Below are 72089 nucleotides of genomic sequence, written 5' to 3'. Positions count from 1 at the left end.
ACATCTCCAGCCTGCCAGCGAGCGATCGCCGCTGGCAGGCTGGAGATCCACTCGGTTACCTTCCGTTCCTGTGAGCGCGCGCTCCTGTGTGCGCGCGTTCACAGGAAATCTCGCGTCTCGCGAGATGACGCCTATTGGCGTTAGTGTGACCTGGGAGAGCCGCCGCGATGACGCCTTTCGGCGTTAGCGTGGCGGCAAGCGGTTAAAATACACAAAAATATACAAATAAGCAAAACACAATATTGCACAATTTTCTCCAGATCCACACACTGGTGTACACCATCTTTGTGGACACATATCACCTTATAATCACATTCACTAGTGCACCAATGAGACCACTACCACTATACCACCGTCCACATGACTTCATTCATACAATAGAGTGAACAATGTAATCATCATTTCAAGCTTATTGCAGTATAGTAGATTACCTTTACATTATTAACAACACGGCCATTTTTTAATCCATAGATGAGCCTCCCATAACCCCCTCTACTCAGGTTTTTTTTCATTGATATACTATCTCAATCAACATATTTTATCAAGATTTCAATTGATACTTCTTAAACGGATATCTGTGTAATGATATGCTTTTATCAGAGTATGATTTTATTTTATATATCTTATATATGCCCCACATACGATCCATCTCATGTCTTCATTGTTACTTTGACTTTTTTGGGGTTACTCTCCCCCTGGAAGACGTAACTTCCCTGTATATGTGCTATACAAGTCATATACTTCAGGCCACTGAGGAAGAGGCACTGAGCCTCAAAACATGTTTGGTTACCCTGCAGTACAACAGATTTTTGCACCTGAGAGCGAACTTTGGAAAAAGACTGAAAAGGTACCGTCGGTCTTTTCAAGATATGAACCGCTCGATATTCAGCATCTCTAACCATTCTACCTGAAAGACAAACACCACGCCGCCAATCCCGCTCACATGGGACGCCACGTTAAGGGCAGTTAGAGCACGGCCGGCCAGTACTTCATCTTCCCACGGACATCAGGATGGGTAATTGACAGCATGTTATCTGCATAAGTCACTTTCTCCGATCAATTAAATATATGTCATTGCCCCTGGAGCGGCATATCGCTATCACAGTGGACATTATAACTTACTTTTATCACACACAAGATAGCGCTAGAAATATCTTTCCAATACAACTGAATTATAGGACAAGGAGTGCATCTAATGTGTCACTGTTATTTAACAACAAGATATATCGGAACATTCTCTTTCCCATCATAGGGAGATATATATAGCAATTATTCAGTCAAAAGGAACTTTTTGAAAATCAAAAGTAGGCTCTCTGTTGTACCAGTACACACAGAGCCGCTGATACACTACAGGGGAGACTCTTACAACATGGTACTGCCTCTGTAGTGTCCCACTAGGTAAATGTGGGCACTACACAAGGGTCAATTGGGCCACGTTGTTCTCCACCTCCTGTGGAACAGTGGCATTGTATTTTATATTACATTATAATGCATATTGCTATGTTTCATGTGTATTTTCCCTGTGTATCTGTGTATCAGGCCTGTTAGGGTGTAGTTCCTCCTCCTAGACAGTAGAGGGAGCTAGGGAACCCCTAATATATATAGTCAGGTCCTGTTCAGGGAAAGGTGTGTAGAGTCAGAAGTGAGTGTGGACTTTAGCTAGGCAGCAGCTGAAGTGAGCTTCTGACATGCAGCTAGACAGCCCAGGCTTCCAGTTGCCACCAGGAGAAGAGGCTACCTCCTGAGAAACCTGCAGTTCCCACAAAGCAAAGTGCAGAGCAGAGCAGAAGTGTTTCCAGCTGAACCAGAGAGCTGAAGGGCAGAAGGATCTACTTAATGCAAGGATATATATATACCTGAGGAAGTTTTTTGTGACCAAGGATAAAGCCAGCATTAGGGCATACGGGCCTTGGGATAAAGACAGACAGGAGTTCTGAGGAATAGTGCACAGGATTTCTGAGGAAAAGTGCAGCCTGCTCTGTAAGTGTTTTAACCCTCTGAGTATCTTGCAAGAACATTGTGCCTGCCATTTGTAAAAGCCTGCTTATTATTGCTACTACCATGTGGAACTGAACCTAGACTGTAAATAATTGACTGTTTACAGTAAAAGGAAGTTTGGGTTCACCATAACATCGTGTTCCTCAATTATTCCTATCATCAATCGGTGTGCCACCGTTACAGGCACTGGCGTCACGAATCCTAAAGGGACCTTGCCCCAGGCACATTAAACACCTGCAACATCCAGGGCACCTCATCTACCATCAGACCTGGTCCCTATACACAGAGAGTGCCCCAGAGGACCCCTGTGCCACCCTCTCCATCACTGCTGTTTGCCTAAGTAACCGTGACCTCACCATCGCAATACCCTGCAGGGCTGCGTACTGCACCTCTTACTAGGCTACTGATTTATAAATAACATGAATGAATCTGGATTACTAACAACTTCGCTGTAACTGCTCCCCCTACTGGACATTAACGAGAATTACTCCTTTGAAGACTTTCTAACAGTGAATGATCTTTATATACTGTGACTTTATTTTATCATCACTTTTTTAACTTTTTTTCAGTTTTTTTTAGCCCCCTTTTTTTAGCATCTTCTCTTGTCAACTTTTCCCATTTTTTTATACAAAGTTGTCATTTTAGAGAGATTTCTCTCACCCAGCATGAGTATATGTAAAAAGACACCCCAAAACACATTGCCCAACTTCTCCTGAGTATGGCGATACCACATGTGTGACACTTTTTTGCAGCCTAGGTGGGCAAAGGGGCCCAAAATCATTTTAGGAGGGCATTTTTAGACATTTGGATTCCAGACTTCTTCTCACTCTTTAGGGCCCCTAAAATGCCAGGGCAGTATAAATACCCCACATGTGGCCACATTTTGGAAATAAGACACCCCAAGGTATTCCATGAGGGGCATGGCGAGTTCATAGAAGATTTTTTTTTGGCACAAGTTAGCGGAAATTGATTTATTTTATTTTTTTCTCACAAAGTCTCCCTTTCCGTTAACTTGGGACAAAAAGTTCAATCTTTCATGGACTCAATATGCCCCTCAGCGAATACCTTAGGGTGTCTTCTTTCCAAAATGGGGTCATTTGTGGGGTGTTTATACTGCCCTGGCATTTGAGAGTCTCCGCAATCATTACATGTATGGCCAGCATTAGGAGTTTCTGCTATTCTCCTTATATTGAGCATACGGGTAATCGGGCATACGGGTAATTGAGCATACGGCCAACATCCAAACCCACTCAGCTCGTATGCCCTGTGGATGAATAAATTATTGCCGGGATTTTTATTTTCATATACAAAGTATTTGCCAAAGCATATGAACACCGCCCCTCAGCTCATAAGCCTCGGCAAACATATCTTTTTTACTGCAGAGGAGAAAACAGGCCGCAACGCAATAAATTTATTAACATTAACTTTATATAACATTTGAACAGAACATTAACTTTTATAAACTTTATTGAACTTTTGGAACAGAACATTAACTTTTTTGCCTACCGGTGATTTAATTTTTTTTTGCTTTTTTTACCTTTATAGGACAAACCTCTCCTTCCCCATGGGACAATGTGCAAAGCGCAAATCATCCAGAGATGTGGCGAAGTACATTATGCACTTTGTCCCAGGTGAAAGGAGAGGTATGCAGCAGCTGTGAGTGAAATGGCCCTAAGAGCCCTGTGTGCCTGTCCTGTGTGACGTAATCCCTATGCTAAGTGTACCTATGTGTGGTACTTCCGGAAACACTCCCCTAAGCATAGGGCATGGTGGTCAGGGCAGTCAGGACAGAAATAGCGGGTGTCATGCCTTATTCCACTTCTGCTACAGACACAACATTTTTTTGGGGTGGCACTTGGTTTGAGGTACCAGCAACGACATTGGGGAAATGTCGCTTGTGTAGACGGCTCACTACACTGGTGGTTGGGGCCACGGAACTTCCTGGATACAGGAGGTTCTCGCTGATCTCTTCCTGAAATTTGAGGAAGGATCTTGTTCTCCCAGCCTTACTGTAGAGAACAAAACTATTATACAGAGCCAATTGAATTAAATATACAGACACCTTCTTATACCAGCGTCTGGTTCTGCGGGAAAGTAAATAGGGAGCCAACATCTGGTCATTGGTCATGGTCACCCCTCCCATGAGCAAATTATAGTCGTGGACCAAGAGGGGCTTTTCAATGACTCCAGTTGCTCGTTCAATTTGGATTGTCGTGTCTGCGTGAATGGAGGAGAGCATGTAAACGTCACCTTGTCTCTCCATTTCACCGCGAGCAGTTCTTCATTACACAAGGCAGCCCTCTCCCCCTTGCAAGACGGGTGGTAACAAGCCGTTGGGGGAAGCCCCGGCAACTAGGTCGCGCGGTGCCACAGCAGCCAATCTGTTCTAAAAACAAATGCCTAAAGAGGGGCACACTTGTGTAAAAATTGTCCACTTAAAGATGGTACCCCTTGCCAAATAAGGGTGACACCAAGTCCCAGACTGTCTTCCCACTGCTCCCCAGGTAGTCAGGGCAACCGACCGGCTCCAGGGTCTGATCTTTACCCTCATAGACTCGAAATTTGTGCGTATAGCCTGTGGCCCTTTCACAGAGCTTATACAATTTGACCCCATATCGGGCGCGCTTGCTTGGGATGTATTGTTTGAAGCCAAGGCGCCCGGTAAAATGTATAAGGGACTTGTCTATGCAGATGTTTTGCTCAGGGGTATACAAATCTGCAAATTTGGTGTTAAAGTGGTCTATGAGGGGGCGAATTTTGTGAAGCCGGTCAAAAGCTGGGTGGCCTCTGGGACGAGAGGTGCTGTTGTCACTAAAGTGCAGGTAACACAGGATGGTCTCAAATCGTGTCCGGGACATGGCAGCAGAGATCATGGGCATGTAATGAATTGGGTTTGTGGACCAATATGACCGCAATTAATGCTTTTTTGTTAGGCCCATGTTGAGGAGAAGGCCCAGAAAAGTTTTAAATTCGGAAACTTGGATGGTTTTCCACTGGAAAGACTGGGCATAAAAGCTTCCTGGTTTGGCGGCTATAAATTGAGTGGCATACCGGTTTGTTTCTGCCACGACTAAGTCCAAGAGCTCCGCAGTCAAGAACAGCTAAAAAAAAAACAGTGCCGATCCGATCTGAGCTGTCTCAACCCAAACTCTAGACTGGGCGGTGAAAGGGGGAACTACTGGTGCTGCTGAAGTTGGGGGCTGCCAATCAGGGTTTGCCAGCACCTCAGAGACTCTAGGGTCTTCAACTGCCCTTCTGGTGCTCGCCACTTCACCATGTTGTACGGCAGTGCTGGTACTAGGTCCAGGATGGGCTGCGCTGCTGGTGTATGCCTCACCACGTAATCCGACAGCCCCACTAGATTCGTCAGATGAGGGTTCCCATTCCTCATCCGACTGGGTCAGAAGCCTGTAGGCCCCTTCAGAAGAATACCCCTTACTTGCCATTTGGTCAACTAAATTTAGGGGGTATTCCCTGAGACTACCCAACAAAAAAAGCAAGCCTGTCTTACAAATGGGAGGCTAGCAAAGTACTGGAAGCCGCTGCGATTGATAAAAAATATCAAAGCTGATTTTTTTATCGCCACAGCGCTTGTAAAGTGATTGTGGCGGGGCGGGCGTGGGTGAATGCACGTGTGGGCGACCGATCAGGCCTGATCGGGCAAACACTGCGTTTTGGGTGGAGGGCGAACTAAGGTGACACTAATACTATTATAGATCTGACTGTGATCAGTTCTGATCACTTACAGATACTATAAAAGCACCAATGCTGATCAGCGAATCAGTGACTGTGGTGCGGTGGGCTGGGTGCTAACCGACGCTAACTACCTAACAAAGGGGCCTAAACTATCCTAAGACCTAACAGTCAATACTAGTGAAAAAAAAAGTGACAGTTTACACTGATCACTTTTTCCCCTTTCACTAGTGATTGACAGGGGTGATCAAGGGGTTAATTGGGGTGATGGGGGGTAATCTGGGGCTAAATATGTGGTGTTTGTGTACTCACTGTGATGTGTGCTCCTCTGCTGGAACCAACCGATGAAAAGGACTAGCAGAGGAGCACAGAAGCCATTTAACACCTTATATTTATAAATATAAGGTGTTATATGGCTTCTGATTCGATTTTTTTTAAAAGTCACCAACCTGCCAGCGATGATCATTGGCTGGCAGGCTGGTGACGAAATACTCCATTCCCGGCCCGCACTGCGCCCTGCTCGAAATCTCGCATCTCGCGAGAGGACGCGCTGGCGCATCCAGGAGGAATAACAGGGCTGCCGCCAGGACGCAATCCTGCGAGCGGCGGTCCTGAGGCGGTTAAAGTGTAACTGTCATTCTTTTATTTTTTTGTAAACTGTAGGAGCAGCGATACTGACCATTTTTGTAATATACCTTAATTACTGATATTGTACATTTCTATTAGAAAAATAGCTCTGAAGTGGTCCATTTTGAGCCTTAGCAATACTCCTCTGTCTTCTGTTTACATAACAGTGGAGACTTGCTAACACTGACTGTGTAATGTAAACGGAAGACAGAAGAGCGTTGCTAAGGCTCAAAATGGGTCACTTTCTAATAAAAATGTGCAATTTCAGTAATTGAAATAAATTACAAAAAATGGTCCCTATACATTACAAAAATACAAAAAAGAATGACAGTTACACTTTAAAGGGTAATGTGATGATTGAGGTAAACGTATGGCTGGTGGCAGTTGAAGGTTTAAACTGAGTACATTTGATTGGCTCAGTCAGAAGGACAAAAAATAAGGTAAAGAGCAAACAGCAGGTGGCGCCATATATATACATTTTATTGAATAACTCAGTGGCAATTACAAGAGTATTCAGGTCCAGGTGCTGGCTGAAAAATGTACAATATGTTACGTGACACCACCCCTTTAAAGGGTCTATTTATGACAATTTAATATTTTCTTTTTTCTTTTTAAATAAATTAGCAAAGATTTCTAACATTCTGTTTTCACTTTGTCATTATGGCTTATTGGGTGCAGAATAATGGGGAAAAACTTTGAGCACAAGCAACATGTGTTTGAGCAACATAACAAAATGTGAAAAAAAGCAAGAGTCTGAAGACTTTCCGAATACATTGTATGGAAGGCAGTGATGTAAGTTGATTAGGGAGCAACCCGCTACCTCCCTGTGTTACCGACTCTGACACATCCCCAGTAAAGAACAACAAGTAAACATTTCACAAATATTTAACCTTCTCTGATTCTGAGAGTCCATTCAATGAGAAAAAATGCTGAAAACTTGTCCAAACATTGAGTAAACATATTGCGGACGCCGGACACTAATGTTAAATTGCAAGGTGGATGCTGCCAGCCTCTTCCATGGCGTCCTCTGCTAGAGAAACTACACAATGTCAGAATGCTGTGTGCTGCCTTCAGCAAACCCCAAACTGAACCCCACTGAAGGGGAAAAGTTCCTTCACAACTTTCCGTACATTAATATAAGTTTTCCTCGGGGGGCGGAGCCTGACGGTGCTGCTGCATGGCCGCTCAAGTCTGAGCTCCTTGTGAAAACTGGCTGTTTCACCGCTAATTAATCACTCCATCTGATCAGCAATGGGAAAAAATCGGCAAAGGAAAGCAGGGGGACATCGCTGAAGCAACTCCGATCTGCTCAAGACAACTTGACCTGGAGAAAGTCCTGCGCAAAAACCCCAAACCAACCGCGTCTAGCGAAGCCAAGATGGCGCCGAGCACCACACGCGACTCTGAGAAGGAAAAGCTCTCGGATACAGGTAGTGTCCCAGACATGCCGGAGCGCAGACATGCCCAGAGAGAACCCCCTATATCGAAATCTGTCCTCAGAGACGTGCTAGAGGCAGCCCTGTCACCCCTAAAAAAAGACTTATCAGACATAAAAGAAGACCTACGCCACTTAGGTCATAGAGTAGTGGCGTTAGAAAACACCCAGGACGCCATATTGTCTTATGGCGAGAAAACCAGTGAAGCACTAGCGGCACACAAACCCCTACTAAACAAAGCTCTGCTCAAATTAGAAGATCAGGAAAATTGCAGTCGCAGGCGCAACTTGCGGATACTTGAGTCAGTAGCTGCTGAGGCACTTTCAAAAGTCACCAGGGAATTTTTTGCCTCATTATTAGGCCCAGAGGGCAGCCCACATTGTCATTGAAAGAATCCACAGGGCTTTGCGCCCTAGGCCCAAGACGAATGAGCCGCCACGTGACATGATATGTGGCCTGCTAAGCTATGTCGATACATCTGCCATACTGAAAAGTTGCAGAGAATCTGACCCGCTCATAAGGAAGTGGACATACTAATGTTTCAAGACCTGGCCCCCTCTACCTTGGCCAAGGGTCGAATCCTCAAACCATTTCTAGAGGTGCTGAAAGCATCAGCGACACTGTTCCGCTGGCTCTATCCGTTTGGCCTTGCAATCACCAAGAACAGCAAACAAATAACCATCAGGTCGCCTACAGGACTTTAAAGCCGCTTGGAGCACTTTGGGACCTACCCCCATAGACATCCCCTCCTGGATGCCTGCAGACCAAGGCGAACCGCTGCCATGCCCACCTCACACAGATCCCTGGAAGCTGGTGTCACCAGGGAAGACTGATAAAACCCAGAAGAACCCAACCTGATCCTTCCCATCTCACCTCAAGGGATCCAAACACCCACACAGCAAGAAACGGCACCGGTAACCCCTTAGGGACCCCAAAATCCTTACCTGGACCACCACGGGACTCTGCCCGATCTACATGTATGCCATCCGCATACCTAAGGTACCATACAGTTGCCTGTGCTCCACAAGGCCAATGCGACGACTCACCAGTCCACCGTTGCTGTTGTGACACCCAGATGGACATATTATATTATGTTATCTTCTCTACATCATTTTGCTTTTTTATTTCTTCCTACCTTACAGTCGTTATAATACTTACACTATGCTGATATACACAACCTAAGGGGGTATAGCCAGTGTACCTCCAGTTCTGGTCCAACCTTTACTATGTTGGTCCACAAGAGACCATTAGGCGTTCTACAGGACCCCCCCCACCTGAACACATTCTCCTATATGCTTCATATGTGGCAGTACTGAATGTCCCCAGGTGCTTAGTAGGGCACTCACCTTCCCCAGTTAAGTGCTTGATAGCCACTATTGTTAAGTGTTGCATTTTCTCTCCCCCCCTACCCATCCCACAAGTACAACCCTACCCCAACTATCACCACTAAACCCTATCCCTTGGAGATACCACTTTTTATACAACTGTACATGTTGATGATGTCATGGTTTCTATTGTAGTGTCATCTCTCAATGCACGCGGTCTGAACGAGCCACGGAAAAGATCCCAGGTCTTGTCACTCCTTAAGGACAAAGTCTCCATAGCCTTCATCCAAGAATCTCATTTTAAAACGGGTAAGATAACTAATTTACCTCCCAGGTGATTTTCCCAATGGTTCCATAGCTCATATTCATCAGCGAACAGAGGTGTCAGCATTGCCATCCATAAACAACTTCCATTCATACACTCTGTCTCCGTCGCTGACCCCAGGAGTCGCTATATATTTGTCAAGGGCCTTATTAGGGGCATATAAGTTCGCTACTGTGACCCGGGTGCCTACTGTGCCCGGGTCACAGTAGCAAACTTATATGCCCCTAATAAGGGTCAAACACAGTGGCTCGTTCAGACCCTCAAACTACTTAGCTCCTTGAAGGAGGGCGTGGTCATTTTGGGGGGTGATTTTAATGTCCCTCTAGAGCCAGAACTAGACTCCTCAATTAGACGCACACACATCTCCCATAAATTCCTTGGCCAATTAAAAACAGCCCTGAAAACCCTGGGAGTCATGGACGTCTGGCGTACCCTCAACCCTTCATGTCGCGACTACACATTTTACTCACATATGCAGTCTTCCTATCACAGAATAGATTACCTCTTCCTATCCACTGCCCATGCTCCACTCATAATGAAGGCCAGCATTGGCAACATCACCTTTTTGGATCACGCACCGACTTTCCTCCATATTTTCCTAAAAGACCTGCCCCTGAGAGAATGGAGTTGGCGAATTAATGACACGCTGATAGCAGACCCCTCAAATATATCAAAGCTTAAGCTCTCCCTGGAGGAGGACTTCAGATTCAACCAGAATGATCGGACTTCGCCTTCCATATTATGGGAAGCGCACAAAACAGTAATTAGAGGCAAGCTTATTGCCCTAGGTCACCTAATGAAAAAGAAACGCCAGATGGCCCTTGACTCCCTGTTATCACAGATTTCCAAGCTAGAAATCTCACATAAAAAATCTAAAGCCAAAACAGCAGCTCAGGAACTTCTAAAGCTGCACACAGAGCTGAAGAACCCCCTTAATGTAGCATCAGCCAAGACCCTCCTCCGCTCTAGATTTAAGGCCTATACACACGGAGACAGGGGCAAAAATTTGATGTCGGCCCTGATTAAACGACAACAATCTGATTCCTTCATACACTCCATTAAGGACATGAAGGGAATCCAGCACAAAACAACACCAGAGATTGCAAAAGACTTCTGTACCTTCTACGCGGAGTTATATAACCTGACCCCCTCTGCCCACCCACCCCTGACTACTATACCGGAGGCCACCACAGCATTCCTTTCCTCCCTTGACCTACCATCCACCACCATCCCCCAATCTGAACAACTACTTGCACCCATCACAGATTTGGAAGTTCGCCAAATACTATCCTCCATCCCCTCTGGGAAAAGCACAGGACCCGATGGTTTTTCCATCCAATATTTTAAAACCTTCTGCGACAACTTAGATCCCCACTTCACATTGCTTTGTAATCATCTCCTTAAAGGAGGCTCCCTCCCGCCCCAAGCGCTAGATGCCCACATTACAGTAATATACCAAGACAAAAAAGAACCACTAGAATGCGGCAGCTATCGCCCAATCTCCCTACTGAACACAGGTGGGAAGAAATATTGGCCCAACGCCTTCAATCAATCCTACCCAAAATAATCCACGGGGAGCAGGTGGGATTTGTCTCTGGCAGACAGGGAAAATACGTTTACTGCGCCTGATTACCTGGGCACAAAACTCCCATACGCCTCTAGCGCTTCTCAGCACTGACGCTGAGAAAGCTTTCGACCGGGTTAGCTGGCAATATATGTCGGCTGCCTTGTTGAGATTCGGCATACCAGACCAGTTTATATGGTCAATTTTTACACTTTACTCAGCCCTTTCTGCCAGTCAAGATTAATGGGACCCTATCCCCCCACTTCCATATACTCAATGGGACGAGGCAGGGCTGCCTATTGTCATCAGCCCTATTCGTACTGGTTATGTAAACCCTGCTCTGTAAAATTAGACAAGATCCACTGATTAAAGGACTTGAAATTGGGCCACACAGCCATCTTACATCCGCTTTCGCAGATGATCTACTCATATTGACCTCCAACCCACAAACATCCTTCCCTAGACTCCTCTCCATTTTCAATGAGTTTGGCTTCATCTCCAACTTTAAAATAAACTACAATAAATCAGCGGCCCTCAACATTTCCTGCCATGCCTCTACTGTCAATGCACTGAAACGATATGGATTCCCAGGTATTGTACGCTTTTAGGTGCCCAGGTGACCTACTCATATTGACCTCCAACCCACAAACATCCTTCCCTAGACTCCTCTCCATTTTCAATGAGTTTGGCTTCATCTCCAACTTTAAAATAAACTACAATAAATCAGCGGCCCTCAACATTTCCTGCCATGCCTCTACTGTCAATGCACTGAAACGATATGGATTCCCAGGTATTGTACGCTTTTAGGTGCCCAGGTGACCTACTCATATTGACCTCCAACCCACAAACATCCTTCCCTAGACTCCTCTCCATTTTCAATGAGTTTGGCTTCATCTCCAACTTTAAAATAAACTACAATAAATCAGCGGCACTCAACATTTCCTGCCATGCCTCTACTGTCAATGCACTGAAACGATATGGATTCCCAGGTATAGCACGCTTTTAGGTGCCCAGGTAAAGGGGGTGCTCTTTACCTGGGCACCTAAAAGCGTACAATACCTGGGAATCCATATCTCAGCAAACCCCAAAGAACTTTATGCCCTCAACTACACACCGCTCTTACAGTCAACACCCTCACACCTCAAGTCCCTAAAATCCCGTTCATATCCTGGATAATTAGGAAAAATTACCTTAAAACATACATAGTGGCCAAATTTAGATACCTACTCCAGGCCCTCCCTATTTGGCTCCCCCTCACCTTTTTCTCTGATGTACGTAAGATGTGGACTGTCTTTCTCTGGGAGGGAGACCCTCCAGAATCGCATACTCCCTCCTGACGAGAAAGAAAAGATTTGGTGGCTTTGGACTACCAGACATCCACCAATATTAACAAAGCAGAACAACTGAGTAGAAGTCTAATCTGACTATCCCCACATTCACCAAGTTTGTGCTCACAACTAGAGAGACACCTTCTGACTAACAAGGAGAGGCTTACACTATGGGGGATCCGACACCACTCACACAATGACTCTTCCTCCCTAACTCGGGAGGAAGCATGCTAGTTGAGTGGTCTAAGATCTATAAGGCACAAGGGATCAGGTTCCCCCACCCGAGCCTCCCGCTAAACCTTCTGCAAACATATATCTACCCCAATATAACGGAGCACTTGGGTATGGTCTCTCCTAACTAACTACACACTCTGTGAGGTTTCTATGCCAGAAAGCTGAGCCGACTGGAGTGGCATCCTTAACCTCCCTAGAGTGCAGGGAGCCTCATTCCTGCATCTACTGAACTTCAGGGAGAAGTGTCCTGGGTTGACAATCTACTAGATGCACCCCAGCTTCCTAAACGACTACTATCCCTTTCATATAAACTACTCTTGTCTTCTTCGCCACCCAAGCTAACCTTTCTGGATGTGTGGGAGAGGGAGCTCTTGATCAAACTTTATCCTGACAAACTCACATGGATTTAATAGATGCATTAAAATACAAGAAAACTCGTATAAATTGTTATCCAGGTTGTACAAGACCCCAGAATACTTGCACAAAATCAATCCAGAAATCTTGAGCTCATGTTGGAGGTGTGGTCTGGGGGTGGGCTCCCTCTCCCACATATGGTGGTTTTGCCCAGTCATGATGCCCTTTTGGAAAGAACTGTGCTCCACAATAAATAATATATGCTCCACAAACATATCACTAGACCCCAAATTGATACTTTTTTGGTGCCTAAACGAGACCATCACCCCCATCCAAACACAATCTCCCCACTATGCTCATCACAGCAGCACGTCTAATCATCCCATTCTTGTGAAGAAGCAGCTCCGCTCCCTACACATTAACATGGACTGAGAAGGTTGACTAAATTTACCGCTTCGAAGAACTCGCCCACTGGGAAACCCACTCTCACGATAAGTTCCTGAAGATCTGGGAACCCTGGAGGGTACACAGGAACTTCCATTAACGATTGTGTCTTTTTCCGGGCGGACACCGTTGGGCTTTGGCCTGGAGACAGACAAATCTACTTTTCCATGATACACTCAGGCCTCCACTTGGTCGCCAGTACCAAGACCAGCAAGTGAAAAAAAAATTCCTGACCATACTGTCTACCACCCTTAAAACAAAAGATACTACCATCAGCTCTTATATCATACACCCTCATCTACACTGGTGGGGCTTCTTTTAAATGATATCTCCAACAATCCCCCCCCCACACACACACACGCTCACCTTCCTCACCCCACCCCCAACTGTTCTCTTGTGTTTTTATAGCACCCATTTTTCAGATCTAATGTTGTGCAATCGTCCAACTAAGTCAAATTAACTTGTGATCTCAGTATACTTTTCCCCCGCTTGCAAACTTACCATACACCCGGAGGGTTGTAGTAACACTTTGAGAAAGCGTACTGAATGTAAATTATTGCAATTATCGTAATTATTGTTATTATTTCTATTGTCACTGTAATTGCTACTGTACCAGACACTGTAAGTGTAATTGCAATTGTAACAAACTCTTGTAACATTGTCATACCCAACGTATGATCAAATGTATGTGACTGGTTGAACTGCCTATTTCAATAAAAAGAGATTTGATAAAAAAAATAAAGAATATAAGTTTACATCATCATTTTGTTTGCTAGCTTGACTTAATTTTAAATGCCAACCTAATACTATTGTGGGTAAATCTGTAGGATGCCGGAAGCTAGTTTAGTCATGGCTGTGGGCTGTGTAAAGGTTTATGATTTTTGTTAATATTAGAATCAATAAAACTATTAAAGGCACAGTAACAAGTCCTCTTGTTTTTAAAGGTCCTTTTACATGGCTGATGATTGGATGGCACCCAGCTCTCATTGCTGGGACTTGAGATATCTCTGACCTCGGCAGCTTATTTCCTCAAATAACGCAGTCAATAGCAGTTGCGGCACCTGAGCAATTAGATAGAGGAAGGGAGCTCCCTCTGCCCTCTGATTGGCATCTTGCTAACACAATTACGGTGTGCCGGGCAGTTGCCACACAGGTCTGCCATGTTCCGGCCCGTATTACACTGTGGCACTGCCAGGCTGTATGAGACTTGACCATGGTATTGGTTATTGGTTCATGAACCTAACCTTATTGCCCTAAAATAAGACACCACTTGCCCTAAAATAAGACACCACTTGCCCTCAAATAAGACACGGGCATCTAGTTGGATTAAATTGGCCACAGCAGCTGTTTATTAAAAAAATAAATACATATAAAATATGAGAGGCACCACTAATGGATACATTATTCCATGCTCCACGTATTATCCAGTATCCCAACAAACATGGGCTATAGCTTATCTAAATATTTACCCAGCTTGACCAGCAGGCTCTGCCAGTATTCAACCAATCATGAGAATACATCTCAATCTGTGGTGTCCTCCCATCATCCACAACCTGCCATCTCACCGTCTTTGAGGACCTTTCACCACCACCACGAACAAGCTTGAGACCTTAAAGGGGTTGTCCACAAAAAATATTCAGCATTTTTCAAACCAGCATATGGATCTGAATACTTTTGCAATTGCGTTTCACCAAAAATTTAGTTATTCACTGAAATCTGTTTAGCTCCTCCTGCTGTATTTTTTTTTTCTTATTTCTTTGTCCTATTCACTTAGGTGGCCGCACATGCTCAGTTTTATCTTTCAACTGCCTTTCAAATTGTGATAGGGAGAGCATGGACACGCCCCTGTAGCTGCAGCAGAAAAGACACTCCCCTTGAGCTGTGATAGGGAGAGCTGAGGCACACCCCCTGAGCTGCAGCAGAAAAGACTCTCCCCTTGAGCTGCCAGCTTGATATAAAACTAGCAGAGCAATGAATGGGGAGATCTCTGGATCCATGTGAGGTACAGGGCTGGTTCTAGCTTTAGTCATGGGACAACCCTTTAAGCCTATGTGTCCCTCTAGATACCTAAAGCAGTTTCAATTCCACACTGTAGTCCAAGACACCACAAGTCGATTCCCACGGTGTTCAAATGCACTCCATCTCTCCCCCCCAAAAAAAATTCCCCAGTGCCCTGTTGCAACTCAGAATACCTCACCTCCACTCCATAAGAAACACAATCCTTTCGCAAGCACTGTGAACCCTGACTGTCTGAACTGTTTGTCATAGGGGAGCCAAGCCTGTTCTCGATAAACCCTGTAAGCCACCCTGATGGCATCTTAACAGCACTACACGGTTCCCAGGCGCCTTCTTCCCAAACACACTAGCCAAGATAGTTAATACTTGCAGCCAATTAGTAAAAGTGCGATCAATAGGCAATACCTGCACTTTTTCTTTTACCTAAATTTGTGTCAAACCCCTGCCTAGCACTCCAGGGGGACCCCCAACTAACCCCAGGTCAGTTAATCAGAGACAAAAAAGGCTCATGGATCCAGTCAGCAAACAATCTGGATTCCTGCTGCGACATCTGGCCTGGAACTTCAGAAGGAAGCCTGAAGACCTGGAAACAGCTGTAGGTTTCCCCTCAGCCTAGATCCCGCTGGAGGCTCTGGAAAAACAGAAGATGGTGCCCACAGAGGAGGAGGCGGGACCAGCCACCAGCTGCCCACTCACATGAAAGGGCCTGCTTCCTGTCATTCTGGTCTCTGGAGCAGCCCTGACATCCTGGGCCACCACCCTGAGCAGGGCAGGACCCTCTGGAGCCAAAGAAAAAGGGGAGTTTGCCAAATCAGGTCCTGTATCAACGCTGCTCTCTGTGGAAGATGGGAAAGGAAACTCCCACCCGTACTGCAAGTCTAGCCACTTCTAAGATTCCTTAGGAGGACTGTCAAGCTCCGTCCTGATGTAAAGGCTCCCTGGAGGGGCACCTTTCCTGGCGCTGGACCCAAGGGGTAGATTCTGGGCTAAGGTGTGCCAGAGGGCTAGACTGCTATGGCCTTCTCGTTTCCTGTGGAGGGAGTAACATCCTTTGTGCAGGACCCCTGTAACAATCCCTGTACCTGTAGCCACTGTGGACACCAGGCATCAGCAGTAGCCAGAAGCACGGCAATGAGCACATTCATAATAAACATGAGGGAAGGTAAAACCACAGTGGCTGGGCTTCAGTTTGTTCCCTGGAAATGTTGCCTGCTCCTCGTCCTCTCCCCTCTTTAAACCCCTATTCTACACCCCCTAGGCCTGATCGTACCATCCATGTAAAATTAACCTTTGTCGTATTCCTACTCTTCCACTCAGCCAAACCAAAACCATGTCATGCTGGCCTCCCGCTAAGGATTTGCTCCTAGTCCAGCTTTACATACTGTCAATATTCCTATACATTATATATGAAGTATTAAGTTGTTTAGTATGTAACAAAAGCACCGGGGTCAGGGAGTATCCATAGGCAGCATCGCCGGCAACTGATTGCAGTGGCAGCTAACCCGGGCCTCCGAAGGCAGGAGAATCGGCCAATCAGTAATTACGAAGGAAGCATCATGTGACGGTAGTTTGGACTATTTAATACAGGCAACCGCTGCCCACAATTGCCTGTGATTGGTTTTATTCCCTGGATCGCTGCACTAGCCCTATTTCTTGGATTATTTGTCTTGGATTCCTGACCACTGTTTTTGACTTAGACGCTAATCCTTTACCTGACAGTTTGGACCCTGATGTGACATCCTAGTATTGACCCTTGGCTTGGTATTGTTTCAGGTTATTGATATCAGATTTAATCCTGTCTGCTTCTCCTGGTATTGACTTTGGTGTGGTTTAGTTTCTGATGTCTCCTAATTCTGTTCGGTTTTGTCTCTCCTGGTCTGACCTAGCTTGTCTGTTTCCACCTAGTTTCCATATTTAGTGCCGAGTTATGGATAGGGGATAACTTGTAACAACCGCAACGATTAAACGATTACATGTTCAAGCACTTTAAGGGTACTAAAAATGTGAAAACAGTTGAATAAAGTTTTTAAAAATACTTCCCATTATGTAAATCTGCATGGTAAATTTTGCAAAAAAAAACAAAAAACGTAAAAACCCAATGGCTAAATAGTTTTTGGGTCATCTCCCCTTCCAAAAATGATAAAAAGGTTGCACACATCCCAATATAGTATCAATAAAAACTATATCTCACCCTGCAAAAAACGAGCTGGCGCACAGCTCCATTAGCAGAAAAATAATAACGTTGTGGCTTTGGAATGCGGAGATAAAAAATGTATGGGGTATGTATATAAAACTTTCAAAGATACCATAACGCGATTTATATTAAAGGGTTTGTCTACAGTTTGCAAACCAGCACCTGGATCTGAATTCTTTTGTAATTGCATGCAATACAAAATTTTGCATAGCCACTGAGTTATTCAATAAAAGTATCTGTATAGCGCCACCTGCTGTTTTGTTTTTTTCTTATTTCTTTGACCTGCTCACTGACAAGGCCGCACATGCTCAGTTTCATATTTTAACTGCCTCCCGAGCTGTGATAGGGAGAGCATGGACACACCACCTTAGCTGCAGCAGAAAAAAACACTCCCCTTGAGCTGTCAGCTTGATATAAATCTAGCAGAGCAATGAATTGGTGGAGCTCTGGATCCATGTGAGGTACAGGGCTGGTTCTAGCTTTGTTAGAAGGAGATTGCCATGTCCGATTTAAATTTTTTACACTAGTCATGGGATAGCCCCTTTAGTGTTGGGACTGGGGAAGGACTACGTATATACAGCACTTTGTATATGAGTAGTTGGCTGGAATACGTATCTAGCATTTTCTGTTGGTCACCCCTAGGGTATCAGCAAATTATCATATTATGCAATATTAGCAGTAAACATAAAGTAACAACAAAGGGTTAAGCCCGGGTTTATATACATATGGGTGAAAGCTATGTACTTCCTGCTTGGTCTGAGGAGTTGATATAGGTATATAATAGTATAACAGGTATATAATGAATTGAGTGAAGCAGTTCATTGTATTTGGTTCCGTATTAACTCACCTGTTTACATTGTCGGACAAACAAGTTTTTCTTGAATGTAAATCCACAGAGGGTTTGAAAGGGGGATTTCTGGAGAAAGTCCCTTCTAGAGACATACTATGACAATGAGCAATGTCATTGTCACATGCCTAAAGATACACTTTGGATGAATGCACAGAATTCCTTGTCTGCCTACTTCTTGTTTGGTCCTAACTACATACCCAGTGGGCTTTCTGTGATGCCTGTCAGAATACAGATGTCTCACTTTGCAGGCCTCCTTAAAGGGGTTTTCAAGGATTTGGTCCCTTTTTTAAGTAGGCATCCTAGCATGAGGTACCTAATAAAAAAGAAATAATACTCACCCATTACTCTAATCCTGCAACCTGGCTCCATTTGGTGATCTTCAGTTCCCAGTCTTGTCTACTTGTGGCCATAATATGAACAGGGTCCCATGTGCCATTGCAGCCAATGACTGGCCTCAGCGGTGACGTGTCCCCGAGCAGCACTTGACCCAGCCGTGATGTGCCACCTGGGGACACATCAAAGTTGAGGCCAGTCATACTCTGGTCGGGATCGGAACATCACCTAATGGAGCCAGGGTGCTGGATCAGAGCGATGGCGAACAGGTTCGTATGAGTCTTTGAGTAAGAAGCACATGTTATGGGTGCTAATTAAAATGCGACCAAATACCGGAAAACCCATTTAAAGTGACTGTCCAACCTAGAATACAATTTCATTCCTGTTCTTTGTTTCTTCTTGGAACCTGCACCTGCCTGTAGATATACTATAAAGGTATGATCCAGATGGAAATAACCCTTTAAGTGGACATTCTGAGTAGCAAGCAAAAGAACTGCATAACATTTGTGTATCACATGTTCAAACTGACTTGATTGATTCCAGTTGAAATGTTTTGCCTAATCTAATTGAGAATTGTAACATTTAATCTTTGGGCAACCCTACCAATCCTAGGACCTGTCAGCTAATGTGGAGTGTCCTGTGACCCTAATGACATACCCTCACCCCTCTGGTATTCCTGTTTAAGCCAATGTACCCTTGATTTAGACCTATTCCTAGAGATCTCATAACAGTTGCAGCTTGTTTTGGAAATTTTAGCTCAGAAACATCTTTGTTTTGCAGGTTTGTATGACATCATCCTGGTAATTTCCCTTGTCTTGTTTTTACTTAAGGAAGTATTTAAGCAGGGCGAGATTATTTCGTAGGAATGTCACACTGCAGTACAGTATATCATCCGCACCTACACGTCACCTGTCATGTATCAACCACGTGTTGATGACTTTTGGCTCATGAACAGACACCAGCCTACAATTGCAGGATAAAGTCAGTGAACCCTCAAAATTACCTGCATTCCTGCAGTGACTACTAAAGTCACAATTATAGACAAACAATGCAAGTAAACTAATAACACATATGTACACAACATGGCCTACATTTACTAATCTGAGTGCACCTAGATTTAGACTCAAATTGCACCAAAAATTTTGCAGTTTTGCACAGTTTGGTTCATCCAGGTTTGGAAAAAGTTTCTGCGTCTAGTCCAAAATAGGAGTGTAGATTTACAGGAAAGGGGATGCAATTGTGCCCCATTTTGTGTCATAATTGCACCACAATTCAAGTGTGAAATTCTGTCCTAAAGTAAGCAGATCAATAGTTGGTATTGAGTTAGACAAATGTGTCTATCCCTGCACCACTTTTAACATACAGCATGTGCCTCTGTGATGAACTTGTCAGATCTTGACAGCCATTTGCATGGTTGCTTAAACAGGGCCAGGTTGCAAAATTCAGAAAGGAATCCTCTTATTATTCCCAGCCGATACCATGTTATCACACTGCTGATATAGCATTATCACAAAAGAGTGAAGCACCAAGGCAGATACTTTACTGAGAGTGCTTTAAGAGGTGCAGGCCTTTTGATAGTAGGAGCAAAAAGACAGATTGCACACCTAATTCACCATTGTGTTCAGTGTCGCAAGTCAAGGGGAAAATTGCAACAACAGCAAATGTCTCATTTGCCCACAGACAGGACAAGTACTGAGCCACTGTTTACTTTTGTCGCCCTGAACATCTTTGGGCCATGGGCAGTCAATGCACGAGAACCAGAGGTGGTCTTGCAATGGCCAGTGTTTTTCACATGCATAAGTGTTTGTGCTATAATCCATTGAAACTTCCAGTTTCGTAAATGCCTTAAAACAATTTCTCACTATCAGAGGACGAGTAAAACTATTGAGACCTGACTGTGGAACCAACATCATAGGTGCCTGTCGAGAATTGCTAGGCCAATCCAGGATTGCTTGGCTAACAATAGTTGCATATGGGTTTATATTCTCCCCATACTTCTCATATGGGAGGTTCATGGGAAAGGATGATAAACATCACTCAAAGAATATTGAGCTCTATGCTCATGGATTCAAATTTCTCAAGGTTTACTCATGAGACTTTTTCCTACTGTCTTTGCTGAGGTTTCTCCTATTGTCGACTTTTTTTGCAGGTAGGAGATCTTGTTCTCATGAAAGACCAGAAAGTGGAAAGAAATACCTCAGAGGTCTTTCCTAGCAAAACGTTTATAAGGTAGGAGTTACCATTGTAAAACAAGTGAATCAGAATTGTGGCCTATATGCCTTTGTTCTTCATGCCTATATCCAAGGTTGTCTTGCTCTTATCTGTTGAAATAATTCTCTATCAAGCCAGAAGGAACCTTCAAAGAACTTTCAGTAAACTTATGTGCTTATCCTTGAATATGTACCCGGACCTTGACTACTGGACAAAGACTAGCCTAGTGAACATCAGACAGACATTACTAGTCAATGTCAGTTAATAGAATGAAATCTAAGGAATACAGACAGTAAAGTATCTTTCGCACGGGCGTTGCGTGTGAGGGCCGGATAGGATGCGGGTGCGTTGCGGGAAAATGCACGATTTTCCCACGCGAGTGCGTTTTGCACGCGCGTGAGAAAAATCGGAATGTTTGGTACCCAGACCCAAACCCGGACTTCTTCACAGAAATTCGGGTTTGGGTTAGGTGTTCTATAGATTTTATTATTTTCCCTTATAACATGGTTATAAGGCAAAATAATAGCATTCTTATTACAGAAGGCTTAGTAAAATATCCATTGAGGGGTTAAAAATAATAGACAAATTTAACTCACCTCATCCACTTGGTCGCGTAGCGGATCTCCTCTTCTTTCTTCTTTCTTCAAGACGTGGGTAAAGGACCTTTGATGACGTCACTATGCTCATCACATGGTCCATTACCATGGTGATGGACAATGTTATGGATCATGTGATGGACCATGTGATGAGCGCAGTGACGTCATCAACGGTCCTTTATCCAGGTCTTGAAGAAAGAAGAGGAGATCCGCTATGCGACCAAGTGGATGGGGTGAGTTAAATTTGTTTATTATTTTTTAATCCCTCTATTCCTAATATAACCATGGTTTAAGGTAAAATAATAAAGATCGGGTCCCCATCCTGATCGTCTCCTTAGCAACCATGTGTGAAAATCTCACCGCATCCGCACTTGCTTGCGGATGCTTGCGATTTTCATGCAGCCCCATTCATTTCTATGAGGCCTGGGTTGCGTGAAAAACGCACAATATAGAGCATGCTGCGATTTTCACGCAACGCACAAGTGATGCGTGAAAATCACTGCTCATGTTCACAGCCCCATAGAAACGAATGGGTTCGGATTCAGTGTGGGTGCAATGCGTTCACCTCACGCATTGCACCCGCGCGGAAAACTCGCCCATGTGAAAGAGGCCTAAGTGTGCAGTCCTAGCTATGCCTCTAATTTAGAACACGTCATAATTGTATTGTGATATGTCTGTTATTCACTATACTTAGTGTACTTTGCTGCCATCTAGTGGCCATTAGTATATCTGGTTTTATGTAAGTTATCTATGGTTGTATTTCATTATATCATTCATCTTATAAATCCTCCTCTTCTGTGAGCTTACATCCTGTATCATAAAGTTTTTGTCTGTTTGTCAGACAGGCATCACAGAGCTGAAGAGATGACTTTCCTTTCACCTCTATCTTCATTTCTCAAGGTACATTCAATCAATTTCCTAGCATATCTATTGCATCTCCCTTACTGGAATTCTACACGTAACTAGTGTCTAGTGTTGAGCGAACCCGAACTGTAAAGTTCAGGTCCGTACCAAACTTTGCGAGTTCGGGTAATCAGACCCGAACTTTGCCGGAAAAGTTTGGGTTCGAGTTTGGTGTTCAGGCATTTAAAGAGGACCTTTCATGGGTCCAGACATTATAAATGAAGTATTAGGATATGTAGGGCATAGTGAGTGCAGGGATCTAACTTTTTCTGGGCACCGCTCCATTCGCCCGCTGTGGCCCCTGTTGTATTCTCCTACCTGGTACAGGGAGGAGGAGACTGCCTTGTTTCTCAATGGGTGTCTCCTTCTTCCTGGCTGTGAGCTGTCCAATCGCATCGGAGAACGTCACCGCCAGGGAGGAGGTGAGGTTTTTTTTCTTCCTGAGTTGTGACGCTCTCTGCTGCGATTGGACAGCTCACAGCCAGGGAGAAGGAGACGCCCATTGAGAAACAGGGCAGTCTCCTCCTCCCTGTACTGATGCTAAAATTAGCATACCAGGCGGAAGAATATAACGGGGGCCACAGCTGCCTAATGGAGCGGTGCCCAGAAAAAATAGTAAGTGTAGTTAGATCCCTGCACTATGCCCTACATATCCTGATACTTAGTTTATAGCGTCTGGACCCATGAAAGGTCCTCTTTAATAAAGCTTTTGAAAGGCTGCAGTGCAACAAATCAACAAGCTTTTAAGCTGTGGGCACTTAGAAGCCATCACAGCCATGCCTAGTAATGGCATGGCTGTGATTGGCCGATGCATCATGTGACCCAGCCTCTATACAAGCTGGATCACATTTAGCACTGCCCATCAACTCTGAATAATGCAGGGACAGGAAGCAGGCAGCTGACGCGAGGGAGAGTGTTAGGAACCTGGCTATTTGTTTTGTGGGTGACCTGTAATGATTTTTTGTGGGTGCAATACACCAGCTTTGCACCCCTGACACAGAAATATAATAATAAATCTGGCTGTTAATTCTGTGGGTGACCTATAGTGATTTTGTGTGGGTGCAATGCACCATTATTGTACCCCTGACACAAAAATGTAATAGTTAATCCGTCTGTTAGTTTGATGGGTGACATATACCCATTTTTGGTGTGAGATACATGTGCACTTTATACGCTATAGGGAGATTAATATAGTTAATCCGACTGTTAGTTCGGCCGGTGACATAAACCTATTTTTGGTGTGAGATACACGTGCACTGCATATGTGACAGGGAAATTAATATAGTTAATCTGACTGTTAGTTCGGTGGGTGACATATACCCATTTTTGATGTGAGGTACACCTGCACTGCATACTTGACAGGGAAGTTAATATAGTTAATTAGTCTGTTAGTTCGGTGAGTGACATATACCCATTTTTGGTGTGAGATACACGTGCACTTTATACGTGACAGGGAAATTTAAATAGTTAGTTAATTTGACTGTTAGTTCGGCCGGTGACATATATCCGTTTTTGATGTGGGGTCCCCCTGCACTTGATATGTGACAGGGAAATTAATATAGTTAATCTGTCTGTTAGTTCGGTGGGTGACCTCAAAGAATGAGGAGAGCATCAAATAAGGGATGTGGCCCTGCTCATGTTGCTGGAGCTCCTGTTGCAGGGAGAGGATATAGTCGATCTGTGCCAGCAACACGTCCAAATGAAACACCTTCCTCTGGTGCACATAAGCGACAGGACGTTCATTTTGTAGGCCCGAATACCGGTGTTCGAATGGTGAGGCCAGAACAAGTAGAGGCGGTTGTAGATTGGATGGCTAACAGTGCCTCCAGTTCCATCACATTGTCTCCCACCCAGTCCACTGCTGAAACCGCAGAGTTGGCACCTGCAGCCCATGGACATCTGTCTTTCACCTCACCCCCCTTGCAAATCAGCCAAGCAGTCTGAGCCCCAAGTCATGCAGCAGTCTCTTATGCTTTTTGATGACTCTGCTGGCGGGGTTTCTGTGAGCCATCCACCTAGCCCTGCCCCAGAAGTGGAAGAGATTGAGTGCGCTAATGCCCAACCACTTATGTTTCAGGATGTGGACATGGGAGGACCACCGCAGCACGTCTCTGATGATGTGTCACAACCAGACATTTGAGAAGCTCTGACAGATGCCTTTCAGAACCTCCTCCTTGAGCTTTCATTGTTTTGGTTTTCAGTTCCTCATCTCGTTAGCCTCTCTCAGCTGTCTTGTAGTTGGACTGATTGCATCCCTTTAAATTCCTTCCCATAATGCTTTAGTGTGCGGTTTATACAACTTCCTGGAGTGTGTGTGCATGCTGATCCTATTTCCCAGTCTTCTACAAGATAAGTGTTGTACATTCATTTGTGATTTTCTGTTTGCTGGATCCCAGGTGACCCTGACTCCCTCCGTGTCTAGTGTAGGGAGCCGGTGGTTATGTCCCCTCACTATTGTAGGGTGTTCAGGTGTTATATAGTCGAGGTACCAGGATATGCGATTATCCACCATTGGGGTGTTCGCATAGGCTGAGCAGTCAGGGACAGTGCCAGGTCTTATGCAGGGGTCTCCCTTTTGTTCCTTAGTTTCGGATCCAGTGAGTCATATATTCATTTTGCATTGTCTTGTTTCCTGTACACCTTCCGTGACATGATGATGATGAAACACAGGTGCCAACTGTTGCGGCTTTCTGCCATGTGCAGACCGGCAAGGAGGACAGGGGTGAAGAGTGGGTGGAAGATGATGTGGAGGATGATGAGGCTCTAGATCCCAAATGGAATCAAAGTCATGCAAGTGACGTGTGGAAGAAGTGGTTGTCACACAGCGCCAGCCGCACAGCAAAAGAGGGAGCAGGGTGCAAAAGCAGGGGGGCCGTCCCCTAGCCAGTATGCCTGCTACTGCCCACCGCACCCAGGGACTGAGCACACCAAAGCCAGCTCCAAGGAGTTCCCTGGCATGGCAGTTCTTCAGACAATGTGCTGACGGCAAGACGCGAGTTGTTTGCATGCTGTGCAATCAGAGCCTGAAGCGAGGTATAAATGTACTAAACCTGAGCACCACCTGCATGACCAGGCATCTAAATGCAAAGCACGAGCTGCAGTGGAGTAGACACCTCAAAAACCACAAAAGATCTCAGGCTCTTCTTGCTCCCTCTTCTGCTGCGGTCTCGGTCTCTTCCTCCCCCTCTGGAGTAACAGTGGCACCTGCCACTCCGCAAACAGAGGATGTGGCAGCAACACCACCACCTCCATCACTGTCACCCAGCATGTCCACACTGTCCCATAGAAGTGTTCCACTGTCAATCCCCTAACTGCACACTGGGTAAATGCAGTGGTGGCTGGACCTGAGGTGGATAGCAGTTTGGTGCATGTCCTACCGCCACTGAGGATTGCAGGACATTTCTTGTTGCCTCCTTCTTCTACTCCTCTTCATCCTTCTCCTACTCCGCTTCCCCCTTGTTGTAGAAATATCAATAGTTGTAATCCGCTCTCCAATGTCTTTGTGTAAGGAAAGGTAAAAATCTCAACCGCAGTCAGCCAAAGGTGTTTTCATGTTAAAGGGAACCTGTCACCAGTTTTATGGTGTCCTAACTAAGGGCAACATAAATAAGTGACTGATTCTTTTAGCAAAATGCTTTCTTTAATTGACCCAGTCAATCTGCCAACATCTTGTATTCTAAAGCTCCAGCTGATAATGATGAGTCATGAATATTCATGAGCTCCTGACTCTCCGCCCACCTGCTGCTGATGCTGAATGACAGTTTGTTTCCATATGAACCAGCAGCAGGCGGGCAGGGGAGTGGCTATAGCTCTGAATTAAATATACGCTGGACTCGATAACCTCACGCCGGACTCCAATCAGCTTATTAGCATGCGGCATCTTTGTGTGTATATTATGAGGTAACCATCTGTCACACCAGTAAGTGAATACATCTAAGGCACTTTTTAGTAGTTAATGATTGTATATAATCAGTTAGATTATAATCAAATATCCACATGACAGGTTCCCTTTAAGTTCTGCTGAGCATCTCCCTGCCCTGCTGAGTCTGTTCACTTTTATTTACTCACAAAAGGTGTAAAAGGGGCTGGCCCATAACAAGGATGCAGGAAGTGATGACATACAGGAAGTGATGACACAGGAAGACAAGACACCATCATTTAGAATACCCTAGCCAACAAACACATGTATGCAATAATCTACCATTACCACTGGAGTTAATTTTATCTAGCCTTGCTCAGTGATCAATGTCAGATAAAGTTACTATGATCCACATGCATGTTTTTTTACAGGACAGCATCATTATCTCCAGCGGCTGATCAGGCGCACTAGAGACAACAAACGCACGTTCCTTTCGTTATATTGTTCTCTTAACAAATGCATCCACGCCAAGCCAATAAATCTGCGTCTTGTGCGGGGGCCCTAGCCGGCGTCCATACATCAGCCAACAAAACCCTGCTCTGCTGAACACATCAGTCTCCCCCGGGCCACAGCTTTCGTCCCTAAGAGTATCATATATATGTGTAATCCAAGTATTCTAATAAAGATTTAGTTTAAGATTTAGTTATAAGTCAAATTATCAGAGAGGTTGCAGACACACGCTCTAGGTCCAAGAGACCAATTAAAGTTTTCCGTTTGCTAAAAATAGCGTGGCAACCTCCTGTGGGATCTTAGTGTTTGTTAAAAGTATCATTAACAGCCCAGTGCTTAGCACATGGACCATTCGCCGACAAAGACCCCTGCGCCCAGCAGCTGTGACAGGACATACACGAGAAGATATCCACTCCAATGGTTTAACCTGACACTGAGAGACATGATGACAATACACAATATATTAAATACACATACTAATAACATTTTCACAACATCCTCTACCACCTCCTCATCTGGTCAGCGTAACACCATCTCCACCAACTTCAGAACAGCAAGGGGGAAACGACAGCAGGCTGTTTTGAAACTCATCTGTTTGGGGGAAAAACCCCACACTGAGCAGGAGCTGTGGACGGGCATGGAACAACAAACCGATGAGTGGTTGGTGCTGCTGAGCCTCAAGCCTGGCCTGGTGGTGTGCGGTAACGGACGAAATCTCGTAGCAGCTCTGGGACTAGACGGTTTGATGCACATACCTTGTCTGGCGCATGTGCTGAATTTGGTGGTGCAGAGGTTCCTGAAAAATTACCCCGATATGTCAGAGCTCCTGCAGAAAGTGCGGGCCGCCTGTGCACACTTTCGGCGTTCTCACTCTGCTGCTGCTCGCCTGTCTGCGCTGCAGCGTAACATAGGCCTTCCCGCTCACTGCCTCATGTGCGACATACCCACAAGGTGGATCTCCACCTTGCACATGCTGCAGAGACTGTGCGAGCAGCAGCAGGCCATAGTGGAGTTTCATCTGCAGCACGCACTGGTGAGTCGCTCTGCGGAACAGCACCACTTCACCACCAACGAGTGGGCCTCCATGCGGGACGTGTGTGCAGTGTTACGCTGTTTCGAGTACTCCACCAACATGGCCAGTACCGATGATGCAGTCCTCAGCGTTACTATCCCACTTCTATGTCTCCTTGAAAAAACACTTTGGGCGATGATGGAAGAGGATGTGGCACAGGAGGAAGAGGAGGAGGAAGAGGGATCATTTCCACGGTTATCAGGCCAGTCATTCACAAGTGGCTCGGAGGGTGGGTTCCTGCACCAACAGAGGCCAGATACACAACTTTCCAGCCAGGGCATAGTTCTGCAGGATGAGGAGGAGGATAATGATGATGATGAGGAACCGAGTTCACAGCAACATGGCACCCAAAGCAGCTTATCATCAATGGAGCGTGGCTGGGGGGATACAGAGGACACAGACGATACACCTCCCATAGAGGACAGCTTGTCGTTGTCTCTGTGCAGCCTGGCACACATGAGCGACTACATGCTGCAGTGCCTGCGCAATGACTGCCAAGTTGCCCACATTCTAACCAGTGCTGATTACTGGATGGCCACCCTGCTGGATCTCACTACAAGGACAACGTGCTGTCCTTAATTCCATCACTGGATCGTGATCGGAGGATGTGCGAGTACAAGCGCACGCTGGTAGATGCGCTGCTGGTGGCATTCACACCTGACAGTGGGGGCTCAGTGGGAGCACAAGACGAAGGCAGAGGAGGAGGAGGAAGAAGTCGCCAACGCAGCTGGGGCACCGCCAGCACCTCAGAAGGGAGGGTTAATGTGGCCAAAATTTGGAAAAGCTTTGTCAGCACGCCACAACAACCGGCACCACTAGCTGATTTGGAACGTCTCAGCAGGAGGCAGCATTTCAGCAACATGGTGGAACAGTACGTATGCATATGCCTACACGTACTGACTAATGGGTCTGCCCTATTCAACTTCTGGGTCTCCAAATTGGGCAAATGGCCTGAGTTTGCCCTTTACGCCTTGGAGGGGCTGACCTGCCCTGCAGCAAGTGTATTGTCTGAACGTGTGTTTAGCACGGAAGGGGGGGGGGTAATCACAGACAAGTGCAGCCGCCTGTCCACAGCCAACGTGGACAAGCTCACATTCATTAAAATGAACCAGGCATGGATCCCACAGGACTTGTCCGTACCTTGTGCTGAGTAGACAAGTATACCGGCCGCACCCAGCCATTGTTATACTCCAGCGCACTTTCTCTTTGCATTCTCTTTTCTATTTCCCAATGTTTTGGGGTCTTCCAAAATTTATAAAAAAAATAAAAATAAAGGAAAAAAATAATAAAAAAACCACAAAAACAGCGTTGGCTACCTCCTCCACCGCTGCTTCCACCTACACTGCCACGTCCACCAACTTCTCAACCTCTTACTCCACTTTGACCTCCGCCTCCTAGTTCAAGATTATTATATTTTTTTTTCTAGTCTATGTTATTTTAAGTCATTTCCCTATCCACATTTGTTTGCAGGGCAACTGTCCTGCTCTTACCCCCATTTTGCTTCCTTTTGCAGCCCTCTAGCCCTTACTACGACTATTTTACAGCCATTGACTTCAATGGGGTTCAGGTACAGGTTTGAGTTCGGGTCAAGTTCGGGTCCCGAACCTAAACTTTGACCCGAAGTTCGTCCGAACCCGGTGAACCCATTCATCCACGGGTCTGCCCATCCCTACTTAGTGTCGCTAGTGGAATGATTATAGCAAGTTCAATTTCTTCCATTGTTTGTACAAGAGATTGACACTCATTGAGATTGGGGTTAGTCCTTGTGGCTATCCATGGCACATTAACTGAACATTTGCAGATCTGTGAACGTACCTTAATAGGTTTATTAATTTTTGCTTTCATACTAAACGATTTGTATTACATTGTGCCAACAGAGTTACATAATGTTTTTAAATTTGGTTACAATATGCTGTGAGAGATATCTTTCAATGTGTTGTGTATAGTGCATATTTAGAATAAAGATCATGAAATGTAATGTTTCTTTTCATTTACTTAGAACAGTGTTTCCCAAACAGTGTGCCTCCAGCTGTTGCAAAACTACAACTCCCAGCATGCCTGGACAGCCTTTGGCTGTGCGTTCATGCTGGGAGTTGTAGTTTTGCAACAGCTGGAGGCACACTGGTTGGGAAACACTGACTTAGAAAACTCACCTCAGAATCCTCCTGGTTCTCTTAACCAATACAGACTTTTTGTCCTTTCTTTGTGGAGAAACTAAATTGAGAAAAATACTGCTGAATGGGAGAAGGTAAAGGTGGAGATGGAAAAGAGAAATATCTGATTGACTAAATTTTTTGTCCCCCAATTAAAATATGACATATTGTATCTATCAGAACTTGCGTCTTTTTTTATTCCCTTCCACCTAATGTTTAATATAGATGCAAAGAAACCACACGTAGTGCGCCAAGTCACTTTGGCTATCCTGCACAAAAGTAGTTATGATCCACCACCCATGCATAAGAGGACCCTGTGGATAGGACTGAGCCACTGAGTAGAATGACCACTAAATATAATTAAGCCTGCATAAGAAGGAAACGCACTGGTAACAATCATGTACAATCTCTCCAATACTACACGTTACAAACAACTACCTATAAACTTTGTAAAAAAGACTCATAATCCAGTTATATGAAAACTTAAATTTCTTTAATAAAGCGGTTTTCTGTTCATAATTAAGTTTTTTTTATGTGTCCAGAGTATTCTAATCACTGCATATTTTTGCCCCATAGACCATATTCCCAGCATCACTGCATCCTGGCAGGATGTTTACATGCAGAACTTCCTGTTTTATCAGCTTCCTGTTGGATTTTCTAACCGAATGTTCTAACCGAATGTTTCTCTGGATTTTCTCCACTTGCTACACTGTTACATGTGCAAAGTCCTCAGAGCTAGGCCTGACCTCAGATAACCTTTGTCTCTGAGACTACAGCCAGGGATGCTACTTTATAATCAAAAGTGCTCCAGAGAGAAAGAAAATCAGAAGGTCCAGAAAATCTACAAGGTTGTGAATTAAAGTCAGTCAGCAAGGTATTGTATACGTTTATGGCATAGAGACTTTACTGCTGGGAGAGGGAACATTGCTAAAACACCCTTTCACTACTACTCTCATGGCCAAACTACCACTCCTATCCTAATCACCTCCCCTGGGCCGGCGTTTAGGGGGGCAAACTGGGCAATTGCCCAGGGCACCCATTATCTAAGGGGCCCCCTGCTTCAGTGCTGCTGTTCAGCTGAACTTCCGAGGAAGCAAACGGGCGGACAGCTGAACAGCTGCACTTTACAATGCAGTGTACGGTCTCCTCCCTCACATATAAGAGAAATCATTACCCTAGTGCTGACAGGACCTGCCATAATGTCATATGCAGGAGGCGGAGCTCAGCAGAGAAGAGGGGATGAAGGACCTGTGATGACCTCACCATCATGTGACCAGAACAGGAGGCGGAGCTCAGCAGTGCAGTAAAGTAATGAAGAAGACCAGCCATGCATGTGAAGCATGGATTCAATGTAAGTGCAACGGAAATGCTGGGATTGTAGTCCTCTCCTTTTATACCTCCTGTTATGTAATATCAGAGTACATTACAAGAGGAGGTATGAGGAGAGGACTACAACTCCTAGCATGTTCAGCTTGTTATGTAATATCAGAGTACATTACAATAGGAGGTACATATATAGTATCGCTAGCGCTCCTATTTTTCGCATATCATTACCTACCAAGCGCGAGTTCTCCTACTTCTCTCCGAACTGCAACTGCAATACACAACAAGGCCAGTAGATGGCAGTGTCAACCTAAAGTAAGTAATGACACTACACTATACTATGGCAGATCTTCCTCCGCAACCTTCTCCACACATCTCATGCCTGAAAAGTTCTGATCCCCAGAGGGATCAGGGATCATATCCTTGTTAAGTGTATATATATATATATATATATCTATCACAGCCATATATTCAATCTGTATGTCCCGGTACTGTATATATCTTCAATCCCTGTATATCTTAACGTTCCATTGTGAATTTCTCCACTGAGCGAGAGTATGAGTGTCTCCGATCCTTAGTCCAGTAATATAGTCTCTGCAGCTTTAGTGTAGATATTCCCGATATCTTAACCACTTCAGCCCCGCTAGGTGAAACCCCCTTCATGACCAGAGCACTTTTTACACTTCGGCACTACACTCCTTTCACCGTTTATCGCTCGGTCATGCAACTTACCACCCAAATGAATTTTACCTCCTTTTCTTCTCACTAATGGAGCTTTCATTTGGTGGTATTTCATTGCTGCTGGCATTTTTACTTTTTTTGTTATTAATCAAAATGTAACGATTTTTTTGCAAAAAAATGACATTTTTCACTTTCAGCTGTAAAATTTTGCAAAAAAAACGACATCCATATATAAATTTTTCGCCAAATTTATTGTTCTACATGTCTTTGATTAAAAAAAAAATGTTTGGGCAAAAAAAAAAATGGTTTGGGTAAAAGTTATAGCATTTACAAACTATGGTACAAAAATGTGAATTTCCGCTTTTTGAAACAGCTCTGACTTTCTGAGCACCTGTCATGATTCCTGAGGTTCTACAATGCCCAAACAGTAGAAAACCCCCACAAATGACCCTATTTCGGAAAGTAGACACCCTAAGGTATTCGCTGATGGGCATAGTGAGTTCATAGAACTTTTTATTTTTTGTCACAAGTTAGCGGAAAATGATGATGATTTTATTTTTTTTATTTTTTCTTACAAAGTCTCATATTCCACTAACTTGCGACAAAAAATAAAAAATTCTAGGAACTCACCATGCCCCTCACAGAATACCTTGGGGTGTCTTCTTTCCAAAATGGGGTCACTTGTGGGGTAGTTATACTGCCCTGGCAATTTAGGGGCCCAAATGTGTGAGAAGAACTTTGCAATCAAAATCTGTAAAAAATGACCGGTGAAATCCGAAAGGTGCACTTTGGAATATGTGCCCCTTTGCCCACCTTGGCATCAAAAAAGTGTCACACATCTGGTATCGCCGTACTCAGGAGAAGTTGGGGAATGTGATTTGGGGTGTCATTTTACATATTCCCATGCTGGGTGAGAGAAATATCTTGGCAAAAGACAACTTTTCCCATTTTTTTATACAAAGTTGGCATTTGACCAAGATATTTTTCTCACCCAGCATGGGTATATGTAAAATGACACCCCAAAACACATTGCCCAACTTCTCCTGAGTACGGAGATACCAGATGTGTCACACTTTTTTGCTGCCAAGGTGGGCAAAGGGGCACATATTCCAAAGTGCACCTTTCGGATTTCACCGGTCATTTTTTACAGATTTTGATTGCAAAGTTCTTCTCACACATTTGGGCCCCTAAATTGCCAGGGCAGTATAACTACCCCACAAGTGACCCCATTTTGGAAAGAAGACACCCCAAGGTATTCCGTGAGGGGCATGGCGAGTTCCTAGAATTTTTTATTTTTTGTCGCAAGTTAGTGTAATATGAGACTTTGTAAGGAAAAAAGAAAAAAAAAGAAAAATCATCATTTTCCGCTAAATTGTGACAAAAAATAAAAAATTCTAGGAACTCGCCGTGCCCCCCACGAAATACCTTGGGGTGTCTTCTTTCCAAAATGGGGTCACTTGTGGCGTAGTTATACTGCCCTGGCAATTTAGGGGCCCAAATGTGTAAGAAGTACCTTGCAATCAAAATGTGTAAAAAATGGCCTGCGAAATCCGAAAGGTGCCCCTTTGCCCACCTTGGCTGCAAAAAAGTGTCACACATGTGGTATCGCCGTACTCAGGAGAAGTTGGGCAATGTGTTTTGGGGGGTCATTTTACATATACCCATGCTGGGTGAGAGAAATATCTTGGCAAAAGACAACTTTTCCCATTTTTTTATACAAAGTTGGCATTTGACCAAGATATTTTTCTCACCCAGCATGGGTATATGTAAAATGACACCCCAAAACACATTCCCCAACTTCTCCTGAGTACGGCGATACCAGATGTGTGACACTTTTTTGCAGCCTAGATGCGCAAAGGGGCCCAAATTCCTTTTAGGAGGGCATTTTTAGACATTTGGATCCCAGACTTCTTCTCACACTTTCGGGCCCCTAAAAAGCCAGGGCAGTATAAATACCCCACATGTGACCCCACTTTGGAAAGAAGACACCCCAAGGTATTCAATGAGGGGCATGGCGAGTTCCTAGAATTTATTTTTTTTTGCATAAGTTAGCGGATATTGATTTTTTTTTGTTTTTTTCTCACAAAGTCTCACTTTCCGCTAACTTAGGACAAAAATTTCAATCTTTCATGGACTCAATATGCCCCTCACGGAATACCTTGGGGTGTCTTCTTTCCGAAATGGGGTCACATGTGGGGTATTTATACTGCCCTGGCTTTTTAGGGGCCCTAAAGCGTGAGAAGAAGTCTGGAATATAAATGTCTAAAAATGTTTACGCATTTGGATTCTGTGAGGGGTATGGTGCGTCCATGTGAGATTTTATTTTTTGACACAAGTTAGTGGAATATGAGACTTAGTAAGAAAAAACAAAGACAAAAACAAACAAAAAATTTCCGCTAACTTGTGCCAAAAAAAATGTCTGAATGGAGCCTTACCAAGAGGGGGGGGGGGGGTGGGGGGGGGGTGATCAATGACAGGGGGGGTGATCACCCATATAGACTCCCTGATCACCCCCCTGTCATTGATCACCCCCCTGTAAGGCTCCATTCAGACATCCGCATGATTTTTTACGGATCCATGGATACATGGATCGGATCCACAAAACGCATGCGGACGTCTGAATGGAGCCTTACAGGGGGGTTATCAATGACAGGGGGTGATCAGGGTGATCACCCCCCTGTCACTGATCACCCCTCCTGTAAGGCTCCATTCAGACATCCGCATGATTTTTTACGGATCCATGGATACATGGATCGGATCTACAAAACGCATGCGGACGTCTGAATGGAGCCTTACAGGGGGGTTATCAATGACAGGGGGTGATCAGGGTGATCACCCCCCTGTCAATGATCACCCCCCTTGTAAGGTTCCATTCAGACATCCGCATGATTTTTTACGGATCCATGGACACATGGATCGGATCCACAAAACACATGCAGACGTCTGAATGGAGCCTTACAGGGGGGTTATCAATGACAGGGGGTAATCAGGGTGATCACCCCCCTGTCACTGATCACCCCCCCTGTAAGGCTCCATTCAGACATCCGCATGATTTTTTACGGATCCATGGACACATGGATCGGATCCACAAAACGCATGCGGACGTCTGAATGGAGCCTTACAGGGGGGTTATCAATGACAGGGGGTGATCAGGGTGATCACCCCCCTGTCACTGATCACCCCCCCTGTAAGGCTCCATTCAGACATCCGCATGATTTTTTACGGATACATGGATCGGATCCACAAAACGCATGCGGACGTCTGAATGGAGCCTTACAGGGGGGTTATCAATGACAGGGGATGATCAGGGTGATCACCCCCCTGTCACTGATCACCCCCCCTGTAAGGCTCCATTCAGACATCCGCATGATTTTTTACGGATCCATGGATACATGGATCGGATCCACAAAACGCATGCGGACGTCTGAATGGAGCCTTACAGGGGGGTTATCAATGACAGGGGGTGATCAGCCCCCTGTCACTGATCACCCCCCCTGTAAGGCTCCATTCAGACATCCGCATGATTTTTTACGGATCCATGGATACATGGATCGGATCCACAAAACGCATGCGGACGTCTGAATGGAGCCTTACAGGGGGGTGATCAATGACAGGGGATGATCAGGGTGATCACCCCCCTGTCACTGATCACCCCCCCTGTAAGGCTCCATTCAGACATTCGCATGATTTTTTACGGATCCATGGATACATGGATCGGATCCACAAAACGCATGCGGACGTCTGAATGGAGCCTTACAGGGGGGTTATCAATGACAGGGGGTGATCAGGGTGATCACCCCCCTGTCACTGATCACCCCCCCTGTAAGGCTCCATTCAGACGTCCGCATGATTTTTACGGATCCATGGATACATGGATCGGATCCGTAAAAATCATGTGGACGTCTGAATGGAGCCTTACAGGGGGGTGATCAATGACAGGGGGGTGATCAATGACAGGGGGTGATCAGGGAGTGTATATGGGTGATCACCCGCCTGTCATTGATCACCCCCCTGTAAGGCTCCATTCAGACGTTCGTATGCTTTTTGCGGATCCGATCCATGTATCCGTGGATCCGTAAAAATCATACGGACGTCTGAACGGAGCCTGACAGGGGGGTGATCAATGACAGGGCGGTGATCAATGACAGGGGGGTGATCAGGGAGTTTATATGGGGTGATCATGGGTGATCAGGGGTTTATAAGGGGTTAATAAGTGACGGGGGGGGGGGGGGTGTAGTGTAGTGTAGTGTGGTGTTTGGTGCGACTGTACTGACCTACCTGAGTCCTCTGGTGGTCGATCCTAACAAAAGGGACCACCAGAGGACCAGGTAGGAGGTATATTAGACGCTGTTATGAAAACAGCGTCTAATATACCTGTTAGGGGTTAAAAAATTCGGATCTCCAGCCTGCCAGCGAGCGAATAAAGCAACCACCTCCCGGACGCATATACGCGTACAGCGGTCGGGAGGTGGTTAATTATGTGACAGAGAGAACATCTATATCTGAATTGCGGAGATATTTACACTAAAGCTGCAGAGACTATATTACCAGACTAAGGATCGCAGTGGAGATCTTATATGGTGTGACAAGCGCAATCGTGGCAGCAGGAGGAGCGCGGTCCCGCTGTGTGTCTATACTAATATGAATAAACCGTGTCTTTATTTAATGGTGAGTTCAGCTAAGAAGGAGTTAACATTGGGACTCTGGATCTTGGGAGATGGTGTTATGGTGGATTCAGGCGCCTGTTGTATGTGTGCAGTGAGTGACAGAGCAAGGAGCTCTCCTGTCATGTAGGAAAGTGTCTAGTGTAGTGGGGCAAAAGTTATTAATTAGTTAGAGACTAGTCTATATGGGCGGTGTTGTATGTTTTATCTATGTGCATATGATATAAGGCATAGAGTGTCACGCTGCATTTGGGAGTAAGAAAATGGCAGTCCCCGTTGAAAGCTGAGATACTACCCTTTTTTTTATTTTATTGACCCTTGATGTTCTGGAGCGTCTCCATATGGAACTGGCTCCAAACTCAGCGCAACTACTCCCAAATGAAGCGCGCCACTCTATGCCTTATATCATATGCACATACTGCAGGAGGCAGCTCAGATAACTATGTGAATAAGCCCCACAGCAATTCTTGGGGAGGTTGCGGTAAACAACTCACATTGAAATCTCAGATTATTTGTTATTCCACAGACACTCCTTTGACTCGCTCCTCTGTAGATAACAGCTGCTACTATATGAATTGTTACCATAATAATTGATACTATTAATATTTTTATTTTATATATAGATCCGTGCTTGATCTATATATAATGATGCACAAAAGTCCAGAACTTATACTAAAAAAAGCCTGTTCTCACAACAGATGAAGCAGTGCTACATTTGTCAGAACCAGCAAAGCTGGGTACCTATTTATTCATGGTGTCTTGCATAAGCAGTGTCAGCGACAGAGGGGAGCACAGGGTAGTGATTATGGTAGCCGGTATCAGGGATGAAGCGTAATCGGAGCTCCGACAGCAGGGAGAAGCAAACGAAATAGGCAGACATATAAAATAAATGTATACAATACAGACCAAAAGTTTGGACACACCTTCTCATTCAAAGAGTTTTCTTTATTTTCATGACTATGAAAATTGTAGATTCACACTGAAGGCATTAAAACTATGAATTAACACATGTGGAATTATATACATAACAAAAAAGTGTGAAACAACTGAAAATATGTCATATTCTAGGTTCTTCAAAGTAGCCACCTTTTGCTTTGATTACTGCTTTGCACACTCTTGGCATTCTCTTGATGAGCTTCAAGAGGTAGTCACCTGAAATGGTTTTCACTTCACAGGTGTGCCCTGTCAGGTTTAATAAGTGGGATTTCTTGCCTTATAAATGGGGTTGGGACCATCAGTTGCGTTGTGGAGAAGTCAGGTGGATACACAGCTGATAGTCCTACTGAATAGACTGTTAGAATTTGTATTATGGCAAGAAAAAAGCAGCTAAGTAAAGAAAAACGAGTGGCCATCATTACTTTAAGAAATGAAGGTCAGTCAGTCCGAAAAATTGGGAAAACTTTGAAAGTGTCCCCAAGTGCAGTCACAAAAACCATCAAGCACTGCAAAGAAACTGGCTCACATGCGGACCGCCCCAGGAAAGGAAGACCAAGAGTCACCTCTGCTGCGGAGGATAAGTTCATCCGAGTCACCAGCCTCAGAAATCGCAGGTTAACAGCAGCTCAGATTAGAGACCAGGTCAATGCCACACAGAGTTCTAGCAGCAGACACATCTCTAGAACAACTGTTAAGAGGAGACTGTGTGAATCAGGCCTTCATGGTAGAATATCTGCTAGGAAACCACTGCTAAGGACAGGCAACAAGCAGAAGAGACTTGTTTGGGCTAAAGAACACAAGGAATGGACATTAGACCAGTGGAAATCTGTGCTTTGGTCTGATGAGTCCAAATGTGAGATCTTTGGTTCCAACCACCGTGTCTTTGTGCGACGTAGAAAAGGTGAACGGATGGACTCTACGTGCCTGGTTCCCACCGTGAAGCATGGAGGAGGAGGTGTGATGGTGTGGGGGTGCTTTGCTGGTGACACTGTTGGGGATTGATTCAAAATTGAAGGCATACTGAACCAGCATGGCTACCACAGCATCTTGCAGCGGCATGCTATTCCATCCGGTTTGCGTTTAGTTGGACCATCATTTATTTTTCAACAGGACAATGACCCCAAACACACCTCCAGGCTGTGTAAGGGCTATTTGACCATGAAGGAGAGTGATGGGGTGCTGCGCCAGATGACCTGGCCTCCACAGTCACCGGACCTGAACCCAATCGAGATGGTTTGGGGTGAGCTGGACCGCAGAGTGAAGGCAAAAGGGCCAACAAGTGCTAAGCATCTCTGGGAACTCCTTCAAGACTGTTGGAAGACCATTTCAGGTGACTACCTCTTGAAGCTCATCAAGAGAATGCCAAGAGTGTGCAAAGCAGTAATTAAAGCAAAAGGTGGCTACTTTGAAGAACCTAGAATATGACATATTTTCAGTTGTTTCACACTTTTTTGTTATGTATATAATTCCACATGTGTTAATTCATAGTTTTGATGCCTTCAGTGTGTGTGAATCTACAATTTTCATAGTCATGAAAATAAAGAAAACTTTTTGAGTGAGAAGGTGTGTCCAAACTTTTGGTCTGTACTGTATATCATCTGGGCAGAACCTGCAATGTTGATCCCGCTTCATTCCCAGTGACTGACCGGCTATCAATGACAAGAAAATACAGAAGGTTTCCTTTCAGCCTGGAAGGGGTTAAATAAAAAAAAATATTTGATAAAAATAGGTATGCACTCCTCTTTCTGGTTTTGCATATAGAGCTATAGATTTATTGTAAATATATAAAATAAAAATACAGATAAAAATACACATACAAGTAAAATAGGAATGGATATAAAAATAAAAATTCATCCATGTGTGTGAGATTCTGCATTTAATAATTCATACTTCATAGAAATGTAATATATAGTCCAAGTGTCTGGCCGCCTTATATAGCTTATTATAATAGACTTGTATGTAGAGTTCCACTATAGTGTCCAATATCCAAACCTGCCAAGTCTCTATGTACAGTAGCTAATTGAGTCCCACACCCTCTCCACTTTCTGAAAAGGCTTGGAGGTTTGGTGGGAAGATTTATTATTTACACCGGTTTTCTGGCCTAAACGATGAATGAAATTTACGCTAGCGTAGATTTCATTACAGACACACAGAGTGAAGGGGGATGAGCCTAGTCATACATTTCACAGATCCTCTGGTGGCGCAGAGGGTATCAAAGACCAGCGTAGAAAATGCCGGTCTTGATAGACGACTCCCGATATTCTCTTACACACATTCTGTAACACAACTGTGATGGTGGTAGTAAATCTCAGTAAATATTCTTCTCTGTAGCTCACTTTATACTCAGCAGGGCACGACTCTCCAGGACGGCTGAACAATGACGCCCATGTGCCTTATGATATGGAGTTTAGATCCAAATGATGAAGGGGAATTATTCCCCGAAACGCGTTGTACTCCTGCAATAAACAGTATCTCTTTACTATCATCACCTGGATTGGATTTTTGCGCCCTGGGACATTTTATCTACATACTTTTGATAAGGCGTGTCAGTGAAATCTCCAGAACCGGTGTAAAGATTAACTACGGTATAAACACGTAACTCTCTGTACTCGCTCTGTCTACTGATCATACACTCTATGGATGGCAATATCATCCCAAAAGAAGTGTGTCAAATACCCCACCACGTCAACATACTCCTGCTTCATAAAGGCAACAGGGTCATCTTCTTTCTGGCCCGGTTTAGCTACAGTATATTAGTCACTGAGGTATATACCGACCCGTACTGTAAATACATTGACAAAATAATGGTATTTGCTGCCACCATGTGGCTCCTGTTATTATTACCGCCATGTTTATTTATGAAAACCCATTATTTCACATCGTTTTGTCTTGCATTTTTTTTTTTTTTTTATAAAACAAGGTGAGGAGCTCAGGACATCCTCAGGATAGGCCATTCATATCTATAACTACTCGCACTCATGCCAGAAAACAGCATTGCATACCTCCCAACTTTCTGGATGTGGATGATCAAAGAGGGATACTTTTGGTTTGTTGTGTGAAAGATCCATTTTACTTGCATATTTTTACACTTTAATGGTTTTCATAATGCACAATAACACAAAATTATCTGAGTATAGACATTTCTAAAATCCAAAGTGCATCAAATAATAAAACAATATACAGGTCAGGCTCTAATATACTGATAAGAACCAGACAAACACTTCATTGATCAATATTGTAAATGTAACAATGCAAATCTATACCTCAGATCAAAAACAGAGGGACTTGGGTTAAAAATAGGGACTGTCCCTCCAAAAGAGGAGGTCTGGCATTGGAGCCACACTGAAACAGCTGATCGGTGGTGGTGTAAGGTGTCAGACCCCTATCGATTAGATATTGATGGCCTATCCGGAGGATAGGCCAGCAATAATGACATTCTGGAAAAGGGGTTGTCTCACTTCTGTAAATGGCATTTACCATGTAGAGAACGTTAATACAAGGCAGTTACTAATGTATTGTTATTATTCATATTGCTTCCTTTGCTGGCTGGATTCATTTTTCCATCACATTATACACTGCTCATTTCCATGGTTACGACCACCCTGCACTCCATCAGTGGTGGTCGTGCTTGCACAGTATAGGTAAAAGCACTAGCCTATGTGCGTTCCCATGGTCCCGGCTACCAAACAGGCTGATGCTTTTTCCTATAGTGTGCAAGCACGACCACCGCTGATGGATTACAGGGTGGTCGTAACCATGGAAACGAGCAGTGTATAATGTGATGGAAAAATGAATCCAGCCAGCAAAGGAAGCAATATGGACAATCACAATACATTAGTAAGTGCCTTGTGTTAACTTCCTCTACATGATAAATGCAACTTACTGAAGTGAGACAACCCCTTTGAGGCTGGATAGTACCGTGCACTGCCAAATCCCCTTCACTGTATTAGGATCCGCTGGTGATCCGTCTGCTTTCCAGCATATATGTCAGCTTTTGGTCGTGCAAAAAACTGCTGACTGTAGCATTTTTTGTCTGGTTGAAAGGCAGCATATACGCTGGATACAGTGACTGGATTAAAGTGCCGGAGTTCACAACGCAGATGTGAACCCGGCCTAAACAGTGATGCTAGGGAGTGCCTCATTTATAGAGTACCGCAAATACAATTCTCAGTAATTAATGGGACAATGCTCTACAGTAACACATGAGTAGTACTGCAGATATGAAGTCCAGATCACTATTTTTTATTTTCCTACTGCCTCCTGTTTCCCCCCGTCAGACGTTAGAGCTGCACTGAAATACATCGTCAGGACTGCTGCGCATGTGCACAGGAGTCCCCTCCACTATGTTAGAACAGCACAGCAGTCCTGACTGTGTATTTCAGTGCAGCTTTAAGTGCTGATGGGGGAATCAGGGGCAGTAAGAAATAAAATTATGATCTGGGCTCCTTATCTGCAGTACTACTCATGTATTACTTTGGATAATTGTCCAGAATTGAGGTGAAAGATTCCCTTTTAGTTTCCTCATAACCAGTTCCAGACAGAGCTCCCCCCTAGGATGCTGCCACCTGTAGCGGCTGTGCTGCATTTTGGATGCGACAAAAAAATGCATGCAGTTTTTGCAAAAGCATAACCTGTAGTTATTGTGCATTTTCTTCCAGTAAGGGAAAACACACAGCAGACATAAATCACCTTAACCACTTAAGGACCACAGGTTTATACCCCTCTAGTGACCAGGCCCTTTTTTACAAATCGGCACTCCACAATTTTAGCGGTTTATTGCTCGGTCATGCAACTTACCACCCAAATGAATTTTACCTCCTTTTCTTCTCACTAATAGAGCTTTCATTTGGTGGTATTTCATTGCTGCTGACATTTTTACTTTTTTTGTTATTAATCGAAATTTACTGATTTTTTGCAAAAAAATGTCATTTTTCACTTTCAGTTGTACATTTTTTTTTTTAAAACGACATCCATATCTAAATTTTTCTCTAAGTTTATTGTTCTACATGTCCTTGATAAAAAAAAAATGTTTGGGTAAAAAAAAAATGGTTTGGGTAAAAGCTATAGCGTTTACAAACTATGGTACAAAAATGTGAATTTCCGCTTTTTGAAGCAGCTCTGACTTTCTGAGCACCTGTCATGTTTCCTGAGGTTCTACAATGCCCAGACAGTAGAAAACCCCCACAAATGACCCCATTTCGGAAAGTAGACACCCTAAGGTATTCGCTGATGGGCATAGTGAGTTCATAGAACTTTTTATTTTTTGTCACAAGTTAGCGGAAAATGATGATTTTTTTTTGATTTTTTTTTTTCTTACAAAGTCTCATATTCCACTAACTTGTGACAAAAAATAAAAACTTCCATGAACTCACTATGCCCATCACGATATACCTTGGGGTGTCTTCTTTCCAAAATGGGGTCACTTGTGGGGTAGTTATACTGCCCTGGCATTCTAGGGGCCCTAATGTTTGGTAAGTAGTTTGAAATAAAAATGTGTAAAAAATGACCTGTGAAATCCTAAAGGTGCTCTTTGGAATGTGGGCCCCTTTGCCCACCGAGGCTGCAAAAAAGTGTCACACATCTGGTATCGCCGTACTCAGGAGAAGTTTGGGCAATGTGTTTTGGGGTGTCATTTTACATATACCCATGCTGGGTGAGATAAATATCTCGGTCAAATGCCAACTTTGTATAACAAAATGGGAAAAGTTGTCTTTTGACGAGATATTTATCTCACCCAGCATGGGTATATGTAAAATGACACCCCAAAACACATTGCCCAACTTCTCCTGAGTACGGCGATACCAGATGTGTGACACTTTTTTGCAGCCTAGGTGGGCAAAGGGGCACACATTCCAAAGAGCACCTTTAGGATTTCACCGGCCATTTTTTACAGATTTTGATTTTAAACTACTTACCACACATTTGGGCCCCTAGAATGCCAGGGCAGTATAACTACCCCACAAGTGACCCCATTTTGGAAAGAAGACACCCTAAGGTATTTCGTGATGGGCATAGTGAGTTTATGGAATTTTTTAATTTTTTGTCACAAGTTAGTGGAATATGAGACTTTGTAAGAAAAAAAAGAAAATCATAATTTTCCGCTAACTTGGGACAAAAAAAATAAAATTCTAGGAACTCACCATACCCCTCACGGAATACCTTGGGGTGTCTTCTTTCCAAAATGGGGTCACTTGTGGGGTAGTTATACTGCCCTGGCATTCTAGGGGCCCAAATGTGTGGTAAGTAGTTTGAAATCAAAATCTGTAAAAAATGGCCAGTGAAATCCTAAAGGTGCTCTTTGGAATGTGTGCCCCTTTGCCCACCTAGGCTGCAAAAAACACATCTGGTATCGCCGTACTCAGGAGAAGTAGGGCAATGTGTTTTGGGGTGTCATTTTACATATGCCCATGCTGGGTGAGAGAAATATCTCTGCAAAAGACAACTTTTCCAATTTTTTTATACAAAGTTGGCATTTGACCGAGATATTTATCTCACTCAGCATGGGTATATGTAAAATGACACCCCAAAACACATTGCCCAACTTCTCCTGAGTACGGCGATACCAGATGTGTGACACTTTTTTGCAGCCTAGATGCGCAAAAGGGGCCCAAATTCCTTTTAGGAGGGCATTTTTTGACATTTGGATCCCAGACTTCTTCTCACGCTTTAGGGCCCCTATAATGCCAGGGCAGTATAAATACCCCACATGTGACCCCATTTTGGAAAGAACACGCCCCAAGGTATTCAATGAGGGGCATGGCGAGTTCATAGAAATTATATTTTTTTGGCACAAGTTAGCGGAAATTGATTTTTTTTTGTTTTTTCTCGCAAAGTCTCCCTTTCCGCTAACTTGGGACAAAAATGTTAATCTTTCATGGACTCAATATGCCCCTCACGGAATACCTTAGGGTGTCTTCTTTCCGAAATGGGGTCACATGTGGGGTATTTATACTGCCCTGGCATTTTAGGGGCCCTAAAGCGTGAGAAGAAGTCTGGAATATAAATGTCTAAAAAATTTTACGCATTTGGATTCCGTGAGGGGTATGGTGAGTTCATGTGAGATTTTATTTTTTGACACAAGTTAGTGGAATATGAGACTTTGTAAGAAAAAATAAAAATAAAAAATATTTCCGCTAACTTGGGCCAAAAAATGTCTGAATGGAGCCTTACAGGGGGGGGTGATCAATGACAGGGGGGTGATCAGGGAGTGTATATGGGGTGATCACTCCCCTGTCACTGTTCACCCCTCTGTCATTGATCACCCCCCTGAAAGGCTCCATTCAGACGTCCATATGTTTTTACGGATCCACGGATACATGGATCGGATCCGCAAAACACATACGGACGTCTGAATGGAGCCTTACAGGGGGGTGATCAATGACAGGGGGGTGATCAATGACAGGGGGGTAATCAGGAAGTCTATATGGGGTGATCACCCCCCTGTCATTGATCACCCCCCTTTAAGGCTCCATTCAGACGTCCGTATGTGTTTTGGCGGATCCGATCCATGGATGCGTGGATCCGTAAAACACATATGGGCGTCTGAATGGAGCCTTACAGGGGGGTGATCAATGACAGGGGGGTGATCAATGACAGGGGGGTGATCAATGACAGGGAAGTGATCAGGGAGTCTATATGGGCTGATCACCCCCCTGTCACTGATCACCCCCCTGTAAGGCTCCATTCAGACGTCCGTATGTGTTTTGCGGATCCGATCCATAGATGCGTGGATCCGTAAAGCACATACGGATGTCTGAATGGAGCCTTACAGGGGGGTGATCATCCCATATAGACTCCCTGATTACCCCCCTGTAAGGCTCCATTCAGAAGTCCGTATGTGTTTTGCGAATCCGATCCATGGATGCGTGGATCCGTAAAACACATACGGGCATCTGAATGGAGCCTTACAGGGGGTCATCAATGACAGGGGGGTGATCAGGGAGTCTATATGGGGTGATCAGGGGTTCATAAGGGGTTAATAAGTGACGGGGGGGGGTGTAGTGTAGTGTAGTGGTGTTTGGTGCTACTTTACACAGTTACCTGTGTCCTCTGGTGGTCGATCCAAACAAAAGGAACCACCAGAGGACCAGGTAGCAGGTATATTAGACGCTGTTATCAAAACAGCGTCTAATATACCTGTTAGGGGTTAAAAAAATCGCATCTCCAGCCTGCCAGCGAACGATCGCCGCTGGCAGGCTGAAGATCCACTCGCTTACCTTCCGATCCTGTGAACGCGCGCGCCTGTGAGCGCGTGTTCACAGGAAATCTCGGCTCACGCGAAATGACGCCAATCGGCGTTAGTGTAGCTTGGGAGAGCCGCCGCAATGACGCCTTTCGGCGTTAGCGTGGCGGCAGGTGGTTAAAAGGAATCTTTCAAAATATTTTTATTGTTTTTTCCAAAATGTTAAGTACACTTATAACATATATGTAAATTATGGTTAGAAACATATAATTGCAATTACTTGATGAGTTGTTACAGAATATTAAGATTAAAGTAATTAATTGTATTAATCGTCATTTAAGTTGTTGCATATCGTTACAAATAACAAGATACTAGTTAATTGACTGACAATCATCTGCTACTGTGAGTGAGACAGTATTTTATGATAAGTTTCAAGATGTTAACATAAACAATGAAACAAATCTTTATTTCAAAGCTAGTGTTATGTTCTTAAGCTTCTCATTAGGTTCTGGTGGATCCAGAATTTTCAGTTTTTTCAGTTTGTTCAGTTTAGTTCTCCTCGGCTTCAGGTATTGTTAAGTAAGTATATCGTTTTACTTAAAAGAAAATGTTATTGACAAGCGAGTATGGCTAAGTTTTGTTTGGAAAGTGTAGCACCCAACTTTCCTATTTCTTTCTACATTTGTGTCCATTACCAATTTTCCATGCAAATGCTTGTTCAGCAGTGGAATTATTTGACACCATTGAAATAATATCATTTATTTCTGGTGTAATTTTTGTTTTCCAATGTTTTGCTATTAAGAGTCTAGTAGCTATATTGATATGGCAAATTGGAGATCTCCAATCCGGTGATAGGTTTTCCAGTCCAATATTTAACAAGAATAGTTCTGGTGTAAGGATATCTTTTTCCCCTGTAATCAGCATGAAAAGACTTTCCAAACCTTTTCCTAATTTTTTTAATTTGGGGCATGACCAAAAGATATGTTTGATTGTGCCAACTTTGTCGCATTCCCTCCAGCACTTATCTGGATGGTCTGGGTAGATATCATGTAATTTTCTAGGTGTAAAGTACCACTTTGAATGCATTTTAAAGAACTGCTCTCTGTGCAAAGTGCAGGCAGTTGCTTTGCGTAAGTTTATACAAGCGGCTTCCCATTCTTTGGGTTAAAAGGTTTTCCCTAGTTCATTTTCCCATTTATCACGGTAGTGTAACTTGATTGGTTGAGAATCTTTATTATATATGTCATATAATTCTTTGGTAGTTGGGTAGCCAGGTTTCTTGGTAGGGATATTTGTTTAAATGGTTGTTTAGTTTTTGGTATGTTTTGAATTCTTTTGTGTCCAAGTCGTATTGATTTCTGATAGAATCAAAGTTTCTTATTTTTCCATTTTCCATTACATTGTGTATGTATGTTACGCCTTTTTTTTCCCCCCCATTCTGAGAGTGTATTTAAACCAGGGAAAGGAGTCAAAGTTGTAAGAGGTATTTTATGTGCTATCATTTCTCTCTGGTCTATGTGAGAGAACTCTCTGGTTTTCCAGGATTCTAAAGCTGCTTTCACTGTTGGGGTCAAATGGTGGGACTTGCTGTTTATTCTTTCATTATTTATGATAATATGTTGCCAGTTCTTTATATTAAAGGAATCTGTCAGCAGTTTTATGCCGCTAGGGTCTAATATCTCTAGCGGATGCCGATGAGTTCCCATATTCATGAGCTCACGGTTCTCCCCGCCATCCTGTCTCTGAATGATATTTCTTATACATTGGCAGCAGCAGGGTGCGGAGAGCCAGGAGCTCATGAATATGGGGACTCATTGGCATGCACTCGAACCGTTTAGCACAAGATTGCTAAATGGCTTGGTCAATTAAACAAAATGACCTATCACTAGTTAATGTTACCCTTAGGACACCATAAAACTGATGACAGATTCCCTTTAATGTAACTCAGTTTTGCAATTAATATAATTCAGTTTTCTTGTGTGTTTTCCTTTTGCTGGAAGAAAATGCACCATAAACACAGGTATGTTGGTGCTATGCAGCATCCAAAATACAGCATAGCTGCCATGTGTGGCAGCATCTTTACACAGTGCCAGCCAGTAGGGTTCATTTAAAAAAAAAAATGCTTCACTTCCAGAAATAATCTGTGAGCAGCCTTAAATGATGCTTCCTCTCCTGACAATGATCTCACTGCAATATAATGTGGATTTTTTCAAACCCTGATGATTCCATTTAAAGGGGAAACATTAGAAACAAGTGCATTAGGTGATAAGTCTTGTTAATCTGTCAGAACTTCTGACCATGTTAAACTGCTGACAGCTCTTGACAGTGAAGCTCTGCCTCATGAGCACTTGCAGTACCTGTACTGCTTTCCCAGCCCTTTACTAGAGCTGTCAGAAGTTTAACATGATCAAAACGACTCACAGACTCTAACAAATTTGCTACTATTATCAGGGTAATCGTCTTAAAGGATAGATCCATTTTTACAATATTTTTTTTTATTGCTCCAAAGCATCTAAAAATATAAAAATAAAAAATAATATACCAGAGCATGACAAGGAAGTGTAGTTGGGCTACGATCGGAAGTGTCTGGGCCTCATGTGTACAAATACAAATGGTGTGGGTTCATTTGACCCCTTCCTCCATTTTGGACCCCACCTTTTTGTGGACACCTGGGGAGATCAAATAATCTTTACCCAGAATATTTTGTTATCCCCTTTTCCACAGACACAGACAGTGATCCATGGGTTAAATAATGTTTGAGGCTCTGTGCGACACATATTTAGTGGATTTCTGGATTGTTACATGCTCAGGTTGCAGCTCTGTCATTCTATACGTCGGCTTTGCTTTATTCCTGCAGAACAGGGAAACATATGTCGTACCCCAGACCTGTGTTTGCTAAAATTGTTTATAGTATGTATTTTATTGTTTATTCCTGGCCGTTACTACCAGCAAGGAAGGTATGGCAAATGTTGGCAGGAACAGGGTTAACCACTCTGTTCCTCCCCTCTCAGTAGGAGTGGGTTGGTCCTGCTTCCTGCCAGGTCCAGGAGAGGTCCTGTCTAGCTACAGAGAGGAGGAAGGAAGCTGCAGTGCTCCTGCCCCGGTTACCTATTCTTCAGATGGATCCTTTCAAATTTGTCCTCAAGCAAAGCCTTGAGGGTCCAGACGGCATAGTGATCTGCTACTTCTGCATCTACAGACACTGCTGATCAGTGATTTATGCTCTGATCAGTGATGTACACTTGGTGGTCACAGCTCGCACACAGAAAAACTGGTGCATGGCTAAAAAAAAACATGGATAGCTTGGTGTCCACCGAAAGCGGACAGGAAGAAAGGGAAGGGGATAGGGATTAGGATTTAGGGAGCAGGGAGAAGAAATCTAGAACTGTACAATAGGAAATTCTTCTTTTTACAGGTGCACAGCACAGTAGAAGTGGTGGTGCACCACAAGTCCCAGCCAGCCAACTCAGCACAGAGGCGCACAGAACCTCTATGCATGCAGACACCAACTAGTATAGCGGCGTGTAGAGAGGTTCTTGCTATTCTGTATGATCCTAGCATACCAGCCAATTTCAGCGCTAACAAGGAGCGTCAAAGACTGGTGTCCTCTGTCTAACCGCGGGGGTGGTTGGTGTTGTCCATTTCAGCACCAGTCACCCCCATCAGTACAGTTAGGAAGCTGCGACTGGCCGGTTTGCAATATAGATCGGGGCTGCAAGCTCAGAAAGCTGTCTGTTGGGGTAGCCGACATCTTAGGTCTGTCATTGTGCGATTAGGCATAGAGACTGGTTTCAGTAGCACCATACATGTACAGCCCATTGCTCAAACATTTAGCACTTCTCCTTAAAAATAAATCTGTAACAAGCGACCTCCCTATCAAACTGTTTGCATGGACACGTCGCTGTGATTTACCTTGCTAAAACAGTGTTTTTCTTTTGTTGATCCGAGTCTCCGTTCCTGAGTTTTGATCATTTTTCTCAATATGCATATTAGGCCTTTGGTGCAATGAGGGTGTCACCATTGCTCCTGTTGCACCCAAGCTTCACTCTTTTCTGTGGCAAGTCCCTCCCTAGCCGATTTGATTGACAGGGCCAGGCAATGACAAAGCATTGGCCACAGAAAGGTGGGGAGCTTTGATGCCAGAAGAGCAATGGTGAGTCCCTCATTGAACCAAAAGACTTATGGGGTCATTTACTAAGTGATATACAACAGTTTTACGGCGTATATCTGTTGCAGATTGCGGTGCAATGTGCAACTTTTACCCGCTAAAAAGGGGGCGGGCTCACATGCCCATCTCATTTATCATTTTCTGTTTTAGGCATAGAATGTTCTAAATCTACTCCAGCAAGGAAGCTAGCATAGATTTAGACCACCGGTGGATGCACTGAATGTATGTTAGACGCCTCGACATAACTTTGGTGGATTCACCGCCAGCGCAGGGGTTATTAAGAATGGCGTCTAAAATGCCGGCCTTAATAAATGACCCCCTTAATTTCTAATTAGCAAATTAATTAAAATTGTCATAACTCAGAAATGGAGCCTCAAATCAACAAAAGAAAAACTGTGTTTTAATCAGGTGAACCACAGCTATGGAAGCAGCTTGATAGGGAGGTCGCTGAGGACAGATTCCCTTTAAGGGGTTAAATGAATAAAGTTTTACTGAATCTTTTCCCAGAAAACTATACATCAATCTGCTCAGCTCCTCCTGCTCTATAACATACTACCTGCAGATTGGACTGCATTTCGTGGTGACAGGTCCCAGCAGGTGGCGCTCTACTCTTTCATGTTTGTGATTTGAGACAGCAGCAATGTGATCCTTACAGTCAGGCCTGCCGCAGTATTTCATTATCCATACCTTTGTATATAGCTCAGTTATGTGTCTCCATTAGAGTAACATTTGGTGTACTGCAGTATGAGTCTGTGGTACAGGGGCCATCATGGTAAACTAAATACAGCTCATTTCTTCTCTGCCTGCCTAGGATGAAGGTTCGTTTTGTAGCCTTCATCCTTGTTAAAGCCAAAGTGCAGCCAGTCACCAAGGGTAAGGCTTCCCTTTCTGATGTGCCAAGGACAAATATATATAATCTATACTGTAACTTATAAAGCCATCTTGTCTTTCTCCATCCTGTTTGATGACAATTACATGTCTGCTTAACAGGAATATATTAGAATTGTTTTAGAAGCTTAAAGGGGGTTTTGCCATCACATACAAAGGGGGCATATCGCTAGGATATGCCCCAATTGTCTGATAGGTGCGGGTCCCACCTCTGAGACCCGCGCCTACAATGAGAACGGAGCGGGGAAATGAACAGAGTGCGCACTGCGCATGCGCAGCCGCCCTCCATTCATTTCTATAGGGCCGACGAAAAATAGCTGAGTGCTGGCTCGGCTAGTTCTGTCTGTCCCTTAGAAATGAGTGGGAGCAGGGGCCGTGAGGGCGCGGTGTGCTCCTATTGACTTCCATGGGAGCAGAGGGGAGCAGCGCTTGGTGGTTGACGGATACCGGGAAATCCGGGGTCCTCCAGCGACAGCTCTCCCCGCTCCTTTCTCGTTGTAGGTGCGGGTCCCAGAGGTGGGGAGGTGGGACCCGCACCTATCAGACAATGGGGGCATATTCTGGTGAGATTTCGTGCCAGATCTTCAAGCAAGATGGTGGCGGCCGGCCCGTCGAGAGCAAATGGAGGCGGTAAGTTTGATTTAAAAAAAAGAATTATGTTAATTTTACACAGTTTTTACACTTAGATGCCACAATCATGTATGAACGCGGCATCTGAGGGGTACAATGATGGGGAGCAGCGCTATCGCAGCTCCCTGTCATTGCACCCACCACCTACAAAAAAATGCGCTTCGTGACGAAGTAATTCGTCACAAAGCAAATTTTTGGGTAAAATTTGGCGAATCAGCCGAATCTAACTTTTCAATAATTCGCTCATCTCTATTGATGACCTATCCCGAGGATAGGTCATCAATAGAAAAAGTCTGGGCAAAACCTTTAATACAAGATACATGTACAGTCGTGGCCAAAAGTTTTGAGAATGACACTAATATTAGTTTTCACAAAGTTTGCTGCTAAACTGCTTTTAGATCTTTGTTTCAGTTGTTTCTGTGATGTAGTGAAATATAATTACACGCACTTCATACTTTTCAAAGGCTTTTATCGACAATTACACAACATTTATGCAAAGAGTCAGTATTTGCAGTGTTGGCCCTTCTTTTTCAGGACCTCTGCAATTCGACTGGGCATGCTCTTAATACCTGACTGATAGCAACCCATTCTTTCATAATCACTTCTTGGAGTTTGTCAGAATTAGTGGGTTTTTGTTTGTCCATCCGCCTCTTAAGGATTGACCACAAGTTCTCAATGGGATTAAGATCTGGGGAGTTTCCAGGCCATAGACCAAAAATGTCAAGGTTTTGGTCCCCGAGCCACTTAGTTATCACTTTTGCCTTATGGCACGGTGCTCCATTGTGCTGGAAAATGCATTGTTCTTCACCAAACTGTTGTTGGATTGTTGGGAGAAGTTGCTGCTGGAGGGTGTTTTGGTACCATTCTTTATTCATGGCTGTGTTTTTGGGCAAAATTGTGAGTGAGCCCACTCCCTTGGATGAGAATGGTCTCAGGATGCTTTACTGTTGGCATGACACAGGACTGATGGTAGCGCTCACCTTTTCTTCTCCGGACAAACCTTTTTCCTGATGCCCCAAACAATCGGAAAGAGGCTTCATCGGAGAATATGACTTTGCCCCAGTCCTCAGCAGTCCATTCACCATATTTTCTGCAGAAGATCAATCTTCTTGACACCAGGCCATCTTCCAAAAGTCTTCGCCTCACTGTGCGTGCAGATGCGCTCACACTTGCCTGCTGCCATTCCTGAGCAAGCTCTGCACTGGTGGCACTCCGATCCTGCAGCTGAATCCTCTTTAGGAGACGATCCTGGCGCTTGCTGGACTTTCTTGGACTCCCTGAAGCCTTCTTAACAAGAATTGAACCTCTTTCCTTGAAGTTCTTGATGATCCTATAAATTGTTGATTGAGGTGCAATCTTGGTAGCCACAATATCCTTGCCTGTAAAGCCATTTTTATGCAACGCAATGATGGCTGCACGCGTTTCTTTGCAGGTCACCATGGTTAACAATGGAAAAACAATGATTTCAAGCATCACCCTCCTTTTAACAGGTCAAGTCTGCCATCTTAACCCAATCAGCCTGACATAATGATCTCCAGCCTTGTGCTCGTCAACATTCTCACCTGAGTTAACAAGACGATTACTGAAATGATCTCAGCAGGTCCTTTATTGACAGCAATGAAATGCAGTGGAAAGTTTTTTTGGGGATTAACTTAATTTTCATGGCAAAGAAGGACTATACAATTTATCTGATCACTCTTCATAACATTCTGGAGTATATGCAAATTGCTATTATAAAAACTTAAGCACCAACTTTTCCAATTTTCAATATTTATGTAATTCTCAAAACTTTTGGCCACGACTGTAGTTTCTATTAGCCAAGGTTACGTTTCTAATCGAGTTACAGGAGGACAGCTTTTCTGATAAAGCTTCTGGGAAATGTTACCAGTTGCTACTTAGAAGGTATCAGGTGTTAGATGTTGTGTTCCAAAAAATGTATGTAAGTTTAATATAATTAGATAAGTATTTTTGAAGAAATCACCTCTCGAACCACCCACCTTTCCATAATTCTCTTTTTATCTTTTTATTCTTTTCCTTTTCTTAGTCCTTTGAGTTTTGCTTACCTTTGTACTGTTTTGAGCTGTAATAAAATTATTAATAAAACAAAACAAAGTGCATGTTTCTTTCTTATCTATATCTCAGGAATGTGTTAATGAAGGAAGTTTCCAGGTGTCCAATTATGTATCTATTTTTATCTTAATTTTGGATTTTCCCATACTCTTCCAGACATGTGTGGTAGAGATGATGTGAGGTACCACTTGGAACAGAGTTCGGTAAAAATGTCTTAACAGTAGAAATGAATTTCTGAAGTTATGCTTTTTTTTCCTATGGGCGGCCATCCAGTGGTTGTGTTGGGAGTTGCACTCTATCAAGGATTTTACATGCATGTCTTGTGTCAAATTTGGTTCATGAGGAATTGAAGTTAATGAGAGTTAAACTATGGTAAGGGGCTGTGTGTTCAGTATTGAATTATAATATGAGTGGGTTAGGTGGCATTAGGTTCCTGGGGGACTTATGGCAGCCCAAAGTGCTCATCATTGAATCTGCCATTGCTTCTTTTATTAACTGGCTGCTATCTATAGGATTTATAGATATAGGGGGGATTTATCATTTTCTCCCCACTTCACTTTTCTTGTGTAAAGAAGTTGTAAATCCTGTGTCTTTGTAAATGCCCTTGCAGCAAAATTTAGTTGCAAGTGGTAGTTCTATGCCAACCTCGCTACTTTCCAAAAAGTGGGCTTGGTGAGGGTTTATCTTCATTTATGCCACTTTTCTGGCATAAATGAAGACAAAAATCTACGGAAGCTCCGAGCCCACCTGAGGATGCGACTAATATATGACAAGGCCTGTGACTTCATCATAAATGAGGTGCATCCCCCGGCAGCACAGGGTAGTCAAACTATTGTTTATGCCACTGCACATTATGGGGAGGGGGGGCATATATCAAAACTATTGTAAAGGAAAACTGGATTAGTTGCCCATAGCAACCAATCAGATTGATCCTTTCATTTTGCAAAGGAGCTCTGAACAATGAAAGGTGGAATCTGATTGGTTGCTATGGGAAACTAAGCCAATTTTTCTTTAAACCAGTTTTGATAAAGCTCTTCCTGTGTCCTGACGGCAAATGGTATAAGGACCCAGAATTGTGCCACCTCATCCTGAAGAAGAGCCCTGGAGCGAGGAGGGTGGGTATGCACAGTTCTTTCTGGCTGCTAAATATATTATTTTATTTTCTCTCTGTGGTGAAACATAACATAATTTATTGTGCCGGTGCGGTCCACATCTAAGTAATATATACAGTTCATGTATAAATCCTTACTGTCTGCAACGTCTATTAAAGGGCATGTCCCACCATAAACAATTACATCCTATCCTGTGGATAAGGAATACGTGTTTGTGGTTGAACAGTCACTTTCAGTTAATTGATCTGGTCAGGAGTCTGAATATTTTTTCTTGTCTGGTCTGGGATCTACATTATTTTAGGGCAGTTGATCTGAAGCTGGTGATCGCCACAAAGTGAGGAGCTAAAAGATATCTCAACAGCAAATAATGCAGTGGTCAGGAAGGTTGTCACGGTGGTCTGGGCTGGATGAAGAACAAAAAGAAAGAGAACAACTCCAGTCAGAAACAATGTCACCTGTGAGTCACTGGATTTACAGAGGGCCGGTAACCTCTTCTACATGAATGTTATGGTAAATACTTCCACAAAAACTGTGCATGTAGCCTTGGCCTAAGTGACAACTGGGTAGATAAGGGCTATGTGTTTGTGGTCGGACAGCCCCTTTCAGTAATTGAATCTAGTCAGGAGTCTGAATATTTTTTCTTGTCTGGTCTGGGGTCTATATTATTTTAGGGCAGTTGATCTGAATAATTTTGGGGTCTGGACTTGGGACTGAATTTATTTATTTTGTTACTGAAGCTGGGGATCACCACAAAGTGAGGGGCCAAAGATATCTCAACAGCAAAGACTGCAGTGGTCAGGAAGGTTGTCACTGTGGTCTAGGCTTTCAACAGTTTTATAAAGGCCAGTTTTCAATCTGTTTATGGCAGTAGATCAGGGGCACACTGTTTAACTAGAATTAAACCTGGTAGCACAGATTGGATGTGTAGACTGCCTGTATAGACACATCATGGCAGGGCAGCAGTGAAGAAGGGGACAAGTTTGGGTAAAGAACTCATATTTAATATACTCTGTGTATTATTTGTCTACAGGTGACTCTAAGCTGCTTATCTTGGTTAGGCAGTAGAGTTGAGCGAACACCTGGATGTTCGGGTTCGAGAAGTTCGGCCGAACTTCCCGAAAATGTTCGGGTTCGGGATCCGAACCCGATCCGAACTTCGTCCCGAACCCGAACCCCATTGAAGTCAATGGGGACCCGAACTTTTCGGCACTAAAACGGCTGTAAAACAGCCCAGGAAAGGGCTAGAGGGCTGCAAAAGGCAGCAACATGTAGGTAAATCCCCTGCAAACAAATGTGGATAGGGAAATGAATTAAAATAAAAATTAAATAAATAAAAATTAACCAAAATCAATTGGAGAGAGGTCCCATAGCAGAGAATCTGGCTTCCCGTCACCCACCACTGGAACAGTCCATTCTCAGATATTTAGGCCCCGGCACCCAGGCAGAGGAGAGAGGTCCCGTAACAGACAATCTGGCTTCATGTCAGCAGAGAATCAGTCTTCATGTCATAGCAGAGAATCAGGCTTCACGTCACCCACCACTGCAACAGTCCATTTTCATAAATTTAGGCCCAGCACCCAGACAGAGGAGAGAGGTCCCGTAACAGACAATCTGGCTTCATGTCAGCAGAGAATTAGTCTGCATGTCATAGCAGAGAATCAGGCTTCACGTCAGCCACCAATGCAACAGTCCATTGTCAGATATTTAGGCCCAGCACCCAGGCAGAGGAGAGAGGTCCCGTAACAGAGCATCTGGCTTCATGTCAGCAGAGAATCAGTCTTCATGTCATAGCAGAGAATCAGTCTTCATGTCATAGCAGAGAATCAGGCTTCACGTCACCCACCACTGTAAGAGTCCATTTTCATAAATTTATGCCCAGCACCCAGGCAGAGGAGAGAGGTCCCGTAACAGACAATCTGGCTTCATGTCAGCAGAGAATCAGTCTTCATGTCATAGCAGAGAATCAGTCTTCATGTCATAGCAGAGAATCAGGCTTCACGTCACCCACCACTGTAAGAGTCCATTTTCATAAATTTATGCCCAGCACCCAGGCAGAGGAGAGAGGTCCCGTAACAGACAATCTGGCTTCATGTCAGCAGAGAATCAGTCTTCATGTCATAGCAGAGAATCAGTCTTCATGTCATAGCAGAGAATCAGGCTTCACGTCACCCACCACTGTAAGAGTCCATTTTCATAAATTTAGGCCCAGCACCCAGGCAGGAGAGAGGTCCCGTAACAGACAATCTGGCTTCATGTCAGCAGAGAATCAGTCTTCATGTCATAGCAGAGAATCAGGCTTCACGTCACCCATCACTGTAAGAGTCCATTTTCATAAATTTAGGCCCAGCACCCAGGCAGAGGAGAGAGGTCCCGTAACAGACAATCTGGCTTCATGTCAGCAGAGAATTAGTCTGCATGTCATAGCAGAGAATGAGGCTTCACGTCAGCCACCACTGCAACAGTCCATTGGCATATATTTAGGCCCAGCACACAGGCAGAGGAGAGAGGTCCCGTAACAGAGGATCTGGCTTCATGTCAGCAGAGAATCAGTCTGCATGTCATAGCAGAAAATCAGGCTTCACGTCAGCCACCACTGCAACAGTCCATTGTCAGATATTTAGGCCCAGCACCCAGGCAGAGGAGAGAGGTCCCGTAACAGAGAATCTGTCTTCATGTCAGCAGAGAATTAGTCTGCATGTCATAGCAGAGAATCAGGCTTCACGTCACCCAACATTGGAACAGTCCATTGGCATATATTTAGGCCCCGGCACCCAGACAGAGGAGAGGTTCATTCAACTTTGGGTAGCCTCGCAATATAATGGTAAAATGAAAATAAAAATAGGATTGAATGAGGAAGTGCCCTGGAGTCCAATAATATATGGTTAAGGGGAGGTAGTTAATGTCTAATCTGGACAAGGGACGGACAGGTCCTGTGGGATCCATGCCTGGTTCATTTTTATTAACGTCAGCTTGTCCACATTGGCTGTAGACAGGCGGCTGCGTTTGTCTGTAATGACGCCCCCTGCCGTGCTGAATACACGTTCAGACAAAATGCTGGCCGCCGGGCAGGCCAGCACCTCCAAGGCATAAAAGGCTAGCTCTGGCCACGTGGACAATTTAGAGACCCAGAAGTTGAATGGGGCCGAACCATCAGTCAGTACGTGGAGGGGTGTGCACACGTACTGTTCCACCATGTTAGTGAAATGTTGCCTCCTGCTAACACGTTGCGTATCAGGTGGTGGTGCAGTTAGCTGTGGCGTGTTGACAAAAGTTTTCCACATCTCTGCCATGCTAACCCTGCCCTCAGAGGAGCTGGCCGTGACACAGCTGCCTTGGCGACCTCTTGCTCCTCCTCTGCCTTGGCCTTGGGCTTCCACTTGTTCCCCTGTGACATTTGGGAATGCTCTCAGTAGCGCGTCTACCAACGTGCGCTTGTACTCGCGCATCTTCCTATCACGCTCCAGTGCAGGAAGTAAGGTGGGCACATTGTCTTTGTAGCGTGGATCCAGCAGGGTGGCAACCCAGTAGTCCGCACAGGTTAAAATGTGGGCAACTCTGCTGTCGTTGCGCAGGCACTGCAGCATGTAGTCGCTCATGTGTGCCAGGCTGCCCAGGGGTAAGGACAAGCTGTCCTCTGTGGGAGGCGTATCGTCATTGTCCTGCCTTTCCCCCCAGCCACGCACCAGTGATGGACCCGAGCTGCGTTGGGTGCCACCCCGCTGTGACCATGCTTCATCCTCATCCTCCTCCACCTCCTCCTCATCCTCGTCCTCCTCGTCCTCCAGTAGTGGGCCCTGGCTGGCCACATTTGTACCTGGCCTCTGCTGTTGCCAAAAACCTCCCTCTGAGTCACTTCGAAGAGACTGGCCTGAAAGTGCTAAAAATGACCCCTCTTCCTCCTCCTCCTCCTCCTCCTCCTGGGCCACCTCCTCTTCCATCATCGCCCTAAGTGTTTTCTCAAGGAGACATAGAAGTGGTATTGTAACCCTGATAACGGCGTCATCGCCACTGGCCATGTTGGTGGAGTACTCGAAACAGCGCAACAGGGCACACAGGTCTCGCATGGAGGCCCAGTCATTGGTGGTGAAGTGGTGCTGTTCTGTAGTGCGACTGACCCGTGCGTGCTGCAGCTGAAACTCCACTATGGCCTGCTGCTCGCACAGTCTGTCCAGCATGTGCAAGGTGGAGTTCCACCTGGTGGGCACGTCGCATATGAGGCGGTGAGCGGGAAGGCCGAAGTTACGCTGTAGCGCAGACAGGCGAGCAGCAGCAGGATGTGAACGCCGGAAGCGCGAACAGACGGCCCGCACTTTATGCAGCAGCTCTGACATGTCGGGGTAGTTGTGAATGAACTTCTGCACCACCAAATTCAGCACATGCGCCAAGCAAGGGATGTGCGTCAAATTGGCTAGTCCCAGAGCTGCAACGAGATTTCGCCCATTATCACACACCACCAGGCCGGGCTTGAGGCTCACCGGCAGCAACCACTCGTCGGTCTGTTGTTCTATACCACTCCACAACTCCTGTGCGGTGTGGGGCCTGTCCCCCAAACATATGAGTTTCAGAATGGCCTGCTGACGTTTACCCCGGGCTGTGCTGAAGTTGGTGGTGAAGGTGTGTGGCTGACTGGATGAGCAGGTGGAAGAAGAGGAGGAGGAAGCCGAGAAGGAGGAGGTGGCAACAGGAGGCAAAGAATGTTGCCCTGCGATCCTTGGCGGCGGAAGGACGTGCGCTAAACAGCTCTCCGCCTGAGGCCCAGCTGCCACTACATTTACCCAGTGTGCAGTTAGGGAGATATAGCGTCCCTGGCCGTGCTTACTGGTCCACGTATCTGTGGTTAGGTGGACCTTGCTACAGATGGCGTTGCGCAGTGCACACTTGATTTTATCGGATACTTGGTTGTGCAGGGAAGGCACGGCTCTCTTGGAGAAGTAGTGGCGGCTGGGAACAACATACTGTGGGACAGCAAGCGACATGAGCTGTTTGAAGCTGTCTGTGTCCACCAGCCTAAATGACAGCATTTCATAGGCCAGTAGTTTAGAAATGCTGGCATTCAGGGCAGAGGCGTACATAGGAATCACTGGGCCCCATAGCAAAAATCTGAATTGGGCCCCTTAACCCCGCCCACTACCCACCATGGCCCCTCCCACTTCCTGACTTTGCTCCTCCCATGCCACACCCCCATTAAATACATTTATACATGACCTACAGAAACTGTTAGGGGTTTCCTGGGGGTGACCTGTCACATGGGATATCTGCTGCAGCCTGCAGGTCTCCTTATTTGGGGTGCCATGTTAGGCTACCTTCACACTTGCGTTCGGGTCTCCGCTTGTGAGTTCCGTTTGAAGGCTCTCACAAGCGGCACCGAACGGATCCGTCCAGCCCTAATGCATTCTGAGTGGATGCGGATCCGCTCAGAATGCATCAGTATGGCTCCGTCTGTCCTCCGCTCAGCAGGCGGACACTTGAACGCTGCTTGCAGCGTTCGGGTGTCCGCCTGGCCGTGCGGAGGCAAACGGATCCGTCCAGAGTTACAATGGACGTCAATGGGGGCGGATCAGTTTGAAGTTGACACAGTAAGGCTCAATTTTCAAACGGATCCGTCCCCCATTGACTTTCAATGTAAAGTCAAAACGGATCCGTTTGCACTATCATGAACAAAAAAAAAAAATGTTAGTTTTTTTTGTTCATGTTAATGCAAACGGATCCGTTCTGAACGCAAGTGTGAAAGTTGCCTTAAAGGGAATCTGTCACTAGCAATTTACCCCCAATTTTTTTTTCGTGAATCCATGTTTAACAGAGAACCTGTTTTCCATCTGTCTTGTTCTTTTGATTGTGAGTCTTGTCATTTCTTCAAAAAATCGATTCTTATGATATGTAAATGAAGCTGTAAGGAGCCCAGAGGGGCGTTATTCTTTCTCCACGGTGCCCAGGAACGCCCCTCTGAAGTGCCGTGCCCGGCTAAATTTGAAAACTAATAACGCCTCCAAGTTCATCTAAATCGCCTCCCAAATCCGATCCTCCTCTCGCCGGCATCCCAAATCCCACGCAGGCGCAGTGCCGTCAGTCATCTTATCATAGCGCAGGCAATCGCCGGCACTGCGCCTGCGCGGGATTTGGGATGCCAGCGAGAGGAGGATCGGATTTGGGAGGCGATTTAGATGAACTTGGAGGCGTTATTAGTTTTCAAATTTAGCCGGGCACGGCACTTCAGAGGGGCGTTCCTGGGCACCGTGGAGAAAGAATAACGCCCCTCTGGGCTCCTTACAGCGTCATTTACATATCATAACAATCGATTTTTTGAAGAAATGACAAGACTCACAATCAAAAGAACAAGACAGATGGAAAAAAGGTACTCATGGATCCATGTTTAATAAAGTACCTTTTTTCCATCTGTGTTCTTCTTTTCCATGTCAGTCTTGTCCTTTCTTCTAAAAATCGATTCTTAGGATATGCAAATGCAGGAACGGTGCCCCTCTGAAGTGCCGTGCCCGCCTAAATATGAAAACTCTAACATCTCCATGTTTAGCTGAATCGCCTCCCAGAGGCGCGGCTAAGTCCTCAACACCCGCCCCCCTCCTCAGCGCTGCGCTCTGCAAACACCCGATCCTCCTCTCGTCGGCGTCCCAAATCCCGCGCAGGCGCAGTGCCGGCGATTGCCTGCGCCTGCGCTCTGATAATACGGCTGAGGGCAACAGCTTCAACATCGTCACTGGGCTCGGCGCATGCCCAGTGACGATGTTGAAGCTGTTGCCCTCAGCCGTATTATCAGAGCGCAGGCGCAGGCAATCGCCGGCACTGCGCCTGCGCGGGATTTGGGACGCCGACGAGAGGAAGATCGGGTATTTGCAGTCAGAGCGCGGCGCTGAGGAGGGGGGCGGGTGTCTAGGGCCTTAGCCGCGCCTCTGGGAGGCGATTCAGCTAAACATGGGGGGGGCCCTGGGGAGAAAAGCAGCCGCATAGCCGGCTGCAGGTCATGAGTGGGCGGGGCCTTATCTGCGCTACGGGCCCCCCAGTGCCGCGGGCCCCATAGCAGTGGCGTGGTCTGCCTCTATGGGCGGTACGCCACTGATTCAGGGCCAGGGATCGAGGGTGGCTAGGTGTGAATTTACGCTTTCTCTCAAATGTTTGTGAGATGGAGAGCTGAACGCTGCCGTGTGACATGGTTGAGACGCTTGGTGACGGAGGTGGTGGTGGTGTTGGTGGTACATCCCCTGTTTGCTGGGCGGCAGGTGCCAACGTTCCTCCAGAGGCAGAGGAAGAGGCCGAGGCGGCAGCAGCAGAAGAGGTAGCAGGGGGAGCCTGAGTGACTTCCTTGATTTTAAGGTGTTTACTCCACTGCAGTTCATGCTTTGCATGCAGGTGCCTGGTCATGCAGGTTGTGCTCAGGTTCAGAACGTTAATGCCTCGCTTCAGGCTCTGATGGCACAGCGTGCAAACCACTCGGGTCTTGTCGTCAGCACATTGTTTGAAGAAGTGCCATGCCAGGGAACTCCTTGAAGCTGCCTTTGGGGTGCTCGGTCCCAGATGGCGGCGGTCAGTAGCAGGCGGAGTCTCTTGGCGGCGGGTGTTCTGCTTTTGCCCACTGCTCCCTCTTTTGCTACGCTGTTGGCTCGGTCTCACCACTGCCTCTTCCTCCGAACTGTGAAAGTCAGTGGCACGACCTTCATTCCATGTGGGGTCTAGGACCTCATCGTCCCCTGCATCGTCTTCCACCCAGTCTTGATCCCTGACCTCCTGTTCAGTCTGCACACTGCAGAAAGACGCAGCAGTTGGCACCTGTGTTTCGTCATCATCAGAGACATGCTAAGGTGGTATTCCCATGTCCTCATCATCAGGAAACATAAGTGGTTGTGCGTCAGTGCATTCTATGTCTTTCACCGCTGGGGAAGGGCTAGGTGGATGCCCTTGGGAAACCCTGCCAGCGGAGTCTTCAAACAGCATAAGAGACTGCTGCATAACTTGAGGCTGAGACAGTTTCCCTGGTATGCATGGGGGTGATGTGACAGACTGATGGGGTTGGTTTTCAGGCGCCATCTGTGCGCTTTCTGCAGAAGACTGGGTGGGAGATAATGTGAACGTGCTGGATCCACTGTCGGCCACCCAATTGACTAATGCCTGTACCTGCTCAGGCCTTACCATCCTTAGAACGGCATTGGGCCCCACCATATATCGCTGTAAATTCTGGCGGCTACTGGGACCTGAGGTAGTTGGTACACTAGGACGTGTGGATGTGGCAGAACGGCCACGTCCTCTCCCAGCACCAGAGGGTCCACTAACACCACCACGACCATGTCCACGTCCGCGTCCCTTACTAGATGTTTTCCTCATTGTTATGGTTCACCACAACAACAAAAATATTATTTGGCCGAATGTATTGTATTCAAATTCAGCAGGATATAAATTTGAGGCCTAGTATTTAGGCGCTGGGTGACCGGTATGGATTTAGTGACAGAATTAGACTTGGAAATGCACAGTAGCGTGTGTGTGAAGTTATTCTGAATGACCCTATGTGCACCTTGAATATTATATACCCTTTTAGGGATAGATTTCAAATAGCTCTGATATAGCAGAAACCACTAAATTATGAAATTGCTAAATTGGGAATTGTATTTCAACCCAGAACCAAAAATGTGCTTTGGCGGACACTAAATAACTTGCCCATCCACAACAGGACAGCGGTAACGACAGATTTAGCGGGATATAAATTTGAGGCCTAGTATTTAGGCGCTGGGTGACCGGTATGGATTTAGTGACAGAATTAGACTTGGAAATGCACAGTAGCGTGTGTGTGAAGTTATTCTGAATGACCCTATGTGCACCTTGAATATTATATACCCTTTTAGGGATAGATTTCAAATAGCTCTGATATAGCAGAAACCACTAAATTATGAAATTGCTAAATTGGGAATTGTATTTCAACCCAGAACAAAAAATGTGCTTTAACGGACACTAAATAACTTGCCCAGCCACAACAGTACAGCGGTAACGACAGATGTAGCGGGATATAAATTTGAGGCCTAGTATTTAGGCGCTGGGTGACCGGTATGGATTTACTGACAGAATTAGACTTGGAAATGCACAGTAGCGTGTGTGTGAAGTTATTCTGAATGACCCTATGTGCACCTTGAATATTATATACCCTTTTAGGGATAGATTTCAAATAGCTCTGATATAGCAGAAACCACTAAATTATGAAATTGCTAAATTGGGAATTGTATTTCAACCCAGAACAAAAAATGTGCTTTGGCGGACACTAAATAACTTGCCCATCCACAACAGGACAGCGGTAACGACAGATTTAGCGGGATATAAATTTGAGGCCTACTATTTAGGCGCTGGGTGACCGGTATGGATTTAGTGACAGAATTAGACTTGGAAATGCACAGTAGCGTGTGTGTGAAGTTATTCTGAATGACCCTATGTGCACCTTGAATATTATATACCCTTTTAGGGATAGATTTCAAATAGCTCTGATATAGCAGAAACCACTAAATTATGAAATTGCTAAATTGGGAATTGTATTTCAACCCAGAACAAAAAATGTGCTTTGACGGACACTAAATAACTTGCCCAGCCACAACAGTACAGCGGTAACGACAGATGTAGCGGGATATAAATTTGAGGCCTACTATTTAGGCGCTGGGTGACCGGTATGGATTTACTAACAGAATTAGACTTGGAAATGCACAGTAGCGTGTGTGTGAAGTTATTCTGAATGACCCTATGTGCACCTTGAATATTATATACCCTTTTAGGGATAGATTTCAAATAGCTCTGATATAGCAGAAACCACTAAATTATGAAATTGCTAAATTGGGAATTGTATTTCAACCCAGAACAAAAAATGTGCTTTAACGGACACTAAATAACTTGCCCAGCCACAACAGTACAGCGGTAACGACAGATTTAGCGGGATATATCTTGAGGCCTAGTATTTAGGCGCTGGGTGACCGGTATGGATTTAGTGACAGAATTAGACTTGGAAATGCACAGTAGCGTGTGTGTGAAGTTATTCTGAATGACCCTATGTGCACCTTGAATATTATATACCCTTTTAGGGATAGATTTCAAATAGCTCTGATATAGCAGAAACCACTAAATTATGAAATTGCTAAATTGGGAATTGTATTTCAACCCTGAACAAAAAATGTGCTTTGGCGGACACTAAATAACTTGCCCATCCACAACAGGACAGCGGTAACGACAGATTTAGCGGGATATAAATTTGAGGCCTACTATTTAGGCGCTGGGTGACCGGTATGGATTTACTGACAGAATTAGACTTGGAAATGCACAGTAGCGTGTGTGTGAAGTTATTCTGAATGACCCTATGTGCACCTTAAATATTATATACCCTTTTAGGGATAGATTTCAAATAGCTCTGATATAGCAGAAACCACTAAATTATGAAATTGCTAAATTGGGAATTGTATTTCAACCCAGAACAAAAAATGTGCTTTGGCGGACACTAAATAACTTGCCCATCCACAACAGGACAGCGGTAACGACAGATTTAGCGGGATATAAATTTGAGGCCTAGTATTTAGGCGCTGGGTGACCGGTATGGATTTAGTGACAGAATTAGACTTGGAAATGCACAGTAGCGTGTGTGTGAAGTTATTCTGAATGACCCTATGTGCACCTTGAATATTATATACCCTTTTAGGGATAGATTTCAAATAGCTCTGATATAGCAGAAACCACTAAATTATGAAATTGCTAAATTGGGAATTGTATTTCAACCCAGAACAAAAAATGTGCTTTAACAGACACTAAATAACTTGCCCAGCCACAACAGTACAGCGGTAACGACAGATTTAGCGGGATATATCTTGAGGCCTAGTATTTAGGCGCTGGGTGACCGGTATGGATTTACTGACAGAATTAGACTTGGAAATGCACAGTAGCGTGTGTGTGAAGTTATTCTGAATGACCCTATGTGCACCTTGAATATTATATACCCTTTTAGGGATAGATTTCAAATAGCTCTGATATAGCAGAAACCACTAAATTATGAAATTGCTAAATTGGGAATTGTATTTCAACCCAGAACAAAAAATGTGCTTTGGCGGACACTAAATAACTTGCCCATCCACAACAGGACAGCGGTAACGACAGATTTAGCGGGATATAAATTTGAGGCCTACTATTTAGGCGCTGGGTGACCGGTATGGATTTAGTGACAGAATTAGACTTGGAAATGCACAGTAGCGTGTGTGTGAAGTTATTCTGAATGACCCTATGTGCACCTTGAATATTATATACCCTTTTAGGGATAGATTTCAAATAGCTCTGATATAGCAGAAACCACTAAATTATGAAATTGCTAAATTGGGAATTGTATTTCAACCCAGAACAAAAAATGTGCTTTGACGGACACTAAATAACTTGCCCAGCCACAACAGTACAGCGGTAACGACAGATGTAGCGGGATATAAATTTGAGGCCTACTATTTAGGCGCTGGGTGACCGGTATGGATTTACTAACAGAATTATACTTGGAAATGCACAGTAGCGTGTGTGTGAAGTTATTCTGAATGACCCTATGTGCACCTTGAATATTATATACCCTTTTAGGGATAGATTTCAAATAGCTCTGATATAGCAGAAACCACTAAATTATGAAATTGCTAAATTGGGAATTGTATTTCAACCCAGAACAAAAAATGTGCTTTAACGGACACTAAATAACTTGCCCAGCCACAACAGTACAGCGGTAACGACAGATGTAGCGGGATATAAATTTGAGGCCTAGTATTTAGGCGCTGGGTGACCGGTATGGATTTACTGACAGAATTAGACTTGGAAATGCACAGTAGCGTGTGTGTGAAGTTATTCTGAATGACCCTATGTGCACCTTGAATATTATATACCCTTTTAGGGATAGATTTCAAATAGCTCTGATATAGCAGAAACCACTAAATTATGAAATTGCTAAATTGGGAATTGTATTTCAACCCTGAACAAAAAATGTGCTTTGACGGACACTAAATAACTTGCCCAGCCACAACAGTACAGCGGTAACGACAGATTTAGCGGGATATAAATTTGAGGCCTAGTATTTAGGCGCTGGGTGACCGGTATGGATTTAGTGACAGAATTAGACTGGGATATGGCCAAAAAATAACCACACTATTGCTGGTTAAATGCACTTGGTGTGACAGCTTGACTAACCACACTACTGAGGGTTAAATGCACTTGGTGACGGGCGCAGCTTGCCCCTGATGTAGTATATGGCCAAAAAATGAACAGACTATTGCTGGTTAAATGCACTTGGTGTGACAGCTTCACCCTGATGTAGGCTTTAGCCAAAAAACAACCACACCATTGAGGGTTAAATGCACTTGGTGACAGGCGCAGCTTGCCCCTGATGTAGTATATGGCCAAAAAATGAACAGACTATTGCTGGTTAAATGCACTTGGTGTGACAGCTTGACCAACCACACTACTGAGGGTTAAATGCACTTGGTGACGGGCGCAGCTTGCCCCTGATGTAGTATATGGCCAAAAAATGAACAGACTATTGCTGGTTAAATGCACTTGGTGTGACAGCTTGACCAACCACACTACTGAGGGTTAAATGCACTTGGTGACGGGCGCAGCTTGCCCCTGATGTAGTATATGGCCAAAAAATGAACAGACTATTGCTGGTTAAATGCACTTGGTGATGGGAGCAGCTTGCCCCTGATTTAGTATATGGCCAAAAAATTAACAGACTATTGCTGGTTAAATGCACTTGGTGTGACAGCTTCACCCTGATGTAGGCTTTAGCCAAAAAACAACCACACCATTGAGGGTTAAATGCACTTGGTGACAGGCGCAGCTTGCCCTTGATGTAGTATATGGCCAAAAAATAAACAGACTATTGCTGGTTAAATGCACTTGGTGTGACAGCTTCACCCTGATGTAGGCTTTAGCCAAAAAACAACCACACCATTGAGGGTTAAATGCACTTGGTCGCAGCTTGGATGCACTTGGTCGCAGCACCGCACAAGACACAAAATGGCCGCCGATCACCCCAGAAAAAAGTGACTGACAAACGGTCTGGGCAGCCTAAAAACAGTGAGCATTTGAATTTCAGCAGCTCAATGATGCACAGCTGCAGATCGATCGATTAATCAAGTCCTTTGGAGGAGTTAATCTGCCTAATCTCGCCCTACTGTCGCAGCCGCAACCTCTCCCTACGCTAATCAGAGCAGAGTGACGGGCGGCGCTATGTGACTCCAGCTTAAATAGAGGCTGGGTCACATGGTGCTCTGGCCAATCACAGCCATGCCAATAGTAGGCATGGCTGTGACGGCCTCTTGGGGCAAGTAGTATGACGCTTGTTGATTGGCTGCTTTGCAGCCTTTCAAAAAGCGCCAAGAAAGTGTCACAAAAGCGCCAAGAAAGCGACGAACACCGAACCCGAACTTTTACACCCCAAAATTCGGTACGAACCCGAACTATACAGTTCGAGTTCGCTCATCTCTATTAGGCAGCACAATATAAATATAACTCTGTTGTTAAAGAGGATTTAGAGCAGTAGCTAAAGTTTGATAATTTTTAGTTTTTAAGCTAAAGAAATATTATTTCCTTTACTTCTGCGGTTGGAATTTTTGCAAAAGTGACACCATTCATTCTAGCAACACTGGATGTTCCTTTGGCAATAATTCTGCCGCAGCAAAGACGTAGGGTAGTTGCCAAACTTTGGCTATTGCTGTAACATCTTATTAGCTAAGACGTGACAATGTAAAAAAAAAAAATCAAAACCTTTTTAAATGTCCACAGGCCACAACCCCTATGTTTAGTCTTATCATACATTCCTGAGTTACATCAAAGCCTCTCTCTCTCGCTTTTTTGCTAAAATACAAACAGTAGAACGGGGTGTGACTCACACTATACAAGGTTTCACTATAGTCTGTGTCCATGGGGACACATCATTTTGCATAGTAGATCTATAAGCCTCAACCCGGGAGGAGCATTGCAGAGGATGAGAGTGGTAGTGCCTCTGGCTTTAACAGTTATTTACATAAATCACAGTGGCAGTCCTCACTCTGATGCTTCCTAGGGCCGGGCAGTGACAGAAGGGCACACCCTTTTATCCCCCAGGGCGCACTCTGATGTTGGGGCTCCCACCTGACGGCAGTTGGGGTGTCCTTGGTGTTACGCATTTGGTAAGAGTGCAAGGCAGGAGATATAGATGCTGAGGCCGGCAAATGGTGTTGGAGTCAGTAACTAGGCCAGTTGTAGAAAATAGACAAGTCTCTCTTTACTTAAGTGCAGAATGGGAGTTGTAGTACATCCAACAGTATCAAAACACAGCTCCAAACAATTAACAGTGCATATCTTCTCCAATAACAATGTATGGATAATGGCAATGATGGGGTTTGTAGTACTCATTCTCTATATCTTTCCAAAGTCTGCAGAATCTATGGCTGGCAATAAGGTTCTTGCACAACTTGATACAGGATTGAGCTATAGCTGGTTAGGACAATGTTGAAGTGTGGAAGGGTGTATTAGCAATGTCCCTCTCACGGCAGTAAAGTTTTTATCAGTGCATCAGCGAATACCTTACTTACTGACTTCAGTGCTTGTCCTTGCAGATTCTAGACCGTCTAGTTCTTTATTTCTGTCTCTGGAGTACTGTAAATGAGAGATGGCTTTCTCTCTGTGGATCTCTCAGAGATAGCGATTCTCTGGGACTTAGGCCTAGTTTTCTGATGAGTAAGCACATGTAGCTCCTCTCTCTTCCACAGCTAATACTAGAATGAAGTAGGGTGGACCTAGCTTCTTCTTCTAGCCACCTACAAGGGTTAAGTCAGGATTATTAACCCTTACTGATCCATACAAGACTATACGAGTACAATAAAACACATTAAGGCCTAGTTCACATCACCGTTTCTCCTTTCCGTTCTCCGGCTCCGTTAACTGAGCGTGATGGAGCCTAAAGACCCCATAGACTATAATAGGGTCCGTTCGGTGTCCGCTCAGAACATGATTTTTGAGCGGAGACGAAAGTCCTACATTCCATTTGTTGCTTCCAACAAACAATTAAACTGTATGAGCGATGAATTATCGCAGTAAAGATCAATGTTCCCTCTAAGCCTTTGCAGTTGCTGAGCAGAGCAATTTGGTAATTGGGCAATACATTGTGAAAGGTGGGTAATCTATTAATAAGGGTGCATTCCCATGTAGTAACCATGAGGTAAACCTGCAATACCATGTGACCATCTTTTAATTCTCATCTCTAACTTTTCTGTGGCTATACTATAAAAGTCTGATAGATACAGGCTCTCTCAATTTATTTCTATCGCAGAATGGGACCATGGTGAGACCTCCATCTATTGGACTCCTGAGAATGTGTCATAAAAATGTAATCTCCAGTCCTATGTAACACCATGGACAACACAGGGATTACTCTTTTAGTGCAGGTAATGTAGTAGCGGGCCATACCTCACAAATCCCTAAGGAGGGATACTATCAGCGGCACCCACAGTTTGCAGCTTTTTTTTTACGCTAAGCCTTGCCTCTAACTCTGCTTAATGTCTGTCTATAAATGCCTCAATCCCACCGAGCCTCCTTTGTGTCCTCACATAGTAGTTATGTTCCGTTTGAGCTCCCACATAATAGAATGCCCCCTTTAATGTCCCCAGCAGAGTAGAATGCCCCCTTTAGTTCCCCAACACAATAGAATGCCCGCTTTAGTGCCCACACACAGTAAAATGTCCCCTTTAGTGCCATCACACAGTATAATGTCCGCTTTAGTGCTCCCACACAGTTGAATGCCTCTACACAGTAGAATACTCCATTTTGTGGTCGCTTATAGTAGTGCTGGCCTCTGAAAATACCTCACCCCAGCAGCAGCCGGGATGAAGTGATGTCATCGTTTCTGCTGCACTGAGCACAAGAGCACAGGGATCGGGGAATCACATTATTCCCTCGCCCTCAGCACTCTGTTATCCAACCCTGTAGGTGTGATGAGAACACTGGTAGATGAATGGTGAAGCAGGTAGCAGATCGCTCCCTGCTTCATCATTGCACTCAACTGTTTCTGCATCCTAAGTATATCGTTCTGTACTGCCACTGAACTCCAGGAATGTCCCACCGGATCTGGGATGGTTGGGAGGCATGGATGGTACTTGCAGTCCTATGTAACACCACAGATAACACAGTGAAAACTCTCTGAGTAAAGATAATGTAGCAGATATTACATGCAGTCCTATGTAACACCACAGATAAGGCCTCATGTACATGACCATTAGAGATGAGCGAATCAAATCCCACAAAGAAAAAGGATAAGTTCGATTCACCTCGAAGCCGAATTTCCTCATGCTTCGTGTCAGCGAATAGATTTAACCTGAAATAGTGTAAAAAATAAAAAAAATTATATTTACCTCCTCCATTTGCTCGCGACAGGCCGCCAGCCTCCATCTTGATTGAAGATCTCGGCCGAAACCCCGTGCTAGCAAATGGAGGCGGTAAGTTTGATTTAATTAAATTTTTATTGTTAATTTTACACAGTTTTTACACTCAGATGCCACGATCATGTATGAACGTGGCATCTGAGCGGTACAATGACGGGGTGGCGCTGTAGCAGCTCCCTGTCATTGCACCCGCTACTTACAAAAATATGCGCTTTGTGACGAAGTAATTTGCCACAAAGCAAATTTTTTTGTCAAATTCGGTGAATCAGCCGAAAAGAACTTTTCAATTATTCGCTCATCTCTAATGACCATATCCGTTTTGCAATCTGCAAGCCATAGATCCGCAAAACATGGATGCTGTCCATGTGTTATCTGCATTTGTATGTCCATTCCACAAAAAATAGAGCCTTATAGATGCCTTATTCTGGCCCACAAAATGTGGACCCTAGACCCATTGAAGCCAATAAGTTTGGAAAAATGTGGATAGAGCATAAACCACAAAACGGATACACTCATGTGTATAAGGCCTAAAAGAGTGATATTTCTAAGCACAAATAATGTACTAGATGTCACCTGCAGTCCTATATAACACCACAGATAACACAGTGATAACTTTCTGAGTACAGAGCCCCACACAGAACATTATAATAGTCCGAGGCTGGGCTTGCGGCGGTAAGCATGCCAACAGAGGCCATGCAATTTACGGGAAACACAGGTAACAATTATTCATAACCACACAGAGGGGCTGTATGTAAATACAGCTCACCTGAGTGGGCAATGATTATTGTTTGCCGCTTACAATGCTGTTCTAACACCTCTCCAGAGGCAGTTTAAATACACATAGTAACTTCAGTCATGCAAATTGCAATCAACACATTACCTTCATGAGGTCCTTAACCTTATATTGAATATGATAAACAGATTATGCTGACCGAAGTATCAGTCACTAGTATTTAATGCTGGATATTTCTTTTACAAGTTATTCTAATTAAGAAAGTCAG

This window comes from Bufo gargarizans, chromosome 4 (assembly GCF_014858855.1).
Source record: "Bufo gargarizans isolate SCDJY-AF-19 chromosome 4, ASM1485885v1, whole genome shotgun sequence".
NCBI classification, from domain to species: Eukaryota; Metazoa; Chordata; class Amphibia; order Anura; family Bufonidae; genus Bufo; species Bufo gargarizans.
The sequence above is the reverse complement of the archived record's forward strand: the minus strand, read 5'-3'. Positions refer to the sequence as shown.